The sequence below is a fragment of the Cucumis sativus genome, chromosome 1 (genome assembly GCF_000004075.3).
Source record: "Cucumis sativus cultivar 9930 chromosome 1, Cucumber_9930_V3, whole genome shotgun sequence".
Lineage (NCBI taxonomy): Eukaryota > Viridiplantae > Streptophyta > Magnoliopsida > Cucurbitales > Cucurbitaceae > Cucumis > Cucumis sativus.
In genome coordinates this window covers 17,636,316-17,708,404 of record NC_026655.2, presented here as the reverse complement: position 1 = coordinate 17,708,404, position 72,089 = coordinate 17,636,316, and the positions used below count along the sequence as shown (strand labels likewise).

Here is a 72,089-nt window from a genome sequence, read left to right as displayed (position 1 = left end):
AAAGTGATTTCAAGCATATTTTTCAGTTATGAATTATGAATGATTTGTATTAAATTTTTTAGATGTTTTATGAATATTTTTTCAAGCATGATATTGTTTAAAGTATTTATTCAAGAATATTGATTATTGTGGAATGTTTAAAGTTTACTGAAAATGAGTTAAAAATTTCTTATTTCAAAAGGATTTAAAGTTTAGGATTTTATAAATGCTTTCTCGGAACCAAGATGTCCCAAAATAACCCTTAACGGGGCAAGATTATGGGTGCCAAGAAATTTGAGGCAAGGATAGTTATCTCTAGGATTGGAGCTAGAGAAGCCTATCTCCCAGGAACGGGGATTGGAGATGCTCATCTCTGAGGTTTGGATTTGGTATTGAGTAATCTCTACCACCTTCCAAGAGTAAATACTTGGATTTCGCGTAGGAAAAATAAAACTTTATGTTACTGTTTCCTAAATGATTTGAGGTTGAAGTTTTCATGTTATGATTTATCGTTTACTGTTCCAAAGTTTTTGTGATTTTAAGTTTTGAAAAGTTATTTAGAAACTATCACTCATTGAGCTTATTTAGTTCACATTCTTCAAAATGTTTTTCCACTTTCCAGGTAGAGACCGTGTGCTCAGTGCATGAATCGCCGTTATCTGTCTACTAAAGGATTTTGTTTAAATATCGTATGTATCATGTTGATTTGTACTTATGTTAAGTTAGTCTTTTGTGGTATCAGATTTAGGTTTTTGGAAAGGTTGTTGTTGGATTCTATTTTATGTAAATAAGGTTACATTTTGTCTGTAAAAACGTGTATAAAGTTTGTTTTAAAAAAAGGTATTTACCCAGTTATGTTTAGAATTTATGTGTTAGCTTCTTATGTTGTTTATTGTTTAAAGGTTTAAGTTAAAGAGTTAGTGGGTGTCATTCTTGAAGGGAGTGATATTGATTGGCTTCACGCCATATCTCAGACCAAGCAAGTAAGTGTTTGGGGTGGGGTGTGACAGCTTAAGTAAAAACGTGTAACTGTGTAGCAAATAAAGAGCTTGCGTATTAAAATGGATTTACTTCTTCTGAACATATAATGATGTATTCATAGTGAAATCTTAACCTTGACATCTATATCAGAGTTTTTTAGTCATATTAGGTTAACTCTCGAGCCAAATGGGACATGCATTTAGTATGTTATGTTCATCAAATTTAGAGGTTTAACCTCATATTCATCCTTGAGTAAGAAGGGTATAGTTTGGGCATTTCAACCATCTTATTCTTAAGGCTCAAATAGATTGTAGTACGCTACATTCACCAAATGGAGAAAGTTTTCCTTAACCTCATCTTTGGTTGAAGTCGAGGTTGGGCAAATCAATTTGGGACTTGGCTCATGCTTAATTAGGTATTCTGGTCTTCCAACTAAAGCTGCACAATTTTGCTAGTTGAATAACCTTTGAAACTCTATAAAATGAAAAACGACTAACAAAATAAATAGCTTAGTGAAAAACGACTAACAAAATAAATAGCTTTTTTCAAACTTTCATTTTGAAAAATACGAAGATGTATTTAGATTCGATGAAATAGCAAAACTAATTTGAATTTAATTAATGGGTCTTTTAAAAAATATAACAAAGCAGTAAAATATCTACACCGTATAAAACAATTTCAAAAGTGGAAAAAACCACAGTCCCAAAATGAAAAATTCCAAAAATGCCCTGATTAATTAGCATCCAACATGCATAATATATTTGAGAAACGATCGATTAGATTTAGGTATTCTTTCCTACATGATCATTTAGAAGCCAAATCTAAATGATTTGTTTCATAATATTTTGGTACACGATTGTGTTTACATTGATCGTTTAAATTTGGATGATTAAATCTCAATGATTTTTTTCAAGATTTTGTACACTCGTTTATATTTGAAAAATAATCGTTTATATTTGAAAAATGATCGTTTAGATTTGATACACGATTATTTATATTTGAAACACGATCATTTATGTTTGATCATTTAGATTTTTCTACCCAAATCTAAACAATTCTTTTAAGATTCTTTGTAGGATCATTTAGATTTGGTTATTTTGGTACATGATTGTTTAGATTTGGCTTCACAATCTTTTATATTTGGAACAACCAAATAACAGTTTGAAAAAAAATACTTAAAATAAATATTTTATATTTGGCGTGATCTTGAACCAAATAACAGTTTGAAAAAAAACGGCAGAAGAAAAGAAAAAGACAATGGAAAGAAAAAAAAGAAGGGAAACAAACAATAGAAAGAGGAAAAATTCACCGAGAAAGAGAAAAAATACGATGAAAATGAAGGACAAACTTAAAATATTAAAAGAATTATCGAAAATATTTTTTCAACTTGTTATATTTATGAAAATTAACCTTTAATTAATTACTAATTATAAAATTATAAAAAAATGACATTTTTAAAAATAACAAAATAAATTAAAATATTTACAAACTATAGTAAAATTTTGGATTCTATCACGGATAGTTTTCTATCACTATAGCATATCAGTCACTATTCGTGATAGAATTTGTTATAAGTTGTAAGTATTTTCTAAAATTTACCATTTTTAAAAATTTCCCCCTAAAAATATACTGTTTTTTTTTAAATATTTAAAATATATTTTATTTAAAGAAAATAAAAGTTGACTCACCTTCCTAAAAACTAAGATACTTTTCAAACCTTTGAAAAACATAAAAGAAAAAATATAAATTGTGATCTAAATACTTAGAATAAACCTTTGACCTATTCTTCTAAGCTTAAAACATGCAAACCACCTTTGAACTTCAAACCTAAAGAAATTGTTCATTGCAAATTAACATTGTTTGGAGAAAAAAAAATTATTATAGTGTGAATCTTCTAAATTAAGATTTATTAACCTAAAAAGAAAATTAATTATATCTTGTTTTACTTTGTCACACCTCAGATTGACCTCTACAAGATGTGGAATTTGCTACAAAAGTTGGAGAAAGGAATTGTTACAAAATCAACAAAATGGCAAAAATTCATCGACTGATAAAAACACCTGCTAGAAAATTTTAATTTTGTAACCATCGATAGAGTATTTTCTAAGAATTCTTTTGCAACCATATTAAAAAAAAAAAAAAGCATTAAAAAATAGAAACAAGACATGAAGATTGAAATAAATAAATAAAATGATTATTTGATTGAAAGAAAGATACGATTTTTAAGAAGCAAAAAAAGATACGATTTTATTTTTATATTTGAAAAAAAAAATGCATCTGATTTTATCATTTAAAACTGGAAGATATCTTGGAGAAAAAACAAGGGGAAAAGATTGGTTACACTATAATTGAAGATTGGCATTGAGGGTATTGTGAAAGTTCTTTGGTGTAAATATATCTGTAGTGAAATTGTGGAGACCTCATAGGCTAGAGAAATAGTTGATGTGTCATGGTGCTCCATGATACATCTCTACTAAATATGTATGAAACTTCATCAAAAAATCTCTTTGGAAAACCTCGTCCTTGCTCTTTCAAAATTGTTTGAGAAGAATCACTCAAGAAAGAGTAAGACTTGACAACTTAAATTCTTGGTCAATTTTAAGTTGAGCCCTCCATCTTTGCATCAACAGAATCTTCAATGTAAGTTGAAGATCAAGTTGGAAATCGACCTATTGTTGTAGCAGTGGAGGAGTTGTTTGAGAAATCCAACCAAGGTTACAAAAGAAAAAGTTGAAATACAAATGATAATGAAAATTAGAAAGGGATTAAAGATTTGATAAAAAATCTACTGGAAAAAGATTAGATTGGTTTTGTAAGGAAAAAATCAAAACATGTTGGAGAGATAGTGAAGGAGAAAATCAATATTTATGCAAACAAAAAAAAATTGCATAAATATTGAACTGAAAACCAACTGAGGGCATATTTGAGAGCATGCTTTCTATTTTTCTTATAAAATTTCAGGTATGCTATTCTTTATGATAGTGTTAATTACTGTAACATAAAATATCATTAACAACAGTTACAGTCTGGTACAAAATCGACTAAACATTGCTTCATAACTTTTGGTAACACAATAATTTGTATAATGCATATATGAGTGGTTTGGGAAATTGGAAAATAAAGTGATTCGTTAGGCACCACAATATAGACATTGTTTATGAAAATCTAAAAATAGAAGTGGTTGAAAGAAAACGCACCCCTTGTGGCCATTGAGTGCAACTTCACATGTGATGGAGGCCTGTATTCCGCTGGATGCGGAGCGTTAAGTCAGAATGTTGTCGCAGGGCAAGGCCCAAATATATAATCAACCTGGCCCATATACTCCAACACAATACAAATTTCCCAAAAATACCCTTTCTACACCAACAACAGCAATAATAATAATAAATACTAAAGTTTTCACTGTTGATCTACAATTAAATATTTCATAATTTAGTTCGTTAGATAATAAAAATTTAACTCAAACAAATACATTTGAGGCGTAAGAGGTGAAAATTTTTAGTACGAACAAAAAGAATTTATTAGGGAGTGAAGTAATTTAGGTTTGGTAGATGTAAGTCAGACAATAATAATTTAGGACAGTAGTATTGAAAATAGGAATTCGACAGGTGTTAGAAATTATAAAATAGATATGGTTGAATAATTAGTAGGATATGCACCAACTCTGAGTTGGCATTGCTGGGCTTGCCCCCAGCCTCAGCTGCCAGCTACTAAATTAACACCAATAAATTTTTTAAATAATAATTCTCTTTAATTAAAAAATGATAAAATATATATATATATATATTATTACAATAAATTTGTTAGGTAAGGGAATGGGTTTACTTACTGAATGAATGTCTTAATTCCATGGAAGTTTTTCATCAAAGTAAACTTAAAGAAGAGGGATACGGGTTAGGTTCTTTTTCTTTTGGTGTTGCCATAAATAAAAGCCTATTAACCAATCCTTACCATTTTTAGGTCATATTTAATTACTATCCCATTATAGTATGTTATTGATATCATTTTCCTCCTCTTTACAAACAAAAAAAAGAAACAGATGAGATAAAAAGTTAATTAATACTTAATTGCTTTCAATATTGAGATCAACAGACCTAGAATCAAATCTTCAATCTTCACGTGTACTAAAATAATACTAAAAAAATGATCATTTAAAGTACATTCATGATGGACTTAAATGCTCAAAGTTCAAAATGGAAGGAGTCTCATCAACTTTAAGGAGTTTTATATTAGTATATGATAGTGTCCAATTGACTATGTGGTAATATGTGTTTCAATCCTCTCTAATAGGCATAGGTTTGAATCCGATAATTATTTTCGTTTTTTTCTCTCTTCTATTAGTATATTAGTGATCATATAACACATCATTTTAAAACTTGTATTTTATATCCACAAATTAATTGTATTTTATATAATCCACAAATTGAAAGGTACGAACTTAAACTTACCTTGTTGCTGTGTATTAAGTTTTCACATATCATTTTATGTCAAATAAATTTATACATAAAATGATTTATTAATTTTTAATATTGTGTTTAATAGAGTAATATGTCATTAGTTATATTAGATATTTTCTAAAATTCATTAATCTACTTTTTAAAAAATGGTAAGCATAAATTCCTTTAAACATAAATTCAATCTTATATTTAATTAAACAAATAATTTTTAAAAAAAAAACTGGTAAATGAAATTTAAATTTTGGAGGCATATAAGACATTTTATTCATGAACTTTTATGGACTATTTTGAACCAAAGATAATTGACATCAACCGAAAACAACAAAATATTGGCTGGATGTGATTACATTAGGACCAAAATGACCTAGAAAAGAGGGAGCTAGCATGCTTAACCTCAACCAAGGCCGACCCTACATCGGTCTTCTATTTTGTTTTATAGGTATATCTTCTTTTTCAAATTTACGACGGTATATTTGGAGGTCAAGTGAATCTTTATCCATTCAAACTTTTTTCAATCTACTAAAGTTTTTGGTTAAATGTATAAAAGTACTCCTAAGTTTTGTCTTTTGTCTAAAAAGTACGTTTTTGGTTAAATGTATAAAAGTACTCCTAAATTTTGTCTTTTGTTTACAAAGTACGTTTTTTTTCCTTTCAAAAGTTTTAACAGTATCTACAACCTTTTATAAATGTTTCAAGACTATTATTTGAGTAAATATCTTCTAGAATTTCAAGAAAGTACTTATCTTTTTCAACTTTTCTAAGACTTCCTACTCAAAATAGTCTATGTACAACCTTAACAAAAAAAAAGAAAGAAATTTAAAAGAGAAAAATAATGGCAAAGTTTAGAGAAGTTAGCTGAAAATTTAAATTAAGAGGATGATAGAAGGCAGTGGAAGAAGGGAGAACGATAAGGAGGACTGAAACAAGCAATGTGAGTATCCAAGCCCAACTTCAATGGCCCATCCCTTTTATTCTTTTCCTTCATTGCCCTTTCATCCTACAAACCTATCCAACAAGTTAAGTGCCAAGACGAGATTGATTCTAAATTTAATTACAAAACTCTCCAAGTGGAAATCAATTCAATTCAATTACTACCAAACTTTTTAACATATATGTCCATACAATCACAATGAATAATCAAAAACTTAATTGATAACAATTTCCTAATTATGTGAAAATTGTGGTATCAAAAATCCATTATACTCATCTCCTCTAAGTCTCTAGATTATGATAAATATGAAATGTAACACGAGGACAATAAATATAAGATGTGCTTAAAATTAAGAGGGAAAATGCACATGGGTGTATATTAAATTCACACAAAGGGCTTGGGTACAAAAAAGGATCCTTTATTTATAAATATACAATTCAATTATTAAAACTATATTTTAAGTTCAGGTTGTTGGAGAGATACAAAAATGGAATGCATTAATTAGTAAGTCATATTTCAAGATGAAGAACTCAAAAAGAATGATAGAGACTGGAGATGGAGGCAAATTTCTAGGAAAAGACCAAGTGGTGTGGATTAAATTGGTTTAGTATAGAAAACTAGCAATGACAAGGGCCATGATTGAAACTCGAAAGTAAGGAGGGATAAGATCTTTTTGGTTAGAAGTATTGCTTTGTGCACGAGAAAAAAAATATATATATATTATAAATACTAAGGATATATAGATTTTGATTATCTCACCATGTCATGTGTCTTATGATTGTAGATACTTAGTATACACCATGTGTCAAACAAACATGATATCTTAGTGGTCATCTAATGTCACATCCTATTTGTCAAATTGCCTATAAATAGTGACATTTAGTGGAGTTGTAAGTTGTATCCATATTGGCGAGAATTCCATAAAAGAAGGAGAAAGCGAAGAAATTTCAATTTTTCTAATTTTATTTATTTATTTATTGTACTTTATTATATTATTGTACTTTATTATATTATTGTTTTAATATTATATTTTCTCGATTTTCGTATTTTGATTGTGCCCCGTTTTCACAACACGTTATCAGCAGGAGTTCTGACCGTCTCCTCTGTCAAAGGTTGGTCCTAACAGTATGTCATTTTTTCCTACTTGTTATAATCAATAAAATAAATATTATTTTGCATATTTAATATATATTAAATTCTTAGTATAACTATAACATTCTATTATAGAATTACCATGGCAAATCTTACAAAACTAGAATTTACGGCTCTTCACATTAATGGTAGCAATTACTTGTCATGGGTTCTTGATGTTGAAATGCATCTAGACGCCATGAATCTCAGAAATACAATTGAAGAAGGAAATGCAACGACTAGTCAAGAGAAAGCGAAAGTCATGATTTTCTTTCGTCATCACATTCATCAGGATTTAATGTCAGAAAATTTAACAATGAAAAATCATCATACATTGTGGAATAAATTGAAAGAAAGGTATGGTCATTTAAAATTAGTTCATCTTCCTCAAGCTTGTTATGATTGGATACATTTGAGGCTACAAGATTTTTAAATCAATAAGTGATTATAATTCTGAATTATTCAGAATCAGTTAAAAATTGTTGTTATGTGGAGAAAAAATTACTGATATGGAAATGTTGGAAAAGATATTTTCTACTTTTCATATCCCAAATATGTTCCTGCAGCAGCAATATCAAGAGAAAGATAAATATTTTGAACTCATCTCATGTCTTCTTGTTGCCGAACAAAATAACGAGATGTTGATGAAAAATCATGAATCCTGACCAACTGGAACAACACCATTCCCTAAAGCTAATGTTGTGAATTTTAATCATGGTCGTGGTCATGGTCAAGATAGAGACCGTAGAAGAGGAATAAATAATTATTATTTTCGTGGTGGTCGTTCTTATAATCCAAATTCCAAAAGAACCACACAAAACGAGATTATAAAAGAAAAGTTCCACAAAAATAAAAATAAAATGATGAAGAAATATGCTACTGATGTGGAATGACTGGACATTGGTCACGTGTTTGTCGTACATTGAAACACTTAGTTAACCTATATCAAGCTTCCATAGAGAAGAAAAAAGGAGAAAATGTAAAAGCCAATTGTGCCTATCAAGATAATGATATAACTGATCCATCCAACATGACTATTTTGGATGTGACAGATTTCTTTGAAACTCTTGAAGAGAAAATCGACACAATTGGTAGAACAACGAATGTTTCTTTTAATTTTGAAAATATCTAGAATAATATTGTTGTTTTGTTATCTTTCTTTCTATTTTGTATTTAGTAATATACAAGTATATTTTACTTATTGTAATTTTATTTTCTTTTAAATGAAGAAACATGAATCATTTTCATACGTTTAGTAATTCAGAAATGAACAAAGAAGATCTATGTCCGGTAGACCGGGCAACCACACATAAAATACTTACAAATAAAAAACATTTTCCAAACTAACAATGTTGGAAGCAAAAGTCAATACAATATCAAGTTCTGCAAACTTGATTGAAGGGATTGGAAAAGCAAATATTATTTTACCTAGAGAAACAAAATTTACAATTGATAATGTATTATTCTCTAGTCAATCAAAAAGAAATCTATTGAGTTTCAAAGATATATGTTGCAATCGTTATCATTTTGAGAATGATAGAAAGAACGTGATAGAATATCTTTATATATTATATCTATTATCTCAAATGAAAAACGTATATTAGAAATATTGTCTGCTTTATCTTCTATATTATATTACACTCATATACGAGTAATTGAAACATATGCAATAATGAACCTAAAGTTCATGAATCGAGACATATTTGCAATTTGACATAATTGATTGAGTCGTCCAGGATACATAATGATGAGAAAAATTATTGAAAATTCACATGGACATCCATTGAAGAACCATAAGATTCTTCAATTTAATGGATTATCATGTGATGCTTGTGTTGAAATTTATAACTTAAAACTCATAAATTGTAAATATTATCCATTGATCGCCGTTAATAAAGTGTTACTATTGTAATAATTGTTATTGATTATATTATTAGTTTTGTCTTAGTAACCCAAATCCAATAAACTAACATCCTAAGTGTTGGGGTTGATGCCCTAAATCTTGTGGTCTTGTAGTTTGTAATTGTATATATTATACAAACATTTTATTTATCTAATAAAATAAAGTGTTTTATTTTATTTGACACTTAGTTGCATTAACCCACCAAACTAATAAATTAACATCCAAGGTTATCTTTTGTAACCTAACCATGTATGTGGAGACATACAAGTGGATCATGTTTAACTGATAACCTAACTGGTTTGTAGTAGGTGGATAAGATTAGATACCTTATCTTGATGACACTACCAATACAACATGCTTTGTAATTGTTACAATTGTTCTAAAGTGCTACAGATGATTTGATCATAATCATTCATGTCGAGATATTAAAGCAGGGGTATACTATACAAAGAGTTTGTATAAGATCGGACCATGATATGAATAGTCTCTCTTATTAACACCATTATCAGTTAAGACTACATTTAACCAATATGACCATAGGTGACTTGACCTGAATTCTGAGTGAGTTGTGAACTCCTGCCTATGAAGTTTGATTTGCATTCTGAATTTTGATTTGCATGGATGAGAGTGACCTATGTCACCGACTCAAAAGGCCTACCATTTTCGAGATTCATCTGATTAGGGAGTTAAAAACATAACTACACAAAAAGGAATTCACTCATTTTTTTATAGATAGAGTAAATAGAGAAATTGCTCTCTTAAGGGCTGATCTAGGGCTTGAACAACGTGGCATCACACCCTCTCTTGACCCAAGAGGAGTTCAGTTATAGTGGAACTATAATTATTGTTCATTAGAGGAATCGGTAGTACTTAAGGAGTTAGATGTAACTACAGGGGAAAAATTATAAACTTTGGCGTAGCTGTACTTACAAGCAGTTTGTGAAGGGTCATTGCACTGTTGATTGGTTGTATCTAATGAACATAAAAATAAATCTACAGTAAGAAGAGTACAACTATTGGTCTTTAGTGGAATGACTGAGAGTTAATGAATAGTGATTAATTTAATTAAAGAGTTTAATTAATTAATCTCACATCATTGGAGCTTCAATTTGTAGGTTCAATTTGTAGGTTCGTAAGGTTTTCTTGTTTGCTCAAAAAAAGATAAAATAAGAATCAAACTTATTTTGGTTTAATTTGAATTGTTGAAATGGATTAAAAAGAATAAATTGTATAGGATAGAATGAATACAATGGATGGAGATTAGTTTAAAAGTAATATATAATGAAAATAAATCCTAAAATGAGAGTGAGTTGTGCAGTAAGGAGGATATTTCCAAGTGTCGAGGAAGCAATAAAATGTTAAAAAAGAAGCCAAAATGTTTGAAACTATATACATATGTTTAAAAATGTAATTCAAAATTACAAGTATAAGCGTTAGGTGAAATTGAGATGGGCCATTCAGATTCAGTTCATGTTTACTTGGGTCCTAGATTCAGCCATTTATTTTCCAATATTAAAATCATGTTTGGATTTATTAATTAATTTCCCCGATTTGGCATAGCTGAATGTCCGCCGATCACGTTACCTTTTGCCTCTTCACAAGATTCTGTCTTCTTCTAAGTAATATTATCATCTCCTAAATTCAGATTTGACTCGTTTTGGACTCTCCTTTGACTTCAAAATTACTATAAAAACAAAAAACAAATTTATGCAAATTACTAAATATTATGAAAATACAATTAATAATAATATTAATAATACAACTCAAGAACCAAAGAGCAGTACAAACAACTGCAGCTTTTGTTGAATTATGGAGCTTCAATCCCTATACATTACAACATAATAAGCTTATAATTCACCTGCCAATTCTACTAATTTATATTGCAGAGACTAAAAGAAAATTCATGCCAATGAAAAAAGTAATAAAGAAGGCAAAGATTTTACTTCCTTGCTCTGTTTTTTTTTTTTTTTTTTTTTTTGTTGCTCTTTTTCTTCAACATTCTAGGGAATTTTTCTTTGTTTATTCTTTCTCCGTGTACGATGAGAATTGCCCAAAGGAAGATCCAGTAGGAGAAGAATTGATTGACCAGAAATTAAAGCTCAAGAAAATTTTTGTGGGTATCGGCCGGAAAGATGAAATAACTAATAGAAGGGTGGTGGAGGAGGAGAGGCGTACGGAACTCCGTAGATTGGTGGCAGTGGGCCTCCGTATACTGGAGTTGGAGGCGGCGGTGGGCTTTGGTAGACAACGGGCGGTGGTGGGTTTTCGTAAACTATTGGAGGAGGGGGCGTTGGAGATGGCGGCGGATATATGTGGACGGGCGGTGAAGGTGAGGGAGGAGCTTGGTAATGGACCGGCGGTGGTGGGGTATTGTAGTGAATTGGAGATGACGGGGTTGGTGAAGGAGAGGGTGGCGGTTCTGGATATTGAACATTTGGTGGAGGAGGTTGAATGCAAGGAAGAGGAAGCGGCGATGGGGTTGTATGAAGAGGGGGAGGGGGAGAATGAACAGGTACCGGCGGTGATGGCGGTGGAGGGGAGTTGGGGTGAGTGAGAGGTGGGTTTGGGGAGAAGGATGGAGGAGATGGTGGATATGGGGAGAAGGATGGAGGAGATGGTGGATATGGGGATCGTGGGCAGTAGACTGGAGGTTGTGTAGATGGTGGCGAGGGAAAATCTGGGAAATGTGGCGGTGGCGGAGGCGGACTGTAAACTGGGAATGGTGGTGATGATGTTCCTGGAGGAGAAGGCTCCGCTGGCGGATTGTTCCCTTGAGGCGGTGATGGTTCGGAAGGCGAAGGAGGAACCGTAGGAGTGTGACCTTGTGGCGGGGATGAAGGGGAGGGCTTGAACGGCGAAGGAGATGCTGGTGGACGGTGACCTTGTGGCGGCAATGGTGGGGTGGGCTCGGACGAAGGTGGACCTGGCGGAGTGTGATCTTGGGGTGGTGATGATGGCGAAGGCTCAGATGGCGGAGTATGATCTTGTGGGGGTGATGAAGGTGATGGCAATGACGGCGGAGCATGACCTTTAGGTGGAGATGAAGGCGACGGTGCAGTTGGAGAGGGAAATTGCGGCGGCGAGGAAGGAGTTGAAGGGGTCGATGGAGAAGAAGGCGGTTCTGACGGCTGCGACGGCGTAGATGGAGAAGAAGGCGGCGACGGTGGTGAATGTGGCGACAGAGGAGGAAAGTGGGGCGAGAGTGGCGGGGCCGATGGTGCATTGGGAGAATGAGACGACGATGGAGGAGACACCGTACCTGCTGGTGACGGAGGCGAAGACGGCGAAACTACCGGCGGAGTAAATGGAGTAGAAGGCGAACCAGAAGATGAACCACCACATTTAAACGCATTGCAATCAACAGGTCTCGACAAGAACGCATTACATTGCCCAGTCGACCGCTGTCCCGACCGTCCAGCCAAACAATTCCTCCGATCACTGAAATCCGGAACCCTCAAACACGCGGGTGGCTCACCGGAGAAGAAGTTATTCGAGAACGTAAAGTTTTGAAGCTTAGGCAACTCGCAAATATTCTCCGGAATCTTCCCTGAAAGAAAATTATTCGCCACGTTAAGTTGCTCCAAACTCACAAGCCCTCCAAAAGTCTCCGGCAACGGCCCCACCAACTCATTCGAACTAACATCAAACACCGTCAAATTCTTCAACGCCCCAATTTCCGGTGGTAAGCAAGAATTAAGCCCATTATTCATCATAATAATCTCATTCAACCTCGTCATATTCCCCAAGCTCGAAGGCAGACACCCATGAAACTTATTGTTCGCAAGAACAATCACCGACACCGGCGAGTTCCCAAAATTATCCGGCAACTCAAATCTAAACCTGTTATGGTTAATAAAAATGGCGTCCAAATCCTTATCAAACAGCTCTCTGGGTACATTCCCTTCAAATTCATTAAACCTCAGATCCAAGAACTTGAGTGTCGGAAGCTTGAGAACAACGTCCGGAAACTTACCGGCAAACCGGTTATTACTGAGATCTAATTCATAAAGCAACTTGAGACGGTCAAATCTGTGGGGAAGAGTACCGCAGAATCTGTTAGAGTTGATATGGAACAATGCAAGATCAGTAAGCAAACCGAGCTCTTCAGGGAGGTATCCAGCAATGTCGCCGTGGTTGAGATCGATACCGGCGACGGTACGGATTTTGGGGTTGTCCAAGGATGGAGCACAGAAAACGCCGAAGTAGTTACAGACATTAGATCCGACCCAGTTGGCGGTTTGATTCAGAGGGTCGGATAAAATGGCCAGTTTCCAAGCTTGAAGTGCAATGTAAGCATTTCTAATTCTGTCATTTTCAAAGACAAGAGAAGGGTCGACAGTGACTAGTTCGCCGCGGTCGCCGAACTCGTCTCTGTAGTAAAGAAGCTGGCGGTGGCGGATGAAAAGAGCTTCAGCGTCAGAGAGGCTTCCATGGGCGGCGAAGAGGTGGAGAAGGAGGGAGAAGAGGAAAAGTGAGTTGAAATGGGATTTGGGATTCATATTGAATGAGGCATCTGAATAAGGAGTGGGGGTTCTTGGAAGTGAAGAGTGGGAGTGTGGGATTTTACTAAGCAAATATTTAGAGGAGAGGTGAGAGGGAAATAATTGATTTTAAAGCAGGAAGGCCAGCTACTTCACAGCTCAAAGCCCCACCAGATTCTCCATACCCTTCTCCCTCTCTCTTTCTTTCTTTCTTTCTTTTTATCAGAACATTTATTTCTCAATTATTCAAATAATAATATAAAAATGACATTTCTAAATATTAAAAAAAAAATATTTATAAAAGATAAATTATAAAAAAGAATAATAAATTTGATACAATATTTACCACCTATACCAAAAATTTAGAATTATATCAATAAACATTCATTAGATACTAATATTTAAGATTTTAATGCATGGCCCCAATTTAAAAATACTAGACCTACCACCCATACTTTACATCCTGAAAAGAATATCCAAAAATTGACGACTTCAATTCATCTCTTCTTTTACAAAAAAATATAAAATGTTGTAAAATGTTTTCTTCCCAGCTGATATTTGTTCAAAAGATCATAGAATATATTGCAAACATTTATCTATTGCTAATAAATTATTGAAGTTTTATCATTAATATAAATACCTCCTTGATAAACTTTACTATATTTATAATTTAAAAAAAAAAAAAGTTGCTATACAGATAGTTGTTAACCTTAAATTGCAACTCAGTGTAGTTGCTTTAATGCAAAAATAAAAAGTTAGTTAAAATGGGCTTTAGTTGGGTGATTGACCGAATCTGCCCACAAAATCCTCACAGAAAGAAAAAGAACTCTTTTCTAACTTGGTAGTTTTAAATCGGTGCATTTCCAAAAAAAAAAAAACTTGTAAATAGCTAAACTGGATAAATATGGAAGCTATTTATAAAATATAATAATATTTTTTTTTGCTATATCTTTTAATAATTTTGTTTTTTAAAATCTAACCTAATAATCTAAAATCACTGTAAATATATTCAAATCAATTTTACTAAAAATAATATATATATCCTTTTACATTTTTATATATACAATTATTCCTGTCGTCAAAATTGATTATAAATTATTAGAAAAAATGAATATGTTTAAAATCAATAAAATAAATTAAAATATTTACAAGTTATACCAAAATTTAATACTCATTCATATTTTATATTTAGTAAATATTTGGTATAATCTATTATTTTTTAAATTTTCTAAAAAAATCTATTTTAAAATATTTTTTTGAGAAGGACACCGTGCGAAATCAAAAAAAGAATTAAACTTAATAAGAAGTATTTTGTTTGTACCATAATAAGAAACATTGCATTGCTTTAAAATGTAAGATATTTATTTTTTAATTTAAAAGTTTTTTCTTAAATTTTTGTTTTAGTGTTCTTTTTTATATATATAAGTATAGATGGACATCCCACTTTTAACCTTAAGCTTGGTTTGAAGTCACCATACTCCCACTGTAGTCGGTGCTACCAAAATTCGGCGGAAGCTAACCGACTACCGAAAATATTATTTAATTTTTATTTAGTCATCAACTCATAACCAATGTTCACTTTTTCTTTCCTTCTCTTCTTCACAATACGCAAACCACAGACCCAAAAGCCAAAGGAACCTTCACTTTTTGTTTTCGTTCTTTTAGAATTAAGTATATATACACTACTTTTTCCTCTTCTTTTATTATTTATTACTTTTGAAATTTAGTTAAAAATTCAGCAGTTCTATTTAACAAGAAAGAAGAGAAAATATGCTCAACTTTTTTAGAAAAAAACAAAAATAATGACTAGATTTGGCCAAATTTTTTTGTGTAATCTACTAAAATTATGAATTTATGTTTTAAAGACACATAATCATACTATAGTCTGAGAATAACTTTTTTACTAAAACAATCATCTCTTTGTAAAAGACATATACTCAAATTTGTAAGTTTTAACTTCCTGTCTAACTAAAGTTTAACTAAGGGTTATAGGATAGTCTATAAATACTCTATATCTCTTTGATATTTCACATACAACAAAATTGAAAAACAAATAATACATGACTTCCAAAGCACAGTGGACGTAGGCCTTGCCAAACCACTTTAAAACATCGTGTGTTCATCTTCTTCCCTCTTCCTCTCTTCATCTTCTCTTCATCTCACCATCATCCAAAGTAAATGAGAGAAGAAAACCAAAATTTACAGAAAAGACTTGAGAGCTACTTCAATCATCTGTAAACACGTATCTACACGCAAGTGAAAAGAAGGAAAAAGTAAAACACAAGTAAGTACAAGGAGAAGTCACATTTTCATGTAATTAGGTGGCTTTCCCGTGTCTATACACGTGGCAAGCTCTTCATATAGTTTATAGTATAGATAAAAGGTAATAGTATAATGATAGGAAATAGAGGTGAAATAGTGGCAAAATGAAAATGATAAGAAGTAAATGAAATAGAATGGTTTAGAAGAGAAATAGTTGAGAAGGGTAAGGAAGAAGGGAAAGGGAGTGAATATTGTGAAAGAGGCAAGAAATGTGAGAGTGAGAAAGGGGTGAGGGTATCCAAATTATTGGTGTTTCAAAAATTAAATTAAATTTGATTGAAAGTCGCATTTTTTTTATTTTTATAAATGATTTAATACTAAGTTAACCGTCCCTCAAAGATAGGGTTTAAGAAAAGCGCGTGTGTTTCACATTAAGAAAAGGTAGGTACATGCATGTATTGCATGTTAAGTGAGGAGTTAAGAGGAGGACATTCAATTTCAAATCTAACTTCACCATCGACATGCCCATATCATGCCTTCATCACTCCAAGTTTTCTTTTCTATTTCATTTTTGTAGACTGAAAAGGTGGGTCAAGCCACTTTTTTTTTTCTAAGAAAAGAGTTACTTAACCGTACAGTAGGACCCACATGTCAACTTTTGTGTCCTAGTGGACTGTTTGGCACCACCATGGCTCCTGTGCAGAAAGACAAAGGTCAATAAGGCCATGTTCGGCCCAATTTCTATAAAATGGTCCAACTGCCTCATTTCCTATTTCTTTCTAATTTGCACGGAAATGAGGGAGGGAATGCCCAAAGGAAAATGCACATCTAACATGTCCATTTCACATATGCTATATAAATACCATTTTTTAATGAAAGTTTTAGAGGAGTCTCTTCAATTTTTTATAAATTTTCAATTACTATCTAAATTACAAAATCATCATTTTTTTCTTTTCTTTTGACAATTTTAACCTTCATTTAATTATTCAAAAATAAATTATATCTCCAAATCTTAAATAAATTTTTTAATTTTTTTAAAAATCTTAACCATATATATTTATATTTATTAGTGTAATATTTATTATTATGATTTAAATATGATATATATTATATATGTAATAATTATTTTTAATTTAAATCATAAACTAATTTTTTTTTCCATTCCATCAACAACCTGTTGTTCTCTTTTTTTTTTCGATTCTTATAGAAAAATAATTTGTTCGGTCTTCTTCCCTTCCGATTTGACGATTTTGAATTAGTTAGTATTCTTTTTTTCGTTCATTTTTATTTTCGTATAATATTTAATTTTCGTTTTCTAGAATATAGTTGTTTTTTCTCAAGAAATTTGTTATTTCTACTTCAATTCATCTTCTTGTCATGTTCGGTATATATAGATTATATGATATGTGTTCTACATTTTTTTAAATTTTTAACACATATGGTACTATATCTTTTGAAGTAATTTTTTTGTGTTCTGATACATATATACTCATGCATATGTTGGCTAATATGTTCACATAATACATTCACAATTTTTTTTAGCTCTCTAATTTTTAATACTTAATTTATGTACCATTGCATACACATACTAGATAACGGTTTAGTATTTTTTTTAATCATTACATATGTACTACTCCATAATACATATATGTTATGTGATTGGTTACATCTATACTACCTCATTATGTAATATTGCTTATAGATATATACCATTCATATATACAATAAGACATATATAGTGACATACAGTAACCGAAAATATTTTCACTTCAGTTGTGTTCTTTGTTTTTTTGTTTATCATATAGTAATATTATGTTGTTAGTCATATAAACATTTATATCTTAAATATCTAGTAAACTACATATTCCTTAATAATTAGTATTTAAAATATATATTTATATAGTAAATACTACTAAAGTTGTATAATACACATTCTCAACGTATCTATAATATGTAGTGAGAATATCATACATACATATTCTCATTTCATATAATTATATATCTTTTATTTGTCATATATTTTTTAAATGAAAAATATATACTACAATTGTAATACCCAAAATTTTAGAATTGACGAACTAGGTTGAATTGACGAACTAGATTGAATTGACTGAACTGAGGTGAGTTATGTTTAAGTATAAGTTGAATTGTTGGAAGAACCGTTCTGATGATGTTTGATTATGTATTGTTTTGGGTAACATGAAAGAAATGACATGATGGTAGTTTATACTGTAAAAAATGCTAGCATAGATTGAGGGGAAACTGTTAGTTTTTCTATAGGGTAGTGTGTCTTGCAAGTGTCCAACGAGATCACCACATGTTGTGCATCCTTTGGAGCACTAGACTGATAGGCGCATCCTTCGGGAGCACTAGATTGATAGGTGCATCCTTCGAGAGCACTAGACTGATATGTGCATCCTTTGGGAGCATTAGACTGATTATATGCGTCCTACCGGATCACAAAACTGTTATGACGCATGGTACCTCTCAATAGAAAGTTAATAATTTTACCCATAATGAGACCAGTAGTGGGTCTCTTATTGAGTATATTTATACTCACCCTTTCATGTTTAATTTTTTTCAAGCAAAGGTAATAAAAAGAGGAAGATCGACGAGGAACAAGAAGAAGATGTGATCGCCATAGGGGGATTTTCTTCAAATAGCTTCAACTTACAGTTTGTTTTCGTTTTACTTTAGTACTTGTGACTGAAATGAGTTTCATGTTTAGAACGACTGTTATTTCTTGATTTTATAAACGAGACTTTTGAACTTTTAAATTTTGTTTGAAATATGGCCCGAATAAAGACTCTTCTATGTTTGTTGATTTTTTTTTTTTATAAATTTACAAAGTCTTATGTTTAAAGGATGTGTCTCTTGTTAAAGTAATGAACTCAGCTTAGTTTGAAAAGTTGGGTCGTTACAATAATATACGTGTAAAATATCATATATTTGTTATGTAATTTAGTGATATATATAGTTATAATATTTTTTGGCATGATGACCAAAAAAACATATTGTTTGTTCTTTTTCGACCAATATTTTCTTTAATTTATGTCTTCTAGTCACTTTTTTAATTTTGGGTTGTTTATCATATATTCTAGTCACGTTCTTAATATTTTGTTTAATTATGGCATGTTCTGGCCATCTTATTTATATTTTTGTTTAGTAAAGTTTTCGTCAAGAATATATACATTTATATACTACTGTTTAATCTACTTCTACTATGTGATTTATTAGATATATACATCTTATTCACATTTATGTTTTGTGATTTGTTACATATATACTACTACATATATTCAATAATACATAATTTATAGTTGAATTTCAATATATATTACTGAATACATGGATTATGTTATATATATATATATATAATAACACGTATTTAGTGACACATATAGTTGAGTTTTTTTCCTTCATGCTTTGTATCATTTTTAATTTTTTTTTCTCTATCCGATTGTTATTTTATTTGATTTCTTACTTATATATTACTGCATAATACATTTTTGTTCTATGATTTGTTACATATATACTACTGCATATGGAAGTAAAACGTTTAGTTAGTTGACCAAAGAATATTAGAATTCCTTCTAAAATGGAGTTCAAGAGACACGTTAAATATGGCTGTTGTGTACGTGTTGGCCACAACCGAAAGATATACAAGCTTTCCTTATTGAACTAGTTTTTCACTTTTATTATTAGACTTTTAGTACGTTGATTCAGACTTGTATTTGAAATATTTATATTCTAGTTTCTAATTTAGTTATTTTATTTTCATATTTTTTCATAAATTTTCATCTATAGTACTAATAATGGTTTTTTTATTTTTTATATTTAATATGGTACACTTTATACATAATCATTGTTGTTTCAATCATAAGTTATTATTTATTACATATAATATGAATATTTGAAATAAAATACATAAACCAATTTACAAATTGATAGCATAACCTTTCATTCATAAAATATACCAATTTATTTCATATATATTATTTATAAACCAATTTATCATTCAACAACTTTTCCATACAACTTTCTAAATCTTTAATTCTTCATCAAAGTCCCTACATCACAAACATATTCAGTTTTTCTCAACATTACATATATCATAGAGCAACTAATGTTTTAATGACATATATTACATATACTCATCACAATTTTTTCTCATTCATGTTCTTGTAAACATAAACAACTTTTATACATAGGCACTATTGTTTCAAACATAACATATTATTTACTACGTAAGATATGAATATTTAAATAAAAGACATAAAAAAGTTGATATAAGAACATTTAATTCATAAAATATGCACCGTATTATTTAATATATACTATAATTATGTGAAATATATGAAAAACAATGCAAAACGAAAGAAAGAAAGAATATAAAAAGAGATTGGAACGTGAGAGAGAGATAGGGAGGGAAGAATTTTTTTAACAAAATCACCCAAAGAAAAATAAATAAATGTCAATTTTTATTATAACACTACTATAATAGAATTAATCACTTACCATATTTACATTAGATATCTAATAAATGCAAATCTTAATCATAGTTTATTTTCCTTTTTCCCTTTTTCTACTTTTTTATATATTATTAATAATAAATATGGGTAAATTGATCGTTGAATCCTATATTTATATAAAGTATTAGTTAATTTAGGATATTTCTAAAAATAAATTGGATAAATGGTATACCATTTTATAACTAAGATGCCCAAAAAATAAGGGTCAATAACTCATATAGCCTAAATTGCTATTGTTGAATAAGAAATTTTGAGACCAATCACAAGTTGCCACATCATTTATTAAGTTAATGATGAAAAGTACAAATAATTAAATTTGGGACTAATTAAAATTGACACATGCCCCAAATTAAAGAGTTAAAATAAATAAATTGGTCATTCTAATAATGCCACATGTTTTCATATTAATCGTTGGATTAAGTTAATCATTTTAGTTCAATTAAGCCAAAAAAAATAAGCTTAATTGAGCCCAAAGACTAAATATAACCTAAGTCCATATGGTTGAGCCCATGGGTTTGGTCCATGGACCAACCAAGTTCAAACCCATAAAGCCCACCAGTGAACTCTATAAATAGAGGAATTCTCCTCATTTGCAGGAGTTGGAAAATTTTGACTCTAGAAGATCCAGAGAGAATTCTTCCAAAAGCTAGAAGACTCCCTAACTTCTGAAGTTGACCACCCTCGAAGATTGAAGCTGTTTTGAAGATACAAACTTTCTTCCAAGACTCCAACTTCAAGAACATCACGTGCTCCGCTTCCTCAAATCAAGCGTAAGCATTCAACCAACTTGAAGAAAATCACGTGCTCCGCTTCTCCAAATCAAGCGTAGACGTTCAACAAACTTCAAGAACATCACGTGCTCCGCTTCTCCAAATCAAGCGTAGACGTTCAACAAACTTCAAGAACATCACGTGCTCCGCTTCCTCAAATCAAGCGTAAGCATTCAACCAACTTGAAGAAAATCACGTGCTCCGCTTCTCCAAATCAAGCGTAGACGTTCAACAAACTTCAAGAACATCACGTGCTCCGCTTCTCCAAATCAAGCGTAGACGTTCAACAAACTTCAAGAACATCACGTGCTCCGCTTCCTCCAAATCAAGCGTAGACATACAGTTGAGAGAGAATCAGAGGATCAAATTCTAGAGATTGAACCGCATCGCATCAAATCAACAAAAATACAACATCAACCCAAGTTCAAGTCCACGAATTAAATTTCTCCGGAAATCTCGTGCGAACAGCTCCAAATTAAAGAGTTAAAATAAATAAATTGGTCATTCTAAGAATGCCACATGTTTTCATATTAATCGTTGGATTAAGTTAATCATTTTAGATCAATTAAATATTATTTACTTGGACTAAGTTCAATTAAGCCAAAAAAAATAAGCTTAATTGAGCCCAAAGACTAAATATAACCTAAGTCCATATGGTTGAGCCCATGGGTCTGGTCCATGGACCAACCAAGTTCAAACCCATAAAGCCCACCAGTGAACTCTATAAATAGAGGAATTCTCCTCATTTGTAGGGGTTGGAAAATTTTGACTCTAGAAGATCCAGAGAGAATTCTTCCAAAAGCTAGAAGACTCCCTAACTTCTGAAGTTGACCACCCTCGAAGATTGAAGCTGTTTTGAAGATACAAACTTTCTTCCAAGACTCCAACTTCAAGAACATCACGTCCCCCGCTTCCTCAAATCAAGCGTAAACATTCAATCAACTTGAAGAACATCACGTCCCCCGCTTCCTCAAATCAAGCGTAAACATTCAATCAACTTGAAGAACATCACGTGCTCCGCTTCTCCAAATCAAGCGTAGACGTTCAACAAACTTCAAGAACATCACGTGCTCCGCTTCCTCAAATCAAGCGTAAGCATTCAACCAACTTGAAGAACATCACGTGCTCCGCTTCTCCAAATCAAGCGTAGACGTTCAACAAACTTCAAGAACATCACGTGCTCCGCTTCCTCCAAATCAAGCGTAGACATACAGTTGAGAGAGAATCAGAGGATCAAATTCTAGAGATTGAACCGCATCGCATCAAATCAACAAAAATACAACATCAACTCAAGTTCAAGTCCACGAATTAAATTTCTCCGGAAATCTCGTGCGAACAGCTATATGATATTACATTAAGAATCCAAATTACTAATAAATTTCATAAAAGTTCTAAATGGACTAGTATATTACATAAATGTAGGTTCAAATTACTTTAATAACAATTTCTATTATTTAATTGATTTATAACAAATATCTAAATGAAAAAAATCGTAGGATATAGTTTTGGAACGAAGTGGGGCCTAAATTAATTTAATGCTAATTTCTATTATTTAATTGATTTATAACATATGTCTAAATGGAAAAAATGGTGGGATACCGTTTTGGAAATAAGTGAGGCTCAAAATAATTTAATACAAATTTCTATTATTTAATTGATTTATAACAAATATCTAAATGGAAAAAATAATGAGATAAGGTTTTGGAAAAAGTGGAAAACATTTGTCTACTCCTTCCAACATGGATTACGATTTTTACTTCAAAATTTTAGAGAGTTCGGAGGTGAAGAAGAAGACAGTCGACGACTGACAAATACAAAATTTCTTGAACATAATCTAGTTAAAAACTTCACGGTTAGTATTGTATATATTCAACACATATGAAACATTAGGTATATTAGGTATATTTTAGATATTCAATTAAATAACCAATCAAATGAAAATGTAGTTTTGAATGTCAACTTTTCTAAGTAAGTCGAGGTTGTAGATACCGTATTTTGTCCTATATTTATTTATTATAAAAGAAAAAAGAAAAGAAAAAAGAAAAGAAAAAGAAATTAAAAAAGAAATTAAATTTGAATTTGAATTTGAATTTGAATCTTAAATTTATATTTTAAAAAAAAACAATAATAATAATAATAAATACATTTAAAAATAAATAATAAAAATAAAACTAAAAGGTTTGATTTCCTTCCTATTTTTTCTCAACCATCCCTTTTTCTTCGTCATCACTCTCCCACTTTCTCCCACTCTATCACTTTCTCCCACTCTATCACTTTCTTCCTATTTCTCTGTAATTTGCACTCCATCTCGTGATCTAAAAAAAAAACAATGGAGCTTGCCCTATAAAAAGGAAAGAGGAAAAAGAAAGGGAAGGATCTTTTTTTATTATTAGAGGATTTAGAAAGAGGGGAAGAGTGAAAGAAGATCAAGAAGGAATAACCTTTGGCATTGAAGGGCAGACCTGCTAGTAAGTTTTTTTTTCTTTTTCCTCTTTTTATTCTTATTCTTGTTTAATGATTTTTTTTTTCTCTTCTTGTTTGATATACTGCTTTTAATTATGAACTATCGTGTTCATCATTTTACCATCATTTAACATGTTAATTTTATTATTTGTATCTTTCTTAATACTGAGCATTCTACCTTCCATTCTATATTAAATTTTTTATTTTTTATTTTTAAATATTGAACATTCTGTTCTGTGTTAATTTCTTTTTAATTGTTGGGTATCCATTCTGTGTATCCATTCTGTGTTAATTTTTAAATATTGAGCATTCTGTTACGTGTTAATTTCTTTTTAATTGTTGAGTATCCATTCTGTATATCCATTCTATGTTAATTTTTAAATATTGAGCATTCTGTTATGTGTTAATTTTCTTTTATTATTGGGCATCCATTCTGTGTTAATTTTCTTTTATTACTGGGCATCCATTCTGTGTTAATTTCTTTTTAATTAATTAGCATCATATATTTGTATTTGGATACTCATTCTTCATTGGCACCCATTTTACAGTTAATTACTTATATCCATATGACATGCCTTAATAATTATGCATAATTAATCAATTAGCCTTTTGTATTTGGTAATACTCATTCTTCAGTTTTTGTTAATTACTTTATCCATGTATCCATATGGCATACTCTGTTAATAATTACTGTTATCCATATATTATCCATGTTAATAATTATGCATGATATAATTAAATTTTGGCAACAACCATTTTTCATTTGGCCTATTAATTAATTAGCAACTTGTATGCGACATTTTCATTCCCTCATTCTAATTATTTGCATGATGTATTAATTAATCAGTATGCATATGTGGCTATAATTATTTGATATTTATTTTGGTGTGATTATTTATTCGCAATATTATTTATTTGCATATTGGGCCAAACCTACTTTAGCATTCAACTGTTAATTATTATTTGATATCCATTTGGCCTCGTTTAATTATGCATTAATCAATTATTTTGCATCCTGCATTAATCAATTATTTTGCATCATTTTGAATTAATTAATTATGTTGCATGTGTTGTATTAATTAATTATCTTGCATCCTACATTAATATCTTTTACATTTTGCATATATTATCAATGTATTTATTTTATCTCAGCATATTACACCTAAGCATTTTTCAAATTTCATAATGTTTTGCCTTTGTTATTATTTTTTTTTATTTAAATATAATAATGTAAATTGGAGAAAAAGTATTGTTTTTTATGGATTTTATAATTTAAAATCCATAAATACATGAAATTTTTCCGTTTGAAATTTAATTAATAGATTGTTTTTTTTAAATTAACACATTTCATATTTTAAATGAAACTGAGTAGTATTTTCTATGAATTTATTAATTCTAGATATATGAAATTTTTCATTAAACACCTATGATAGAGATTAAAATATCAAGTGTTGGTATCTTAATATTCTTAAGGTGAATAAAAATATTTTAAAACAAAAATAAACTTAATTTTTCTAATGGCTCATATGCCACTCATAATCATCAATTCATACTTAGGTTTTACTTTCTTCGATATGAATTGATAAACATGAGACATTTAAACAAAACCTAAATAAAAATTTTATTTTGTGAACCTCTATAATTTAATTTAAAAGATAAAATTGGGTAACCATTTTTTGGGTGTTGTAGGGTGCTAACACCTTCCCTACACACAACTGACTCCCGAACTTAAATCTCTGGATGTACGTAGACCATTTTTTTTTTTTTTTTTGGTGACCAATCACACCCTAATATGGTTGGTGGCGACTCCAAAATTATTTTATTAAAATAAAATAAACGGGGAGGTCGGCCGCTCCGCGTAGCGATCACGTCGCGACAGCTTGGCGACTCCGCTGGGGATTTTGGAGAGTCGAGCCATATATTTTATCTTTTATTATTATTATATTATAATATGTTGGTTCACTTAATTATTTGTTTTTATTTGATTCAGATGTAATATTTTGTACTATGTTATTGGTATTATTATTTTTATTTATTTTTATTTATTTTTTTTTATTACTTATTTTTATGTCATCATGCATTTACACACACTCACAAGCCCTCTACCCGGGCTACAACCTTATAGGACTAGAATTGAGGATGAAGTAGTGTTGACTTTCGAGGGGTTTCGACTCCCGTGCAAGCACATGAAAAATTCTCGCTCAGATTAATTCTTCTGTTATTAGTTAAATAACATTAGAATAAATTTGAGGGCCTTTTTTTTTTTCTTTTAAAAGTTTTGATACCAACACTATGTCATTTTTCTATCTAGCTTATTTTAACCAAAGTCTTATTATTATTATTATTATTTAAAAAAAAAGAAAACAAAGTTTCACATTTTTATAAAATTTGACATATTTCCTTTTTATTTATTTATTTATTTTTAAAATGGGGTTTAATCATAGTATATTAAAAAAAAAAACAAATTTTTTATTTTTTTTTCTTTCTTTAAATTTGGTCTTTGATTTCAACCACAAGGAAAGTAATGCTTACAAGTGCCTGAAAACCTTATTTTATTATTATTATTATTATTTTTTTACATCTTTTACATTTTTTTAATTTTATGTTATTAATTATTATTAATTATTACTTATTTATTATTATTATTTATTCATTATTATTATTATTATCCTACATTTTTTTTACATTTTTTAATTTTATATTATTAATTTTTTTTATTTTTTTTTTTTTTTTTTTTTTTTTTAATTTTTTTAATTTTTTTAATTTTTTTAATTTTTTTTAATTTTTTTAATTTTTTAATTTTTTTAATTTTTTAATTTTTTAATTTTTTTAATTTTTTTTATTTTTTTAATTTTTTTAATTTTTTTTAATTTTTTTTAATTTTTTTAATTTTTTTTTAATTTTTTTTAATTTTTTTAATTTTTTTAATTTTTTTTAATTTTTTTAATTTTTTTAATTTTTTTAATTTATTTATTTTTTATTTTTACTTTTTATTTTTACTTTTTTTTTTCTTTTTTTTTTCTCTTTCTCATGTTTTGTTACTTTGTTATTATTGTGCAAAGTGATTTGACTATATCTTTTTGTTATGATTGTGCAAAAAATAAACAGTTGTTTAAATACCAGAATGTCCAATATGTCAATGCATTCATCTTATGAATCCAAGTTTGATGAGCCAAGTGATGTTCTTAAATGGGCTGAAGAGACACAACAAAAATTTGGGGATAGCATAAACGATTCTTCTCAAATATCAGTACTATCCAAGTGTCAGCTCTCTTTTACACAAAATGATTTAGCAAAACTAAAAATGATTTGGGAGGCATTGACACCTCAACGGAGATTCATTTTTTCGAAGAAATATGGACATATAGCAGAGTTGATGTACATACCGGTGAATCATTTTGCTTTAAGAGCCATAATTAATTTTTGGGATCCAGCATATAATTGTTTCACACTTGGGTCATGTGATTTACTGCCAACCATAGAAGAATATCAAGCTATGCTTAGTATGCCTGGAAAGGAAAGGGAAATTGTTTATTTCTTTAACCCTAAGCAAACAACAAAAAGGACTTTGTCAAAATTTTTAGAAACCGTCCATGCCACTGAAATTCAGAAACATATAAAAGTTAAGGGTGGAGAAGAGAATGTGTCATTTGACTATCTATTAATGATGACACAGACGTACATTGATGAAGACAAAGGTCTTGCTCTCTTGGCATTATGCATTTATGGAGCGGTGATTTTTCCTAAAGCAGAAGGTTATGTCGATGGGAAAGTGATCAGATTATTCTTTGAAATAGAACGAGGAGTCGATCCTATTATACCTATATTGGCTGAAACTTTTCGATCCCTTAACTTCTGTAGAAATAAAGGTGCAGGAAAATTGAATTGTTGTGTTCCTTTATTATATATTTGGATACACAGCCATATCAAATTTCCGGCAGAGTTTAGGTGTCCAAAGTTAGAATTCAGTAGCCCATGGAATTTAATGCGAAACACAATTAGTGAGTTTGGTATGGCAGTTTGGAACCCAACATATCCAAAGAAGGAGACTTGGGTGTCTTTCTTTTCAACGTTGAGTTCTGAAGATGTCATATGGAAAGCCCAATGGATGCCTTTGAAAGCAGTAATTTACAGATGTGGAGATTTCCATAGTGTGCCATTGTTGGGACCGTGGGGAGGTGTTAACTATACACCATTGTTAGTTTTGCGTCAAGTTTGGCTCAAACAGTTTATACCACCAACTCATAATTTACAAGACTCTGATTTTGCATACGATCATGAAGATTGTCAAAGGAAAAAACATCGAGCAGTATGTGCATGGAAGTCTGTGAGGAAGATAAAAGACAAAGGACACTATGAAGGGGTTACTAGTGGATATGAGGCGTGGCAGACAAATAGAAGGAAGAATGTAATATATACCTTAAGGGATGTAGTTGAAAGGGTAGAGGAGCCAAGCTCTGAACAACCAGACCAGTGGGTTGAGAAGATCACTAAATTAGAGGAGAAAAATCGACTGTTAGAGCAAGAGAATGAGAAACTTCAAAAAGAGACGAGCCAATGGATAGATCATGCGACTTTTTTGCAGAAAGAGCTTGAAAAGACCAAGAGTTTCTTAAAAAACCAAGATAAATTAGAAAAGAATCTTGAGGTGTTAGATGAAGAGATGAGGCGAATGAATAAGTCGAATAGAAGTTTGAAAAATGAAAAGACAATATTACAGGCAACAGTAGAATCACAAGATGAATATATTAAAGACTTAGAAAGCATGAAGGAATATTATCTCGAGCTTGTCAATGATTTGAAATCGTCAATTGGTAAACGGGAAGCACAAATAGTAGATTTGGAAGTACACAATTGTTCTCTACGCCAAACTGTCGATAGCCTACATGTGAAGATGGTCGAGCACTCTGAAGATTATAAGATACTGAAAAATTATGCTGATTCCTTACACCATCAACTTACTGCATTTCAAAATTCAAGTGAGAGAATAGTGCAAGAATACAAATTATTGAAGACAGATTACATGCAAATGAAGGTTGATTATGACTTGCAAAGGAGAGATTTTCAAACGTTAGTTGAACGTGTAGATCAAACAATTGGATTTCTCAGAATAGTGTCTAGAAGAGCAAATGGTTTTGCGGAATGGGCAGCTGATTTAAGGATTAATTTTTTCTCAATACGACCACATTCAGATGATCTTAATAGATTCTTAAAGATGATATGCAGAGAACTTGGACATTTTGGTCGTTTTTATTAAGCTGTTTATTTTGCTATTATGAACAAAGTTGTTGTTATTGCATTTCATTATTATTGTTATTATCATTTTTTTTTTTTTGCCAAGTTTATATTTTGTGTTGATTTATTGTATTTGAATTTATTATTTATTTATTTAATTAATTTTTTTTTTTCTTTCCTTTTACTCTTTGGTCTTCAAAGTTCTCATAATAATCAAAGAAAAACATAGCTCGTCCTACTCCAATTCTCCATACTTACAATACACGGTATAAAAGTCGAATCATGGAAGAACAAGATAAAGACATGGATAAAATGAGACAAGATATTAATAATCTTGGGGAACAAGTTTCAAAAATACTGGAATTGCTTTCAGCAGGAAAAGGAAAAGTCGTCGTAGAAACAGCACAATCAAGTAATCCGGTTCAAGACACCGATGATCCCATTTATCCCCCAGGATTTACGCCACGCCACATGAACGCTACACAGTCTCAAACTGCTCAACACTATGTTGCTATGAATCCACTTTTTGATGTTCCACCTCCTGTCCCAGATATAGAACAATTGGAAGCTCAGGCTAAAATTCAAGACATGGGGCAAAATGAAAACACTCCGGCTAAGCAAAAACTAGATGTTTTGGAAGAAAGATTGCGAGCAATTGAAGGGACTGATGTTTATGGAAATATAGATGCAACACAGTTGTGTTTAGTACCGGGTTTGATCATTCCAACAAAGTTTAAAGTTCCCGAATTTGACAAATATGATGGATCATCGTGTCCAAGGAGTCATCTTATAATGTATTGTAGAAAGATGGCAGCGCATATTGGTAATGATAAATTGTTGATCCATTGCTTTCAGGACAGTTTGACTGGTCCAGCTACTCGATGGTATATTCAATTAGATAATGCACACATTCATGTTTGGAAGGATTTAGCTGATGCATTTCTAAAGCAATACAAACATAATATTGATATGGCTCCAGATCGTTTAGACTTACAACGGATGGAGAAGAAAAGTTCAGAAAGCTTTAAAGAATATGCTCAACGATGGAGAGATATAGCCGCAGAGGTTCAACCACCATTAACAGACAAAGAAATGACATTTATGTTTATGAATACTTTGCGGGCGCCGTTCTATGATCGAATGATTGGTAATGCTACAACCAATTTTTCTGACATTATTGTTATTGGTGAAAGAATTGAATATGGGATAAAACATGGGAGGTTAATAGAGACTTCAGCTGAGTATGGTGGATTAAAGAAAGGAGCAACACCTAAGAAGAAAGAAGGTGAGGTTCATGCAATTGGTTTTCCTAATTTAGGGAACCACAAATCAACTTTTGGCCAAAGAAAACATGACCAAAGTTTTCCTTCATATATAAGCAATGTTACTCATATCCCTTATAACAACTATGTACCAACCCACTCTCCCTCTGGAGCCCCAAAACTTGTTAATTCAAACTTTTCTCGACCGTTTGTACAAGGTCAGGGTAGCAAGACCAACTCAGAAACATTTCGATTTGACCCAATTCCTATGACATATACAGAGCTTTTACCTCAGCTAGTTCATAATCGACAGTTAGCTCCTATCCCAATAAATCCTATACAACCTCCTTATCCAAAATGGTATGATCCAAATGCTCGATGTGATTATCATGCCGGAGGAGTGGGACACTCAACTGAAAATTGTTTAGCTTTGAAAAGGAAGGTGCAATCTTTAATTAATGCTGGATGGTTGAGCTTCAAAAAAGCTGGTGAGAAGCCGGATGTCAACAACAATCCACTTCCTAATCATGAAAATTCAAAAGTGAATGCGATAGATTGTTTTGTTGGAAAGTGTAAAAATGAAGTTCATGAGATAAGGATGCCTATGGAAACACTTTTTGAAGGTCTTTTTGAAGCAGGATATGTTAGTTTGGAATATTTAGACCCCAATATAAGATACGAAGGATACGATGAAGGCAAACGTTGTATATTCCATCAAGGAGTTGCAGGCCACCCTATCCAACGATGTTGTACATTTAGATCTAAAGTACAACAATTTATGGATTCGAAGATACTCACAGTATACGAAGGACAAGGAAAAGATGAGATGAAAGACAATAAAATATGTACATTAATGGGTGAAGTTGCAAAAAAGGAAAATCCCTTTTTACCAAGGCCTTTGACAGTCTTTTATCAAGAAAATCGTAATAAATCAAGTTCTTGCAATCCTAAACAACTCATTGTCGAAGTACCGAGTCCTTTCAAATTTAAGGATTTGAAAGCGGTGCCATGGCGGTATGATTGCCAAGTCATTACAGGTCCTTCAGTTGATAATATTACAGGAATCAGCGGGATAACTCGAAGTGGAAGATGTTATAAACCAGATAATTTAACAGCTCCTTCAAGTAGTTTAACATTGGGGCAAGGGAGGAAAAGTGAGAAAAGAAATGTGAATGAACATGACAAAGAGCAGGATGTAGAGATGTCTGTCACAGCAAAAGATATAGAATGCAAAAAACCTGTTACAGATGAGGCAGCAAACGAATTCTTGAAAATAGTAAAACAAAGTGAGTATAAGATCATAGAGCAAATGCATAATACTCCAGCTCGAATTTCTTTATTATCTTTGTTTTTAAATTCAGAGCCTCATCGCAAAGTGCTATTAGATATTTTGAATAAGGCACATGTTGGACATGACATTTCAGTGGAAAAGTTCAGCGGAATTATTGGAAGCATTACGTCTTCAAATTCTATAGTCTTCACGGATGATGAAATTCCCCCTGAAGGTTTAGGCCATATAAAAGCACTGCATATTCAAGTGAAGTACAAGGATTATGTTATAGCAAGAGTTTTAGTGGATAACGGTTCAGCTCTTAATATAATGCCTAAATCTACACTATTAAAGCTCCCAGTGGACATGTCATACATCAAATCAAGTACTATGGTAGTGAGAGCTTTTGATGGATCACGAAGAGAAGTAATTGGTGATATTGAATTACCAATCAAAATTGGCCCATGTACTTTCAATATAGTCTTTCAAGTAATGGAGATAACACCTACTTACAGCTTTTTGTTAGGTCGTCCTTGGATTCACTCTGCAGGAGTGGTGCCATCTACATTGCATCAAAAATTGAAATTTATTGTTGGGAGTAAGATGATTTGTTTAATGGGAGAGGAAGATTTTCTGATAACAAAACCGATATCAACCCCATATGTGGAGGCAACAGAAGAAGCTTTAGAGTGTTCTTTTCGCTCTTTTGAAATTGCTCATGCAACTATGATGGAAGCAACTGCAGGTGAAGTAATAAAGTCACACATGCCTAAAGTTACGACAAAAAGGATGATGAGAAGTGGAGGATATGGTTTGAATCAAAGCTTGGAAACACTTCTAAATACACCAAGCAATGAAGGGAGATTTGGTTTGGGTTATATGCCAAACGTATATGATAAAATTAGGCTTCAAAAAGAAAAGAAGAAAAGGTGTTTGGAAAAGCAAGGGATGATGGTGTTTGATCCAAGTCTAAAATTTATACCAGCATTATATGATACTTTCAAGAGTGCTGGTATAAGTTACTCATCACGTGACTCTGATTCAAAACATTGTTTGTTAACAAAGATGGAGAGTTTATCAATTGCAGCAGTGGCACAAGAAGCATCATTTGAAGATGAAACAGTTTATGCATGTCCACCTAATTTTGAGCTTAACAATTGGGATGTTGTAGACCTACCTACATTTTCTGGAGATTTTCAAGAGTAATGATTAAACTTTTATTTGTTTTAATTTTCTAGTTGGTTCTACTTAAGGCCACAGTATTTTGTTTGCTTTACAAAATGGAATGTACTTTTTTTTTTTTTTCCTCTTTCTTGTTATTTAATGAAATTTTCGCATTTTCCTTTCATTCTTTCTAATTTCTTCTTCTCTCTGCTTTCTTTCTTGCATCTTGCAAATTAAACACAAAAGTCCAAACTTTTTCATAGACAACATTCATAAGAACGAAGATGTTAGTAATTCCAGTTCTACCCTTGATACCTTAATATACACTATGGAATCTGACAAAGAGAGTGACGATGAAAATGCTGGGAGAATATCCTCAGAACTGTTAAGATTAGTAGAAGAAGAAGATAAGGTCTTAGGTCCTCACCAAGAGCTAGTTGAAGTAATCAATTTGGGTTCTCAGGAGGAATCAAAAGAGGTAAAAATTGGCACATCAATGACCAGTGAAACTCGAAAAAAAATAATCAATTTGTTACGTGAGTACTCAGATATTTTTGCTTGGAGTTATCAGGATATGCCGGGGTTAAATACGGATATTGTAGTACATCGTGTTCCTTTGAAGCCAGAATGCAATCCAGTAAGACAAAAGCTACGTAAAATGAAGCCTGATATATTGATTAAAATGAAAGAGGAAGTACAAAAACAAATTGAAGCAGGATTCCTCATAGTCTCCAAATATCCTGAATGGGTGGCAAATATTGTTCCAGTACCTAAAAAAGACGGAAAAGTGAGAATGTGTGTGGACTATAGAGATTTAAATCGAGCTAGTCCAAAAGATAACTTCCCTTTACCTCACATCGACATGTTGGTGGATAACACTGCAGGATATTCAACTTTCTCCTTCATGGATGGTTTCTCAGGATATAATCAAATCAAAATGGCTGAAGAAGATAGAGAAAAAACAACATTCATTACCCTTTGGGGAACATTTTGCTACAAAGTAATGCCTTTTGGTTTGAAAAATGCCGGGGCAACATATCAGCGAGCAATGGTTACACTTTTTCATGATATGATGCATAAGGAAATAGAGGTGTATGTTGATGATATGATTGCAAAATCCAAGGCAAATGAAGATCATACAACTATACTTCAAAAATTATTCGATCGGTTGAGAAAGTATCAATTGAAATTAAATCCATCCAAATGTACATTTGGGGCAACCTCGGGAAAACTGTTGGGATTCATTGTCAGTGAAGAAGGGATCAAAGTAGACCCAGATAAAGTGAAGGCTATCATGGACATGCCATCCCCTGAAACGGAAAAAGAAGTTCGAGCCTTTCTTGGAAGACTGAATTACATATCCAGATTTATCTCACATTTGACCCCAACTTGCGAACCAATCTTCAAGCTTTTACGTAAAAATAATCCAGGAAAATGGAATGAGGATTGTGAAGAAGCTTTCAACAAAATTAAGCAATATCTACAAAGCCCACCTGTATTGATACCTCCAGCTCCAGGACGGCCGTTAATCCTATACTTGACGGTTTTAGAAGGTTCTATGGGTGGTGTTCTAGGACAACATGACTTATCAGGAAAGAAAGAGCATGCTATTTATTATTTAAGCAAAAAATTCACCGATTATGAGTCGAAATACTCAATGTTAGAGCGAACTTGTTGTGCTTTGGTATGGACCGCTCACCGTTTGAGGCAATATATGTTATATCATACGACATGGCTTATTTCAAAAATGGATCCAATAAAATACATTTTTGAGAAACCGTCATTATCTGGTAGAATTGCAAAGTGGCAAGTTTTGTTGTCAGAGTATGATATTGTTTATGTTACTAAAAAAGCAATAAAGGGAAGTGCGCTTGCTGATCATTTAGCTGCCCAACCAGTAGCAGATTACGAGCCAATGAGCGTTGATTTTCCTGATGAAAACATATTTTTAGTTGAAAATGATGCTACGGATCATGAGACTTGGATTATGCTTTTTGATGGTGCCTCAAATGAGTTGGGACATGGGATTGGAGTTGTACTAATTTCCCCAAAAGGAAAGGTATTTCCCCTAACAGCTAAGTTATGTTTTGAATGCACTCACAATATCGCTGAATATGAAGCTTGTATTATGGGACTTCAAGCAGCAATCGACATGAGTGTTAAAAAGTTGAAAGTTTTGGGTGACTCAATGCTAGTAATACATCAAGTCAAGGAAGAATGGGAAACAAGAGATGCTAAATTGGTTCCTTATAGCCAATACATCGCAAAATTATCTCAAAATTTTGAGAAAATTTCATTTGACCATGTTCATAGGGAAGACAATCGAATGGCAGATGCATTAGCCACCCTGGCAGTCATGTTTAATCTTAATCTTGAGTATGAGCTTTATCCAATCCAAATTACGAAAAGAGATGCGCCGACATATTGCATGAATATTGAAAATGACAACAAGCCATGGTATTTTGATATCAAGCAATACATAAAGTGTAGAGAATATCCATATGGAGCTTCAAAGAATGACAAACGCACAATAAGAAGGTTGGCCATGAACTTTTTCTTAAGTGGTGAAGTTCTTTATAAAAGAAACCATGATATGGTACTCCTTCGGTGTGTTGATGTGGAAGAAGCAAAACAAATTATGATAGAAATTCATGAAGGAATATGTGGAACACATGCTAACGGACATACTATGGCCAGACAAATACTTAGATCTGGTTATTATTGGACAACGATGGAATCAGACTGCATAAAATATGCAAGAGAATGTAAAAAGTGTCAAATTTATATGGATAGGATTCATGCATCAGCATCTCCATTGCATGTCTTGTCAGCACCATGGCCATTTTTTTTGTGGGGAATTGATGTTATTGGACCCATTGATCCTAAAGCCTCAAATGGTCATCGTTTTATTCTTGTAGCCATTGATTACTTCACTAAATGGATAGAGGCGGCATCTTACTGCAATGTTACAAGAGGAGTGGTGCTCAAGTTTATTAAAAAAGAGTTGATCTGTCGTTATGGTCTACCAGAGGGTATTATTACAGATAATGCCAAGAACCTTAATAACAAAATGATGGACGAACTTTGTGAGAAATTCAAGATCAATCACAGAAATTCGACTCCATATCGCCCCAAGATGAATGGGGCAGTTGAAGCAGCCAACAAAAATATTAAAAGAATTATTGAGAAGATGACAACAACATACAAAGATTGGCATGAAATACTACCGTTTGCATTGCATGGATATCGCACATCAGTTCGTACTTCAACAGGGGCAACACCATTTTCTTTGGTTTATTTTTTTACCGTTTGAATTTGAATTTGAATCTTAAATTTATATTTTAAAAAAAAACAATAATAATAATAATAAATACATTTAAAAATAAATAATAAAAATAAAACTAAAAGGTTTGATTTCCTTCCTATTTTTTCTCAACCATCCCTTTTTCTTCGTCATCACTCTCCCACTTTCTCCCACTCTATCACTTTCTCCCACTCTCCCACTTTCTTCCTATTTCTCTGTAATTTGCACTCCATCTCGTGATCTAAAAAAAAAACAATGGAGCTTGCCCTATAAAAAGGAAAGAGGAAAAAGAAAGGGGAGGATCTTTTTTTATTATTAGAGGATTTAGAAAGAGGGGAAGAGTGAAAGAAGATCAAGAAGGAATAACCTTTGGCATTGAAGGGCAGACCTGCTAGTAAGTTTTTTTTTCTTTTTCCTCTTTTTATTCTTATTCTTGTTTAATGATTTTTTTTTTCTCTTCTTGTTTGATATACTGCTTTTAATTATGAACTATCGTGTTCATCATTTTACCATCATTTAACATGTTAATTTTATTATTTGTATCTTTCTTAATACTGAGCATTCTACCTTCCATTCTATATTAAATTTTTTATTTTTTATTTTTAAATATTGAACATTCTGTTCTGTGTTAATTTCTTTTTAATTGTTGGGTATCCATTCTGTGTATCCATTCTGTGTTAATTTTTAAATATTGAGCATTTTGTTATGTGTTAATTTCTTTTTAATTGTTGAGTATCCATTCTGTATATCCATTCTATGTTAATTTTTAAATATTGAGCATTCTGTTATGTGTTAATTTTCTTTTATTATTGGACATCCATTCTGTGTTAATTTTCTTTTATTACTGGGCATCCATTCTGTGTTAATTTCTTTTTAATTAATTAGCATCATATATTTGTATTTGGATACTCATTCTTCATTGGCACCCATTTTACAGTTAATTACTTATATCCATATGGCATGCCTTAATAATTATGCATAATTAATCAATTAGCCTTTTGTATTTGGTAATACTCATTCTTCATTGGCACCCATTTTACAGTTTTTGTTAATTACTTTATCCATGTATCCATATGGCATACTCTGTTAATAATTACTGTTATCCATATATTATCCATGTTAATAATTATGCATGATATAATTAAATTTTTCGCAACAACCATTTTTCATTTGGCCTATTAATTAATTAGCAACTTGTATGCGACATTTTCATTCCCTCATTCTAATTATTTGCATGATGTATTAATTAATCAGTATGCATATGTGGCTATAATTATTTGATATTTATTTTGGTGTGATTATTTATTCGCAATATTATTTATTTGCATATTGGGCCAAACCTACTTTAGCATTCAACTGTTAATTATTATTTGATATCCATTTGGCCTCGTTTAATTATGCATTAATCAATTATTTTGCATCCTGCATTAATCAATTATTTTGCATCCTGCATTAATCAATTATTTTGCATCATTTTGAATTAATTAATTATGTTGCATGTGTTGTATTAATTAATTATCTTGCATCCTACATTAATATCTTTTACATTTTGCATATATTATCAATGTATTTATTTTATCTCAGCATATTACACCTAAGCATTTTTCAAATTTCATAATGTTTTGCCTTTGTTATTATTCTTTTTTTATTTAAATATAATAATGTAAATTGGAGAAAAAGTATTGTTTTTTTATGGATTTTATAATTTAAAATCCATAAATACATGAAATTTTTCCGTTTGAAATTTAATTAATAGATTGTTTTTTTTAAATTAACACATTTCATATTTTAAATGAAACTGAGTAGTATTTTCTATGAATTTATTAATTCTAGATATATGAAATTTTTCATTAAACACCTATGATAGAGATTAAAATATCAAGTGTTGGTATCTTAATATTCTTAAGGTGAATAAAAATATTTTAAAACAAAAATAAACTTAATTTTTCTAATGGCTCATATGCCACTCATAATCATCAATTCATACTTAGGTTTTACTTTCTTCGATATGAATTGATAAACATGAGACATTTAAACAAAACCTAAATAAAAATTTTATTTTGTGAACTTCTATAATTTAATTTAAAAGATAAAATTGGGTAACCATTTTTTGGGTGTTGTAGGGTGCTAACACCTTCCCTACACACAACTGACTCCCGAACTTAAATCTCTGGATGTACGTAGACCATTTTTTTTTTTTTTTTTTGGTGACCAATCACACCCTAATATGGTTGGTGGCGACTCCAAAATTATTTTATTAAAATAAAATAAACGGGGAGGTCGGCCGCTCCGCGTAGCGATCACGTCGCGACAGAGGTCATTAATTTTTAACAAATAAAAGACTTTGATTAATATAAAACGAAACGTAAGCTAATTTAAAAACATCTTTAAGTTAGGCCTGATTTTCAAACATTCAAGAAAACATAAAAATAATACTATTTACAATGAACGTTTGTAAACTAAATTTCAATTCATCTTAAACCTCACAAGAACCCATAAGCGGAAGCAAACAACACGTTTCCTATGGCAATCACGCTTCCTTCCTGCCCCTCGCCGGTTTGCCGCCTTTATTACCTTTGCCTGAAAATTAAACATAAGAAGGGTGAGTATTTAAATACTGAGTAAGAGACCCTCTACTGGTCCCGTCAGGGGAAAATAAATTGTTAACGTTCTATTGGGACACCCTGTACATTCGCAGTCTTGTGATCCCGTAGGATACACATTTCAGTCTAACACCCCGAGGGACGTACATATCAGTCTAGTGTTCTGCAGAAACACATGTCAGTCTAATGCTCCCGAAGGTGCAAAATAAATTGGTGATCCCGTGGGACACCTACAAGGTACACATCCCAATACAAACTAACAATTTCCCCCTCATTCCATTCAATCCATCTTTCAGTTACTTCAAAACACAAAGTTCTTTCTCTCAACGTCCTAACAGTCAACTTATTTTACTTTAGTCATATGTCCGTCAATAATATACTAATACGTCAGTCAATCAAACTATACAGTCAACACACCCCTCAGTTCACCAGCACCCAGTCATACTTTAGCGTAACGTACACCCAATCTAAACGAGAATCACAAGTTCACATCTGCATCTCATACAAACACAATCTACAATTTTGTCCTGTCCACATACACACACTTATATATATATTCCATGACAATCACAATATACATTCGACGTTAAGTCTACTTCAATTCATATGCATTCATATATATTTTCAGTCAATCCACAGTATACATTTAACACATACAATTCACAGTCATAAGTGAGTCCAGTAGAAAATCCCTTACCTCAAAGTTAGGGAAGCTCCTTAATCAACTAACGTCTTCGAAACAATCCTAAGCATAACAACACAAAATTCAATTACTCACGATACATATCTCACTTACTTTCCTCAACGTAAGTTCCAACTCACCGATATATTGGCGAACTGAACCTTCAACAATTCACAAACTGGTTGTGAATGTAAGGGAGCTTCACAAACCGGTTTTGAATGTAAGGGAGCCTAACGTTACTCCCAACACCTCAACGCACGAATGTCGAACTCGCAGCAAAAATCCTAAGTGTGGGTCAGTCAGCGGTCGGCCAAATGAGACGTGGTGGCTGCCTCAAAATCGATCGACGATCTGACATGGCGACCGGGCTTCACAAGATGTATGCATCGACGGCTTCACGGAGGTGAAGACAGACGCAGCAGTGCAGAAAACAGAAGAGAACGGAATGGGCGGCGGCTGGAAACGGAGGTTGCGCAGCAGGACTACACGAACCGGCCGACGGTTGCGAGCGGCGGATCTGGGTTACTGCGAACCACCAGGATGAAGCACGAGCGGCGGCGAGGACTTGGAAGGCGGTTGTGAGCGGAGGACGTGGCGGTTACTGGTTCACGCGGCGGCTTTGGCTTCGACGGAGACAGAGCAGGACGCGGAAACAGTTGCAGCGGCGGTGAGGCTGGGCACGACGACGCAGATCTGGACTGGGCAGCGACGGAAGAGCAACGACGCGGTCTTGCTTCGCGAACGGAGATGGAGACGACAGATCGGGCGTTCGGCTTCAGTAGGGGAGACGCGACGGTGAGGCTGGGTTTGGACGGAGCGGAGAGGAGAAGAGAAGATGGAGATGGCCGGCGGCGGTTGCTGCGCGAACGGAGAGAAGGGAGGGATGGCGGTCGCGGCGCACGGGAGGAAGAAGAAGGGAGAAAAGAAAAGAAAAAGAAAAAAATAAAAAAATAAAAAAATAAAAAAAAATTCTTTTTCTTTTCTTTTCTATTTAAAATTAATATTAAAATAAAATATATATATAAAAAAAAAAAATATATATATATATATATATATATATATATATATATATATATATATATATATATATATATATATACCTTTCGTTTGGGGCATTACAGAATGTGATACATTTTAGGGTTTATTGAGATTTCAGCGGTGAAGAAGAAAACTTTCGATGGCCAAAAAATACAAAACTTATCCGACAAAGTCTAGCCAGAAATTTTGTGCTTAATATTATATATATTCAAAACAAATGAAACATTCGGTATATTAAGTATATTTTAGATTATATTCAAAACATATGAAACATTTGGTATATTATATTTTAGATTATATTCAAAACATATGAAATATTTGGTATATTAGGTATATTTTAAATATTTGATTAAAGGCAAACGAACGGAAATTTAGTTTTGAATGTGATACATTCTAGAGTTTATTAAGAATTCAACGTTGAAAAAAAACGGTCATCCTATTAAAAAAAATAATAGAACTATATGTCAGTATATAACATTATTGTATATAATATGAAGTATATATATACTAAAACATAGAACATAACTATTATAGATTGCGGATATATTAAAGTATAATGTAATCAAATACATTTATAAAGGAAAAATATGTATGTATGATTATGTTGTTTACTACTGTTTTAGTAATATTTATTCTAGAAACAAAAAATTTAAACACAAATTCTTTAGGAATTATGTATAAGGTATTATTGTATATAATATGAGGTATATATACTAAATAACATATATAAATTCAGTGTATATTTTATTAGTGAAATTTTTTTATATCAATTTGTTTATATATTTTATTTAAATATTCATATCTTATGTAGTAAATAATACATTATGTTTGAAATAATATTGATTATGTATTAAAATTGTTTATGGCTACAGGAAGATAAATGAGAAATAATTATGATGAGTATATGTAATATATGCCATTAAAATATTAATTGTTTTATAGTATATGTAATGTTGAGAAAAACTTAATATAGTTGTAATGTAGGGACTTTGATGAAAGAATTGAAGATTTAGAGAATTGTATGAAAAAAAATGAATTATTAAGTAACATACATGTAAGAAATATAATTAATGTTAAATACAGTAAAAAAAAACACAGAACATAAAAAAAATGTGTATGTATTATTGAATATATGCAAAGATATATATGTAATAAATCACAAAACATAAATGAATTATTCAGTAACATATATGTAAGAAATATAAAAAAGATAATGAATGAATATATAATATGTGTATATATTGATATATATATACGCACTAAAATAATCACAGAATATGAAAAAGAACATGGGTATATATTATTGAATATATGTAGTAGTATATATGTTACAAATCACATAACATAAATTTATTATTCAATGATATATCATAGTATATACGAAAGATAAGACATTTAATAATAAAAATTACATGTCGAACATGACAGAAAGATGAATTGAACAATAAAAAATTAAACAAAATAGGAAGAACATGATCGAAATATATATTATGAAATGAAAAAAGCTTCAAGTGATGGACAATAATGGCGACTGGAGATAGAGAATAATAGGTAAAAATATAATCTTGGAAAGAATATATAAATAGATTATTACAAATTAGAATAAAATTACTCATATTATAATATATTTTGATTTATAGTTAATTGAAAAGATATTTAAAATTTATTATCATAATAATTAATCACATTAAATTAGGAAAGTTATGAAATTTATATTAAATTCAAATCATTTTCAATAAGAAAATATTTTAAATAATATTATGAATAGAATATGTAATTAATAATCATAATATCTAATTAATAATTATTAAAAGGTTAAAATTGTCCGTAAAACAACAAAATAAATTTTTTTATTGTATAGGATTGATGCTACAAACTTAAAATACAAATTTCTTTTTGTATTCTATTTACGGTACCATTCGAAGAAACATATTTTACATAATACAATTTGTTTCTATTGTGTATTGTGCGTTTGATCCAATTTTTTTTATATATAAAATTAATTTAAAAATTAATACATATTTGTTGTGTGTTGGGGTTACAGTAGAAATAAAATATAAACATTATTTTAATACAATTTTTTGTTGTTTTGAAAAATAGTACGAACAAAATAAAAAAGTTTAGACAAACACACAAAAAAAATACAATTTTTATTTGTATTTGGTTTACGAAAAACATTCCATAAGCATTTCTTATACATTAAAAAAAATGTAATTCAATTTCTTTCTCATATGGAGTTAAAAAAACAAATATTTGCCATAAATTAAAAAAAAACATTTTTTTTAATGTATTGGATTTACAGATTAAACTGAACTAAGAATTGAAGACAAATAAAAAATTAAATAACACAATTTCTGTGTGAATTGAATTTATAGTATAAATTTCATAAACATATTTTACAAAAAATAAATAAATTAATACACTTTATTTTGTATACTTTATTTAATGTTAAAAAAGAAAGAAAAAATTACTCTACAAAAGGAAAGAAAAAACTTTACTTTTGAAAGTATATCAGTTGTACGTTACAAGTAAAAAAAATATTTATAGAAAAGCAACAAAAAAAATCAATACAAATTTTATGTGAATGCTGGATTATGGTACAACCTAACTAAAAAAATGAATTTGAATACAATTTTGGTTGTAAAGGTTTTACAGTACGAACAATTTACACAAATGCAACAAATATTAAAACATTTTTCATTTTGTATTGGATTTGCGAAAAAAAAAAATAATAATTTCATTTCAGTAAAAAAATAATTATGTATTTTTTCTCATATTTGGGTTAATGTACAAATAAAAAAAATTACACAAATGAAAAAATATATAAATTTTTGGTCATAATCTTTCCCACATAATCCTTTCCCAAATAATACTTCTCCCAAACAAGGATTATAATAATATCCCATAATCTTTTTAGTTAATCCTTCTCTTAAACAAGGATTATAATAATCCTTTCCTCAACCCCTTTTTCTTATTCGTTTTCCCTTTATTCATTTCCATCCCCGAACAGCCTCATGACTAAGGATAGAGATTCAACATGTTCATTAGTACTACATTGGTAAGAAGTAAGAACTAATGAAACCCTTTGGAAAATGAAAATGAAAAAGTAAAGAAGATTGATAGAAGGAATAAGACTGAATTTCTTACCATAAACATAATCACAAGAGAAATGCAAAATAGGAAAACCATTTCCCTCCATAGTAATATTCAAACTGAGAGCTCGAAAAAGTCAAAGCTCATCGCATCGACAAACACATAATTTACATTATACTTATATCAACAGCCTCCCTCCATTGTAGATTGGAATTATTCTCCATCTGCTAAAACAAATTAATTCCCGAATCCTACTACAGTTTGCCATTTTATACTTGCTGCTCCATTGTCCTCATGTTTGAACTTCCAGCACCTGTTTCTGTTTGTTTTAATTTTGGAACCAAATCTCTACACCTTTCTACTCCTTCATCTACTGATAAATAGATGTTCTCTTTCCCGATTGTGTCTGTGAATTTTGAAGCTATCATCTTCTCCATCACTACAATTCTTGGGTTTACAATTCCCATCTGTTCATCATCAAATTTGACATTGATTCATTTTCTTTTTTATTACAGGGAGGAAACAGTTGGTGGGGTAGTGAGAAATTACCTGGATTCCGTTTGCTTGTAATGATCTACGAATTTCGGTTAGCGTTTCAAGCCCTGTCATGTCGATTGAGGTGACTCCTATACAAACAAACAAACAAACAAACAAACAAACAAACAAACTCCATAATTTGTCAAATGTTTGGATCTGAAAGGAAGGGGTTTTTGTAGCTTTATTACCGCTCAACTCCAAGAGTACATGTTCGACAGGTCCATCCTCGAAATTGCCCTGCTCATCACGAACCCATCTGAAAATCCTATTGAGAAACCAAGAGAATTGGGTGTTTAATCAATGACATCATGTTTGCAGGTAAAGTGTTCGATGAATTGCGGCAACAGACTTTTCCATTACCTTTCTGTGATGTAGTTGGAGTTGGCATAATAAATAGGGGAACCAAGTTGAAGAACAATAATCCCATGGTTTCTAGTTGCATTAGGATATTGCTCCACATCTCTGTACAAATTGGAGTTTGGTATTTTGCCGAGCTTGCAAGTAGCTGGTCTAGCCATGTAAAGAAGAGCTCTCAGCAAAGCAAGTCCCACCTGATCAAATACCAAATCATAACACACCAGGAATAAGGTTAGACAAGGTTTGAAACTCGTTGTTGGTTATGTTATTATATAAGAGAAATTTACTGACCGAAAGCATGATGCCAATATCCATGCTTAAGAAAGCAACACCCAAGAAAGCCGCCATACAAATGCAAAAATCAAATTTATCAACTTTGAGAAGATGATACATTTCTTCATATTTGATGAGACCAAGCATGGCGGACATTATAATGGCGGAAAGGGCGACAAGAGGTGTGTAGCTGAAGACAGGAGCTAGAAAGAGGAGAGTGAGAGCCATGAAAATTGCCATAACAATGTTTGACATTGCTGTTCTACACCCAGCATTGAAGTTCACTGCAGTTTTTGAGAATGGCCCTGAAAAATTAAGAAGAAACAAAAACCAAAGTCATCCCATTTGATCAAATTCTCTTTTTTACGTTGTGTACTGTTATTAACTCATATTACCAGTGGTTAAGTAGCAGGAAGTGAAAGATCCCACTATGTTCATCAAACCAAAGGCTATCATCTCCTTGTTCCCATCGATTTGTTCATTTTTTATTATCGCAAAGCTTCGACCAATAGCTATTCCTTCCTGTGAAATAATTAGGCCATCAATTAATAAGAAGCTTGGAGAAGTCGGAAATTAGAGAAAGGGAAGGGAAAGAACTTACAGCCAAAGCAATAAGGCCAGTGATTAAGCCAGTTTGTACTACAGCTGATAGATATTTGGAATCAAAGTTCAAGAAGTGAATAGAAATAGGGTTTATCCCTTTGCTCAAGTGACCCACCTGTGTAGTGAAATTAAGTCAAAACAATACGAAGAATTAAGCACAGATGAACAACATACACAGAAAAAGAAATGATCGTACAGTTAGGATTCCATGCTGACTTCCCTTGATGAAATAGGCAAACAAACATCCTACTATCACTGTCACCATAGGAGCCATAGCTGACACCCAAAAGAGCTTTGGTTTTCTGTTTCTCTGTTTTTTTTTAAAAAAAAGTGAAAGAACAAATAAATCCATTTTCATTTTGACGATAGAGAAGAGAGAAAGATAGAGAATGAGAAAAATTACTTACCAAGTACCTTGTAAACTGGAGGAATAGAAGGAAAACGACACCCACAAGAGCACTTTCCCATTTCCACTGAAACAAAAAACAAATGAAACGAATGGATATAGAGGAAAATAAAGATTGTGACTCGACTTCTCTCCATTTTTGGATAAAAAAGAGTAACAAACCTCTTTTCTAAGAGAGAAAACGGCATGAAGTACAGAGTAAACGTCAGTTTTAGAGGTGAAATGAGTTAGTCCAAATATCCCCTTCAGTTGTTGAAGACAGATGATCACAGCCGTTCCTCCCATAAATCCAAGGATTGTGGAGTGCGATAAGAAATCCACTAAAATTCCGAGTCTGCCCATCAAACACAACCATTTGAAATTCCATGTTTTTTTTTTCTTTTCCAACTAGATTGATTGTAGTTTATACTTTCCACCTTTCTAACTAAAAAGAGTTATTTTTAAGCTTTTATATGTTTGAGTTTTAAATTGTAGGACTCGGTTTTTTAGATATTTTTAAACCTTTATATGTTTGAGAGTTTTAAATTGTAGGACTCGGTTGTTACAATTAAAAGTTTAAGAATTCATCTAATTAAACTTCAATTTTTATAAGTTTGAGGGACGGTTCTTCCAATTAATAAATTTGAGAGTTCAAATTACCCTAGATTTTCATTTTTGCCATCAAAAGTTAAGAGTACAACTGTGAGTAATAACCTTATATTTTCACGGGTAATTTTGGGTAGGACTGATTTAAGGGTGATTTTTACTATTTGTCCAGTCGATGGTACCTTAGAAATCCCAAGACGGCCTGCATGACGCCGGTGACAAAGGTGGCGGTGAAAACCAAATGAAGATACAATGTGGGTTCTTCTTCCGGCGAAGCAACTGCACCAATAGTTTCGGATATGAGCAACGAACAAGCCGCCACCGTTCCCACCGCCAGATGTTTAGAGCTTCCAAACACCGCGTATACAAGGGGCGGAACAAAGCTAGAATCTGCCATCGTCAGAGAGTAAAATAAATATAAAAAGAAAAATGAAAAAAGAGAAGAAAAAGAAAATGAAAAACAAAATTTAATAATTAGTGTAAAAAAGGGGTACTAACAAAGGCCGATAATGGGGGGTAGAATGCCAAGTTTGGCATAACTAATGCCTTGAGGAATAGCAAGGCTGGTAATGGTAATACCAGCAAGCAAATCATATTTAAACATATTCAAATTGTATTTAGGAAGCCATTGCAAAATAGGTATGAAGTATTGAAATCCCTTTTTCACTCTATCCATTGCCCCACTTTCATCTCGAAATTGTTTGAAGGGATCATCAGGGAAAAACGTCTCTTTCAGATCCGATTTCAGCTTCTTCCCAAATGGCCTTGGAGCACTAAAGTTCACATTTTCACCATTTTTTAAAGAACCCATTACACAAATTAAATAAAGAAATCCAAAAGAAAGAAAGAAAGAAAAGAACAAAAGAGAGGAATTTGATTAGAAAAGAAGAACAAGTTGAATGTGATCCATGAAGAGAGAGGTGTTATATAGAGGAGAAGAGGATGTGTTAGTGGAGAATGATATGGGGATGAGAAGGAGACGATGGTAAAAAGAAGAAGGGATAAGATAAATATGAAATTTATTCCCAAATAAATAGGGGAGAAGGGAAAACTTCCGAAGTGGATTACAACTATTGAAACTAAAGGAATAACAAATGGTAAAAGATCAGTTCTGGCCTTTTATCCTTCAAAAAATATAAATATAAATATAAATAAACAACAAAAACAATAATAATAAATTGGTTTTAATAGCTAATACCGTTTTTTTCGAGCATGTGTCAATGTTCTGGAAATGGTTTTTTTCTAATCTGGGAAAATTCATAAAGTTATTTTCGTGGTGATTTATAATCTTGGAATTAAAGGAAGGGATTAAAACCAAAAATTGAAGGCCACACGAACTGGTGATACTGCACGCCAAACCTTTCCCTATTTGCCATGCATTTTCCTAATAACAAAGTTTTCGTTCCTTCTCATTACTATGTTTTCTGTAATAATCTAAATCTTTTTGTCTCAACCTACTAATACACAATTAAAGCTTGATAGGTTTATAGTTTAATGCATTCGTACATATACAATAATACTACAAAAGTACTTCTACTCCCTAAACTTTTATAAAAATTAATTATTTTTTCTATAAATTTTGGTTGTTAATGATTTTTTAACAATTTATTATTATCATTTTTCTTGGGACTATATATATATTAGTGATGATTATGTCTATCCTAAATAACTTCTTTTTCTTTATATTTTTAATTTTTTAAATAATGTTTCTATGTCCTATTATTATATAACTGTTATCCAATACAATGGTAAGAAAAGAAAAAAAAAAGAAGTAAAAACTCATATTCTAAAGTAATGAAGTAGTTGTGGTTACAACAAGTAAAAGTATATTTGATTAACAACGAGTAAAAGAATTTCAAATAATTATGTCATTTTATTCCGTTATGAAAAGTTCATTTTGAAGTATATTAAGAATGGAGATTAATTTAAAAGTATATTTGATCAAAACTGAAAAAGAACGAGTTAAATACCTTCTAGCTATATCACAAGTTTTCAACTATACGTTTATATGTGTTGAACTGAAAGAATGACATGATAGTAGTTTAAATTGTAAATTGACTTGACTCTTTTAAATGTTAGAATGGACTAAGGAAAAATTGTTAGCTTTATTTGTAGGGTAGTGTACCTTGAAGATGTCCCACGAGATCACCACCTCTTGTGCATCCTTTGGAGCACTAAATTGATAAGTGCACCGTTTGGAGCAGTAGACTGATAGGTGCATCCTTCGGGAGCACTAGACTGATATGTGCATTTGCCGGGAACATTCGATTATGTGCATCCTACGGGATCACGAGACTATTATGATGCATGGTACCACCCAAAAGGAAGTTAACAATTTTTACTCCTAACGAGACCAGTAGTGGGTCTCTTACTATGTATTTTTACTTTGTATTTTTATACTCACTATTTTATGTTTAATTTTTCAGGCATAGGTAATACAAGAGGCCGACCGATGAGGGACAAGAATGATGTGTGACTGCCATATGGGGACCTAGCTTTTTCTTAAAATTTGCTTCCGCTTAAGGTTTAGGGATTGAACTAAGTTATGGATAGTGATTTTGTAAACAGTACTTTTGAAATTTTATTTGTTTGAAATAAATAGAAAAGTTGGGTCGTTACACAGTTGATCCAACTGCTGGAATGTAAGCAACCTGAGCAAGTAGGAAAGGTAGATGATCCCAACTACTGCAAGTATCATTGGGTCATCATTCATCCACTAGAGAAATGTTTTGTGTTGAAGGAGCTAATTCTAAGGTTGACTCGCGAGAAAAAGATCGAGCTAGATTTGGAGGAAGTAACTCAAAGAAACCATGTTGTAGTGATGATAATGTTAGAGGCTCCTCTGTCAAGATTGATTTTTGAGCAAAGGGAAAGCTTGGTCCAATTTAGGACTTTTGAGCCTATAGTTGTCCAATTCTATCCAGAATTCTCATATGAGGATCCTCAAGGAGAGGAAAGGACAATCAAAGAAGACGATGAAGGGTGGATAGTTGTGAGCCATCAGAAGAAAAGGCAGTCGACTCTGACCCAAAGAGAGTCCTGCTCCTACCGAAACTATAAAAGAGAAAATAAGGCTTAAAAGAATAATAATAAAAAAAAGAAGACTTAGAAGCTTAAGCTCGTAAGAAGGAAGACATGGATTTCTCTCAACCTCAACGCTTAGTAACTTTGGCAGACTTCCTTCCAAAAAGCTTCCTTTGTGATCATCAGGATGAAGACCCAGAAGTCGTTGCATGTCATACTATCAACACGACGGAGGAAGAAAGAATCCTTCCAAGATCACTAGAAGAGAAGGAAGTGTCAAAAAACCAATCGAGATTCAATGTGGATGATCTGTTATCACTTCCTCAAGAGACCAAAACTATCCTTATTGATGCATTGTTAAATTCAAGAGCATCAAGTTAGAGTTTGCCGACTGCTACATACGAGAGAGCTCCTTATTGCATGTCATAGACTTCTCGGATCAGGATTTGCTGTTGGGATCTAAACTTCATAATAGTCTCTTGTATGTTTCTAGATACGTTTGAGAACAGAGAGTTGAATGGATTCTCATCGATAATGGATCAACTGTCAACATAATGTCAAATTCGACCATGAGGCAATTAGGCATCTTGATGGATGAGCTCTCAAATAGCAAGTTGGTAATTCAAGGTTTCAACTAGGGCAGCCAAAGAGCAATAGGCATGATACGCTTAGAACTCACAATTGTCGACCAAAAGGCCAGTGCATTGTTTCATGTCATAGGCTCAAGGACTACTTACAAGTTGTTACTAGGTCATCCTTGGATTCATGGAAATGGAGTCGGAATCTCAACACTGCATCAATGCTTCAAATTTTAGTAAGACGGTGTAAAGAAGGTTGAAGTTGACTCTAATCCGTTCTCAGAGGCTGAGTCTCACTTTGTAGATGCAAAGTTTTATTCGAAGAATGATAACATCTCAAAAGCTTTGCTTGCAGAAATTCCTCTTATAAAAGGAGAAAATAATTCACAACTGAAATCACTTTCAAGGTAGGGAACCACATGAAATTGTGGGAATCTTTAACTCCAGAAAGGGTGAAGCATACACTAGCAAAACACAAAGAGTATGATCTTGCAGGATAAAAAGGCTTCAAACCCATCAGTTTTGCGCTATGTTCCTCTGTCGAGGCGCAAGAAAGGCGAGTCACTTTTCGTGTAGTCTCCAAAAGGCTTTGTTGGTGACATCGAAGTCTTAAAAGAAAGCTTCACTACGCCACTAACTAAGATATCGAAGCAGGATATAAAGATAGATTCGACGGAAGCAAACTTTCCCCAAAGGCGAATGGAAGACGGATTCGACCCCAAGGCTTACAAATTGATGGCAAAAGGAGGTTATGATTTCACAGCTCACATCGAGTTCAAAAGCTTGGAAATTCATGACCGATCTGAGCTCTCCTCAACACAAAAGAAGCTTTTACATGAAGGACATGCTATAACCGTATCGAGAAAAGGACTTAGATACAAATCTCCAGAGCCGATTCATATAACTAAAAAGGGGAATGAAAGAGTGGTTGACAACAATCATATAACTATAGAGGAGGTTGACAGTACGAACAAAAAATGAGGCGATAATAAGAGAACCTCAACATTTGACTAAATTAGACCACATGTTGCATGCTCCCTAGTATTTGAAAAACTAAGCATGACTGAGGCAGAAAGAGAGTCACCAATCAATATTGAACCTTGAGCGACGTTTGGCCTTTCGAAGGCTAACTGTGACCTCTATAAAGGAGAAAAGCACATGTCAGGCCTCGACGACTACACGACCATCAACCTTTGAAAGGCTAGGTGTATCTAAAAAGAAAATATTACAAGCACCTCGTGCTCTAATTTTTAATCGTCTTGGGGATGTCGGACCACATGGCAACATTGATTCTAGCATAGATACAAAGAAGAAGGAAACAGTATCTCACACGTTAGTTTGGCACCGATTTAAGCATACAAACGTCAAAAATTGTCGTAGTAAGGAGTTTCCTTGCGAGGCAAAGGGAGAAGGAAAAATTCATAGCAATATTCCTTCTCGAATGAAAAGAAAAACCTTTGTTACTCTCAATACAAGTCAAGGTTCATTGAAGGTAAAAATACATAATGTTATACTAACGAATCCTGAAAAGGAAGACTCAAAACAAGGGGAAGGTGAATCTTCATGTCATCACATCACCATTATTGAGGAATCAGAGATTGAAACTCATGAAGAAGTCACAAAAGATGTCCCACAGAGTTTAGAGGATGGTGGCCAATCTACCGTAGATGAGCTAAAAGAGGTAAACCTTGGTACAATAGAGGAACCACACCGAACTTTCATTAGTGCATCTCTCTCTAATGAAGAGAAGGATAAATACATGAGTTTGCTGATCGATTACAGAGACATATTTTCTTGGTCGTACAAGGAGATGCCAAGATTTGATCCAAAATTAGTAGTCCATCATCTCGCAATCAAACCGGGGTATCAGCCGATTAAACAAGCGCAACGATATTTTTGATCGAAGCTTATTTCCCAATTCGAGGTGGAAGTCAACAAGTTGATTGAAGCAAGATTCATTCGCGATGTCAAATATCCAATGTGGATAGCAAACATTGTCCCTCTCAGAAAAAAGAACAGACAGTTTCGCGTTTGTATAGACTTTCGCAACCTGAATAATGCATGTCTTAAAAATGATTTTTCTTTGCCCATCACAGAAACCATGGGAGAGGGGACATGAAAATTTTTTGCGGCATCGAGGGCTTTAATAGAAGGCTCTTCATCATCAATTGACTGTTTGTTGGGCCTCTTGGGTCTCTTCCAATGACAATCATCATTGTTGCTTTGATTTTCCTTAATACGTTCAAAAGGGCTCTTGACAGTTTTCAATAAGCGGCTGTCCTTACCCACATTGTTAGTACCACCTCTAATAGAAAGCTTAAATCATGTAGAAGGGGTTGAATTATCCACTAAGCACTTTGTACCTTCCTTTGTTTTCTTCACGAGTCGTTCCTCAGTTTCATTGGAGCATTATCTTTTGACTTCCACTACCAAAATTATTCTCAATTTTTTTGGTGGTTTTGGATTTGATGTGAGAGGGAGTGAGATGACCTATCAAATGTTGCACTTCTTCTTGGAGGTAATCACCGTTTTTTCAAGCCACCAGATCTTATAATGAGAAGTAATATGAGCGTTCGGGTTAAGGGCAGACGTAGAAAGATATACTTGGAAAATTGTGTTCTCGTAAACGCAAATCATGCAATAATATCATACGTTGGCAAAATCAGCTTCGAGAACGTTTTTTGCCTAAGTCATATGGCATGTCTTGATAAAACCCAAATTGCCGACTAAAGCGACAAGGACTATAAGGTTCAATAATTGTGGAGGATCCACATTGCAAGGATAGAAAACAAGAGTGAATGCTTATAAAGAATGAAGTATTCCAATTAATTTTCCATCATCCGTTAAGAGTTCGTCTTTATTCTTTGCATGAAGACACACGTGCCATGATACATACTTTTCCTTGTGACTATGTGTTTGAGCCTCAAGATTAGTATACACTACTACAAAACTGACTTTATTTGATGCTTAATAATTGTCAAGTATCTGTTTGCTTGACACTTTTCAATGCGTCAAGTAATCTAGTGTCAAGAATAAGGGAGGTTTACTTGATACTTTTTAAGCATCAAAGTAAAACTAGTTTACTTGATTGGTAAAAAGTGTCAAGTATATGAGATTACTTGACGCTTTTTACACTTCAAGTAATCCAGTGTCAAGAATAAGAGAGTTTTGTTTGACAGTTTTTAAGCGTCAAGTCGAATTATATTTGACAGTTTATAAACATCAAGTATATAAGATTTGTTGACATTTACTACATGTCAAGAATTTGTTTACTCTTGACATGTTTTGCATGTCAAGTATTTTTTAAAATTATATATTTTAAAATAACTCCATAATTTATCTTGCACATGTTTTGAAGTTCAACAAGCCGAACGTATATAAGCAAGAGAGTACATACAAATGTGCTAAAGTACACATTAATTGAATAATTGAATCAGCTAAACTTTTTCCATAAAAGAACTAATAATATTTTAACATATTGCATATATATATATATATATATATATTATATATATATCAAAGAACTAATAATATTTTAACATATTGCATATATATATATATATATCAATGAAGCGTATACATACATATAGTTAGCCTACTTCTAACAATAGCCTAAACTTTCCATCTATGTGTAGCCTAACTATAGGTGTATCAACAAAATATCAACTAAACTAATTCACCTAGCTATATCAAGTATATCAAAAAAAATATCACACCTATATCCAGTATCAACAAAACTTGTCTATCTAACCCAAAATATATTCACCATAAATCGAATGTGGCCACCCAAAAAATCAGCAAGCTCCATGCGCACTTCATCCAACTCTAATTTACTGTATGGGCTACTTGTATCAATCTGATATGAAACCCAAAATATTAAAGTTAATACTTTGATTACTTGAATTGTAGAAAATATAATTCAAAAATCATTTAAACACAACATACCGAATCTGTGACTACTATGCTCCCATTAGTGATTATATCTCTCATGTATCTCATCACATAGTATCCATATTCAACTACTCCAACGTGCAAAGGACACTATAAATACATGAGTTACCAAAATATATACTTAGTGGTGCAAATAGCTCATATATGTTATAGTTTTAATTAATGAATAAATATGTTTACACTTTACCTTCACTATTTCCCATATTGACTGTTTTCGAGTTGTTTGAATATTTTTCTGAGAGAAAAAGATTGTAATAGCCCTATTTGCAAGAAACAACTACACTTTAGCCATGAAGTGAACTTTAAGACGGTAAACATCATATATTAAAAAAGCTTACTTACGTGTCAATTACATATCTAATATCTACTTTTGATGTTGTTCGAAGTGAGTCAATATTATAAACTGTCTCATTGTATGCGTTAATAGCCATAAGTGCCCAAGAACCACTACATAGAAAGAACACAAGTAGATAGCCTTAATATAATCCAAAACAAGTTTCTCTATGCTAAATCAAAAGTAAATTACAACAATAAAAGTTGAACCCCTCCCTCCTCCCTCTATATTGCCTTAACATAATCTAAAATCCTAAAATTCAATTCAAAAAAACAAATCACCTATAGCTTATGTTATTTCCTAAAGAAACATAATATGATCAAAGCTAAACGAAGAGCACATTAAAATATGAGCTATGTGTTTCAATATCAATGCAAGAAGAAGCAATATAATTTAATTCAAAGAAACATAATATGATCTAAAATTTTAAGATTCAATTCAAAGAAACAAATTTCCTTAACATAACCCAAAACAAGTTTCTAGAAATCAAAAGTATACTACAACAATAACCCCCCCGGCCCGTACAAGAGGGTTACTCCCCAACCCAGAGGCGGACAGGTTAGCCGAAGCCCACCGCCGTCTCTTACGGGTAGCACTGGGCGACAGATGTCAAGCGTGCTCTTGAGTGAGGGGGTTCCCCATGAAGCCACGAGATGAGGGGAATAAGTCCGTTCGGATAGGTGTTCTCAGACGCGAGACTACTAAAAAGGAGAAAGAAGCTAATTGATTAGGGTAGAGTCTCATCCCCCCATAATCAAGTAGCGTCCACTAAAAAGGAGCTCCGCGGGGATCGTTAGGAGATACCCGATCATGAGATCTGAGTTGGCCTAAGTTTCAATTCAAAGTAATATATCACCTATAGCTTATTTTGTTTTCCAAGAAACATAATATGAAAAAAACTAAACAGAGAGCACGTTAAAGAATGAGCTATGCTTCTCAATATCAATGGAAGAAGAAATAATACAATTTAATTTAAAAAACATAATATATGATTTAAAATCCTAAGATTGAACACAAAGAAGCAAATTGCCTTACCATAATCTAAAATCCTAAGATTCAATTCAAAGAAAAAAATAATCTATAGCTTATTTTATTTCCTAAAGAACCATAATATGAACAAACCTAAATGGAGAGCACATTAAAGTATGAGCTATATGTTTCCAATATCAACAGAAGAAGAAACAATACAATTTAATGAATTGATTAGTATATTTATTACTTACCTGGAATTAAAAGGAGCCAGAACGAGTTTGTTTTGTTTTGAAGCCATTAATCTACTACATAAATTGCGAGCTCTAACTTCTTGGGTGTTGTGACCAACAAATATAAGGGATGGGTCAACGAAGATGTAATTTGAAACATCTTGTGAATGCAAAATACCTAAGGAACACTTATATAAAAATTCTAGAGTTGACGAATGAGTACTTACACCATATATGCCACTAATGTGAAAGTCTTGACATCTCACATGTTACAGAAATCAATAATATCTTTGTGGAGAACACAAGTCTTCCTACCGATACCAAACAATAAGATTGGTAGTTGGTAACGAATGCCTGAATCTTAGTCCATTACCTTTTCAGCAAATCTAAGTATTGTCTTCAAAGGTAGTGACATGTTGATATTAGACTCACAAGTATCTTCTTTTTCATTAGGAACCTAAGAAAGTCATAAACCCAACAATAATGCTAAACTACGTAAGACTTACACATAAACTCATGCATTAAATTTTGCCAAAACTTAACTAATTACCTCGATAGCATCCTTATGTTCATCATCCACATTCACCTCCTCTTTAACCACCTTCGTTGTGATATTAATTTTCTCATTTTTTGATTTTTTTGACATTGAATATCATATTCTAATCTTGGTCTAGAGCAAGATCCATGTGCAGACGTTAGTGTAGGTTGTGTTGATATGTGAATACTCTATAATTCTTGAACTCACAAATGAAGTTTTTTATTATCTTGACTAAGCTTCTCAATTTCTTCACTTCGTTTCTTTGAGTGTTTTGTTGTATTGGAAGTAAGTAGTTGGGGTGAAAAACCTGGCAACTCCATGTAAAAGTCCACTAAGCTCTTTTGTACCCAAAGCTTGTGTCAAAACATCGTTTGGAGATGGCTCTTTGTCAACATATGTCTTTGAGATCTCATCCTAAAAATGTAAAAAAATGTAGCTTAATTTCATAAAACTTAAAAACTTTAAAGAATGTAAAATTGTAATATGTATCTTACTATACAATTCATAATTTCTTGAACGTGTTCATTGTCATATTCTCTCTTCTTATCTACACGAGCCTTCTTCCACATGCTAGCTCGATCAAGATCACCTTCTTCTGAAGGGTTATTTTTCTACATTTCAATATATACAATGCATTATATTAGATTGATTAAGAAGCTTTTCAGACTAATTCAAACATAAACTACTTCTTACCAATTCCTCTCGAAGATTAGCATAACCTTTTCTTGAAAGCTTATGGTTATACTTATTCTTCTTCCTTCTCTCTTGTTGAACTTTTCTTTTGTCCTACACAAATATAACATTGTATTGGGGTTTTATAAAGTTTCTTAACAAATATTTAAAACCTAAAAATCTATAAGTTCATTGATACCTCAAAATGTGGACATACTCTAGATCTAACAAATTCTTCCCGCTCTCCTTCGTTAATGCAAGGATACATGTCTGGGGGTCATCTCAAAAGTTCAGGTTCATTCCTGAATGGCAAGATATGTTTCGTTGTCAACCAATGCTTAAATTGACGGAATGTTGTCTTTGCAGACTTTAGAAAGCTCTTTATAGATCTACTGTCAGTTATAAATGCATCATGAGATTGAATATCGGTTAGTGTCACATTGTCAATTGAAATAAACTTATACAAAAACTATAAGCATTTTACCTCAACTATGGTATAAATCTTATCCTTCAATTCAGTAGGCACATCTGTCCATGATTGATAGTTAATAGAGATGTGGTAGTGTATACACGATCCAATAAAAGAGTTCAGCTTCGCTCCATTTTCTCAATGGGTACGCCATCTTCATTATATTTCACTAATTTCCTCTCACCTTCACTTCGAACACGAGTCACATCAAACATAATTGTAGGTCTCCACTTCCTTTGTTTTCTGGGCTTCTCTACAATTTGTTCATCAACTCCTCTAACAACTAATCCACCAACCTCCTTGTCTTGATCATCACTTACTATCTTTGGCTCCATGTGTAAGGAGAATATCCTGTCAAAGCAATATTAAAAAGAAATATTTTAGTGTAGATTATATTAGGGTTTAGGGTTTAGGCATATTTAAAATAAAACATAGCATATATGTACATATATAACAAGTAGAAAGCCACCCACAATGTGTTATTTAAGAACCCTGTGCCTTCTCAGTCTGATCGTACATATGTTGAGATATTCTCATCTAAATCATTACTTTCATCAATATTTGACATATCACTAGGTACTCCTTGACTATGTAACATGATATCTCCAAGTTTGTTGTCATTTGATTGATCTTCACAATCTCTGTGCAGTGGAGTAAGCACAATTGACCATCTAGCATCACTTGGATCTTCAACGTAAAAAACTTGCCTTGCCATTATAAATGAATCAGACTTGTGACCTATTCTTTTTAAATCAACTAACAGAAAACCAAGGTCATTGATCTTCATACCACTATTGTTCTCAACCCAATCACATCTACACACTACAACATTGAAGTTATTATAATTAAGTTCCCATATGTCTTGAATCAGTCCATAAAAGAACATATGTCCAATGATGGAGTTTTTATCTTTTGAACTGGATACTTGCATTGCTTTCGCCAATAAACGAACTCCACTATTTTGTATATTTCGATTCTAATCATAAGACTACGTGTGATATCGACATCCATTAATGGCATAACTGTTATACACTTAATGAAAAAAGGATGAGGGCCATGAGCAATCCACCTTAAGTTATCTGAAACTTCAACATTTCCCATTCCAATCTCAAATGCAACCTACCATGATAAGTATCTTAACATAATTACAATTTTCACCATAAAAAAATATCAATAAGGTTAAAATTTCACCTCTTCTCTTAACCAAGATATGAAAGTTCGATTGTGTTCTTGAATCAATTTTTGATGAAGAACCTTATTTGGGTATTTCAATTGCAATACCCCCACGTGTTTACTTGAACATTGAAACATTGTAACATAAAGTTAAGTTTATGTCATAAAATTAAATAAAAAGTAGAAGACAAGATAATTGAAACTTTAACTTACTCTATATATGGTTGCACATCAATTGTATTTGCCAAAACATACCAATGATCTTGGTATAAAAGATCTTGTTACGGTCTGAAGGAAAGTCCTGAAGACAATGGTATACCAAAGCTTGAATTGTCTAAAAAGGCATCTAATTTGTTAATGACTAGCCCAACAAGATCAACCCCAGATAAGAAGTCTGAACAAAACTCAATAGCTTCTTCTACTATATAACTTTCTGCAATATAACCCTCTAGACGATGTCTATTTCTCATATAGTTTTTCAGAACTTTCATGTATCTTTCGAAGAGATACATCCATCTTAGATATACAGACCCACAAAGTTTGACTTCTCTAAGAATGTACACAGTGTGATGCATCATAATGGTGAAAAATGAATGAGAAAAATATTTCTCTAGCAAATAGATTGTCACCACAATATCTTCTTCCAACTTTTTCAGTTGTTGCACATCGACGACTTTATTACATACTAGATTGAAAAATATACACAACCGAGTGATGAAATACCGAATATATTTTGGGAGCACAAATCTTATCGCAATAGGAAACATTTATTGTAAGAGCACGTGACAGTCATGAGATTTTAAACCATTAAGTTTTAAATCAGTCATCGACACAAGGTTTTTAACGTTGGAAGAATAACCTTCAGGTACCTTTACTTTTGACATTGTCTTCAGACCACAACATTTTTCTTCCTTTGTAAGAGTATAACAAGCAAGAGAAATAAATATTTTTTTTCACTGTTGACAGGTGCAAGCGGTAGTTGAATTTTCAAATAAACTAAATCACATCTAGCATTCAAACCATCCTTACTTTTCTTGAGAATATCAAGAAGTGTACCCAATATATTCATACAAACATTTTTTCAACGTGCATCACATCTAGACAATGTCTAACGTGAAGATCTTTTCAATATGGTAGCTCAAAAAATGAATACACTGTGTTCCAACACTCCTTGCACTTCCTTTCATTGGTTGTTTTTTTGTCTTCTTCTTTCCTCTTGAAAATTAAAGGTATTTTATTCTCAAATATATGGTCTCTCCAGACAAAGGTTCTGAAATTTTTTAAAGATCATTTTCACCATTAAAGACTTCTTTCCAAAGTATGACATTTTCTTCCACATTTTCCTCTCATATTTTAATCTAATAGAGAAATATTATTTCCACAAATTGGACATGCCTTATACTCTTTCACACTACATCCGCTAAGATTTTCATATGCAGGAAAATCATTTATTGTCCATAATAAAACAACTCTTAAATTCAATAATTCATCTTGATTAGTATCATAACATTCAACACCACTTTTCCATAATAGTTTTAAATTCTCAATTAGTGGTGCTAAGTACGCGCCAATGTCATCTCCTGGTTGTCTTAGACCCGATATCAACATTGATACATCATGAACTTTCTTTTCATGCACAACCATGGTAGAAGATTATAAATAACTATCATTATGGGCCAACAACTATATTTAGAACTCATTTCACCGTGTGGATTGATTCCATCAGCTGAAAATGCTAAACGAATATTCCTAGGTTCAGAAGCGAAGTTTGTCCACTTCAAAGTTACTAATTTCCAGGCTGGATAGTCTGCAGAATGTCATAATTTTCCATCAAATACTCGCTCATTAGCATGCCAAATCAATTTTTTAGCATTGTCAATACTTTGAAACAATCTTTTGAAACTTGGGATCGGTGAAAAGTACCATACAATTTTTCTAGGAATCTGTTTTTTTCCTTTGTTTGCATTATTAGCATGCTTCCACTTTGATTCACCACATTCAGAACATTCAATTGCATCAACATATTCTTTTCTATACAAACAACAATCATTAGGACATGCATGAATCTTTTCATAATTCATGCCTAGTGCACCTAAAGTTTTCTTTGCTTCATATATTGATGTTAGGATCACATTGGTAGCAGATAAATTTTCCTTTAAAGTTTTATCAGTAGTTCTGAAAAAGCTAATATCACTCTATCCAGACTAACTTTCAAATTATACAACTTGGTGATTTTTTTTTTCATCCTTCATATAATGGTTTTTCGGCATCATTAAGCAATGTCTCAAATTCATTTGGATCTTTTGAATACTCTTCATGAACAATTTCAATCATTTCATTTATACTTCCAACGTCTTGATCAATTTGAAGTATAATATAAAAAAATATAATGATACATAACAATAAATGATGATGATGAGAATTTTTCTACACCCACTAATGCAAAGAAAATTTCATGAACAATGATGATGCAATCAACTATTTGACAAACAAAAGACGACAAATAGAATGGACAAAAGACAAATAGAATTGGTGCAATGCATGCAATATGCCACATGAGACAGAGAATGTTTTAAGGTTCCATACATTGTAAATGAACCACTGTTAATCTCTAAAATTGGTGCAATGCCACAAAATGAGTCATCTACGACTACAGACCATTTCAATGCAAGAAGATTAAATGATCTATTAAATCCTACTCAACTTCTTCAGTAAAAGCACTACCCTTACGGGAAGGTGTGGTCAGCTGTACTTGAAAACATTATATCAAACTTCATAGTATTGACAAAATGTTCTAAATTTTCTAAATCACTAGCTAAGATTCTCTTCCGAAATAAAATGATTGAACAACCAATAAGAATCGAACATTTAATCTAACAAACAGCATCATGAAGAAATGAAAAAAGTATCTGCAAACAATTAGAAGAAGTTATTGATTTTCAGGAAAATAAAAAAAATTGAAGTTATGAATGATATAAAGATTCATATTGATGGTTCCAGTTGGTTTTGTTTGGTTGTTTATCTGTGCATGTGGGTCTATATAACCTACCGGTTTAAAGATCATCCTAGAAAATAAAATCAACGTGATACAAAAAAACATCCATTCCTACAATCAATTATCAGCATGGAAGGTCTTTCATCCTATTCAAACTTTTTACTACTAAAAGGAACAACATCCAACGACAAGCGTTGCTTTCTTTTGTATGGACAGTTTATCTTTTTGTACCATATAATTGAAAAGTTTTAAATTAATAGATGTAACCCACTTATTGTCAGATGGAACTCACCCTTTTTGTTTAACATTGAATTTTTTCCCTTGAAATAGTTAGTATTAGAAACAATAGAAAGTGAAAGAGAGAGAAAAACAAATGTTGAAAGTAGAAGAAATAGTCAATAATGGCAGTAGGATTTATCTTCATAAAGTACTTGACAAGAACCTACATGATATTTATACTTATATAGCCATGCCAAAATTAATGGATTAAAGAAACATTTTATGAGGATGATGCATCCTATAAGGTGATAAAAAGAAAAATGAAATGCCATAGTCTAAAACAGTAGAAGTGTAGGAAAAATAAATAAAATTGAAAGCTCAATATTTGCAACCAAATTATTTCGACAAGTAAAAATACATTGTGATCTCAAATATCATATGCTGCAGAGTTCATGAAGCCAATGCAATAAGATGATTTTCTCTTAACTAATCATTTAAAGGAATAAGTACAGTCATTGAAACCTCTTTTCTTGTTAAATGAGACAACGGAATCATTTCACCATGCTAAAAAAGAGAGAAAAGATTCTCTCTTGCAACGGAATTTTGAAAACAACATATAGAAATGGAAACTTTAGTTATACTATGGTAATAGAAATTAAATTTGTTGTATGTGGTTTATTTTAGTCTTCATACTATCAATTTTTGTTCATTTCAATCCCTTGGAAATGAATAATAATGAAAGTAAAAGGAGTTAAAAGGTCGGAAACTAAAATAAACATAAGTTGCCAAAAAGAAATAGAAACCAAAAGTAAAAGGACAGAAAGAGAATAGTCCAATGATGACAACAAAATTGGAGAAGGCATGGGAAAAGCTTTAGAGTACACGTGAAGGGCAAGTGAAAGAAGAAGGAGCATCAGTAGTAATAGGTTGAGCATTCTCAAAAAGCATAATAGAGAACATAACAGTACTTCAAGTTGCAAAAAAGAAAGTATTGTTTGGACATTCTGATAAAGCAAATTCTAAAACAAACCCATCATACCACAAAAAACAACCACCACTAACATTCATCTAAACTAAAAGGTTAAAAGACTTGGAGAGAGAGAGAGAAAGAGTGGAGATATCTGCTGATATTTATGAGATTGTATAAGATCAGTGATTAGTCAACAATATCTCACTGCATTTGAGGTACAACAAACCCAAAGACTAATGATATGAAAATAAAAAAAAATCACACCCATTCATCATACAAACTCAAAGTTTGCAACTTTTTTTCATCCCTCAAATTCAAGAAGGCTCATCACAACTGACAAACTTGTTTGCAGGTGAAGAAAGCAAGCCCTAATTGACATAACATGAGCAAGCCCTAATTGACATAGAACGTTACCTCAATTCCAATTAGCAGCTTGGACAACCAGAATATTACCTCAAGTATAGACTTAAGTTTTATATCATAATGTCATTCTCACAGACTTAATGTATACTACATATAATTGAAATCATAATTTGTGACCTAAGAAGTGTGAAATTTTGCAGTGTTGTAATTATATTAACACAAACAATAACGTATGCAAACGATAAATTTCGTAGTTGTTCGTCAAGTGCGGTCTCACCAAAACTTTCCATTTTCAACCAGCAGAGATGTACCATTGGAATACTGAAACTATAAATAAATTGAATGGCAGCAGAAAAATTTACAAATTCCAATTAACAAGCCTATTAATAACAGAAACTGGAAAATGATGTAGAAGAAAGGAAGAAGAAGAGTCTTTGTTCTTACGTTAAGAAAACTCTTCACCCAAGTAGCTTGAAATGTGAAAAGTCCTAACTTTTTTGGAGCGTTGCCTTGTAGACGACGACGGTACCAGAGCTACAGCGACAATGGTGATTGGACAGAACAACGATGATGTGTTGTCGATTGAACGGAGGGCAATCATGCCTATGACAGTAGTGCTCGAGCAATACAGGTCGAACGTGATTGTAGCCACCTATTCTTATACTACATATATGTTTTTAACAAAATAATTATATTAGTAGTAATGATTAAATTTATTCATTTTTAAAAGTAAAAAAAAATTAGTAAGAACCTAATATCTTATAATATTTTATTTTATCATTTTAGAAAACACAAATAAATCAATTTATTTTAAATAATTTTTTTTAATATTCATTTAATTTATTAATTAATTTCTCACAAAATTTCAAAATATCTCATTTATGTTATTTATGGAAAAAATAAAATTTAATTTATTCATATTATCCTATTTTGATTTTATTCTTATTAACTTTTTCCTAATTTATGATATATTCCCGAGTTTATAAATAGGGAGCTTTGTCATTTGCAAAAGAGAGGATGAAAATTGCTTTAAAAAAAATCATTAAAGTGAGTCTGTAAGAAAATTTTTAGAGCGAATGTTTGCGAAAAAAAATTCTGCAAAATGTGAGTTTTTCTTATTCTTTTCATTACCTTATTATTGTCTCTACTATTTTTCTTTTTTACTTTATCTTAAGCAAATCAAATCTCATGTTGAAATAAATCTAGTTATACGCATTTGGTAGAGATTTAATCTTAAGGATCCACACTTTATACAACAAGTAATTTCATTAGGATTCAAGTATATTTTTGTTTCTCTTTTCAAAAGACAAAGAAAAAAAAGTACATGCAGATAAAAATGTTCGATTTTTTTATTTATTTATCGGTATTTCATTACTCTTTTCTTAAATCCCAACTTTTAACTTTTAGTGTTATTCCTATTATTGCTATTATTGCTATTATTGTTCTTATTGTTCTTATTGCTATTATTGTTCTTATTGTTGTTATTGTTGTCATTGCTGTTCTTATGGTTGTCATTGTTGTTCTTATTGTTGTTATTGTTGTTCTTGTTGTTATTATTACTGTTAGTATTATTGTTGTTGTTATTATTATTATTGTTGTTGTTATTATTATTATTGTTGCTATCGTTATTAATTATCATTATATTATTGTTGTTATTATTAATTATCATTATAATTATAATTTTTTTTATTTCTTTTATGGTGCTGCCACCCCTACCATTTTTATTTCTTTCTTTATTTATTCCTCTTTATTCATTCATTATCTTATTTATTGTTATTATTTTTCATTTTCTTACTTATTCACGTTACTATCTTGTTCTATGAACTTAAACGTAACTGTTTGTATTTAAAAATTTTAATGTTTTAAAAATCATTTCAATTAAAAATTCTTTATGTTTTAAAATAAAAATTCTTTTTAATCATTTGGCAAATTTGTTTATAATGTTATAAAATTTTTTATGCTTTTCAAAACATTCAAAATTTTATCTATAATTTCATAAGGTTTCCTAAATCAATCTTTTTTCTAGTAACTTAACCGTTTTCTTTAATTTCTTTAAATAAAATCCTACGATGAAATCTAGGAAATTTGGGAGTCTGATTTTCTAGAATTCTTAAGGTGATGGATCATATCTTTGAAAGTTCAAGTTGTGATAACAAGAAAAGAATGAATTTGATCGATGTATTAAAAAACAATCTTTATTCCAAGACTAGCCTATGACAGATTTTGAGAAATTGTAATAATTTATCATTTTCTTAAGGTGAGAAATTTCCTTCAATATATAGTCTAATTAATGAAATATTATTCCACTTATTTTATGAGATCATTATTGCTTCAAATATTAAAGAAATGAGGGGTGAAATAAGACATTTGTTTTAAAATAAATAAAAAAATATTTTCAGTTTAAGATTTAAAATTTGGCCACAGTTTTTCTAAATGGGTGTTGTGGGGTGCTAATACTTTCCCCAAACACAAACAACTCCCGAACTCAACTCTATTTTTCAGATATCACTTTTCCAAAATCATTTACTTTATTTCGGTGTCCAATCACACCGTAAAAAAGATTGGTGGTGACTCCTATTTTCTTTTAAAACTAACTCTTTTGAGGACGTCAGTCGTTCCGTGTCGTCTCGGGCACATGACGATAGGTATCACAGCCATTTGTGGGATATTCGCGTGTGCGCAAAGGAACGACCATTGGAGCTTGGGCATGGTGGACAGTCGTCTAGATTTTTCAGTGTGATTGGAGAAGTTTGCAACCAAGGTGAAGAAATCGTGGATGAGAAAAAATTTAAAGGAAAAAATTATGATTTTCTTTTAGAAGTTGGGGAAAATGAGAAATTTAAGAAAAACAGAGAGGAAAATATTTTGTTTTTAGAAAATGGAGAAAAAATATAATACTAAAAAATGTCAAGTAATTAAAATTAATCTTTGTCACTTTTTATGTGTCAAGTATTTAAAATAAAAATAAAAAATAATGCATTTTTTCATTTTTTTTGGTTATTCTTAACGTTTTTCTTTCTACTTGACAGTTATTATTAAAACTGTCAAAAATATCAAAACTGTAGGTGTCAAGTATTGTCAATTTTTTAGTAGTGATAATATTTGGCCTCACCTTGACCAGAAAACTCAACCATGCGTGGACCTATAAGACTCCTAGGGACTTTATAAGAGTGTTGAAGTAAAGAGCAAGCCACCCATGAACACAATGAAAAGGAAAACATGCATTGGAATGACCATGTGTGAAGTAGAATCATGAATCTGGCATATGCCGCTACATATATTGGCTAAAACAGGGATACCAAGGCTAAAGATGTAGCCTTCTGCCATGAGGCTAGCAACCTTAAAGACCTCTGGACGAAAGAAAAGTTGTTTGTCAGGGAACACAAACACACATAGCCAACAAGAGAGAAATGCCGCTAGATAAGTTTTGTCCTTATGTTCATCAGCAACACTTAAGTCAAGGAACACATTGAGTTCAACTTCAGACCAGTCAGAACGTTTGATGGAAATTCCATTTGGATAATGAGTTGAGCGAGGGTGAGATTTTTTTTTTGGCTTTCGAGCTAGTGACTTTGGATACTTTACCTCAGATTGCATAACCCAGAAATAGATCCATTCACTCACAGGGATTTGAAAGCGATCCATGTGTTGAAAGGCAATGTGATAGTAGGCTACAAATAAATGCTCACAACTTTTTAGACATGCGTCGGTTGATCCTAATAAGTCTTGATGATAAGGAATGCTTTCTTCGTAAAATCTACCTTTAATAGAGAGTCCTCCTAGCATCCATAAGTCCAATAAAGAGTTGGACATCTGACCAGCTGAGGTGTGAAGGGTGTTTGTTGAAGGACACTATGTCTCACAAAAAGTCCAAACAATGTCACTAGTGCCATCATATGTGTATAGGGAGGCCATCACAACATTGAATAGGGAAGTTCTCTGGAGTACAGTCATATTTCTAGCAACGGATTTTGAGCACATTGCCCCAACGAACTTTTGGATCGCTTATAATTCGGCGATCCAAAGTCGATTATGAATTCTCATTTCGAGACTTGTTGTGGATTGAGGATTCGAGAAACCAAGATGTTAAAGATGAATTTGGATCTACAATTGTTCCTTGGACCATTTAGGCAAAAAACATAAAATTTTCCTTGGGTATTTGGGAGTTCGTAATATTCTCGAATGCCTATTCTCTCATAGGGAGAATGACCACACTCTCTAAAGATTGATTTTCGTCCCTTACGATAATTAAACACCTTTTGATCGAATCAACATACTCAGTGAAGTGAACTATGGTGAAACCAGAATTCCTGCATAAATAAAAGATATTTTTGGTAAGTAAAAAAATAAATAAATAAGAAAATAAAGGAAATAAAAAAAAAAAGAAGAATGAAAAAAAAATAACGGAAAATAAAAAATTAAAAAAAGAGAAGAAAAAAAGGCAAAAACAAAAGAAGAGAAAAAAGGAACCAAAAGAAAAAAAATGAAGATAAAAAGAAAAGAAGAATGAAAATAAAAACCAAAAACAAAAACAAAAAAGAAAAGAAAAAATGTAAATAAAGAAAGAAACAAAGAAAGAAAAGAAAATGTGAACAAAAAAGAGAGAAGAAGAACGAAGATGCCCTATTGTTTCTATTAGGGAGGTGAATCTGACGGCAAAAGACAAATCGTTCTCTAGTAGAAGTTGGATCGGTGACAACAAAGAAGAGCCAAGATGTCCGATCTCTCGTAGTAGGGAGGTGGATATGACGACCAAAGTCTGATCGTCCTATAGTAGAAGTTGGATTAATGACATTGAAGCAGAACTAAGATGCCCGATCGCTCCTACTAGGGAGGTGCATCTGACGGCAAAAGCCTGATCATTCCTTAGTAGAAGTTGGATCGCTGACGGGCAAAGTAGAATCAAGATGTCCAATTGTTTCTACTAGGGAGGTGGATCTGATGGCAAAAGCCCGATCATCCCCGAGTAGAAGTTGGATCACTGACGGCGAAGTAGAGCCAAGATGCCCGATCGTTCCTAGTAAGAAGGTGGATCTAATGACAAAAATCTGATCATCCCCTAATAGAAGTTGGATCACTGACGATGAAGCAAATTCGAGATGTCTGATCGCTCCTATTAGGGAGGTGGATCTAATGCAAAATCTTGATCGTTCCTTAATAGAAGTTGGATCGCTGACGGTGAAGAAAAAACGAGGTGTCCGATCGTTTCTATTAGGGAGGTGGATCTGGTGGCAAATGTTCGATCGTCCTCTAATAGAAGTTGTATTGCTGACTGCGAAGCAGAACCAAGATGCCCGATCGTTTCTACTAAGGAGGTGGATCTGATAGCAAAAGCCCGATCATTCCTTAGTAGAAGTTGAATTGTTGACGGTAAAGAAGAACCGAGATGTATGATCATTCCTACGAGGAAAGTGGATTTGATGATAACTGTCTGATCGTTTCTGTTAGGGAGGTGGATCTGACGACAAATGCCTTATTGATCCTACTAGAGAGGTGGATCTAACGACAAATGTTCAATTGTTCCCTAGTAGAAATTGGATCGCTGACGGCAGAATCACCCCTACAAATGATTGCAAAATAAAAAAAATAGAAGTAAGAAGAAGAAAAAGTTCATACTTTTAGCTTCCGAAAAGAAAAAAAAAAGTGGAAAAAGAAAACAAAGGAAAAAAAATATAAGAAAAAAAAAAGGAAGAGAGGTTTTTCATACTTTTTTTTAGCTGAATGAGAAATAAATGATCAAGATATGAGTCTATTTATAAGACCAACAAATCTAATTCCTACAAAAATTAAGAATATTTAATCATTTCTTTAACCAATCTAATTCCTAATTAGAAATGATATTTTATCATTTTTTTAACGAATCTAACTTATAAATGAATTATGAATAATATTTAATCTTTTTTTAATAATAAAGAAAAGATATAATTTTATTCAATATTTAAAATAGAAAAGATAATCCAATTATCTTATATTATTTTAAATTATTTCTCTTTTGGGATAAATCTCTATTCAGTAAGAAATTTCGGTCAATTAAATTTAGCCACGTCATCACAGCAAAATTGTGATGACTCTAATTTTATTGGATTACTCGTCAAGTTTTCTCATATCCAACCCAATGCATGCCCTTGATGAAAAATCGGGCCAAACAAGGGGCCTAAGCCCGCCAAGGAAATAGACCCACGTCCAAGCTCAAGTCCAATAGGAAAATAGATCCAAGTTCAAGCTCGCCAAGCAAATGGACTCAAGCCCACCTAAAGTCCATGAAATTTCTCTATAAATAGAGACCGTTGTCATTCATTTGAGAGGTTTTTGGTTGAAGGAAGAATTGAAGCTCTAGAGTACTAAAGTTTGAAAAATTGAAGATTCAAACTTCTACAAGCTCTCAAGACATGCAAGTTCGTATCAACCTCGAGATCAACAATTTTTAAAAGATTGAAGACTTGGAAGATTAAATTTTCTTTGGATTCCAGAAGATCGAAGTTTAAATCGACTTGCAACTACAACATCCTGAAGATCGAAGATCAAGAAGTTCTAAGTTTTAACTTGTATTCGAAAGAAAACATCAAATGAGTAAATACAAGAGATTAAACTTTCTTTGGATTCCAGAAGATCGAAGTTTAAATCGACTTGCAACTACAACATCCTGAAGATCGAAGATCAAGAAGTTCTAAGTTTTAACTTGTATTCGAGAGAAAGCATCAAATGAGTAAATACAAGAGATTGTATTCGCTATATTCATCAATATACAAAGTTCAATTCCACAAATTACATTTTTTCGAAATCTCGTGTGAACAATCTCAAATTTAATTTTTTTAGATAATTAAAATATTAAAATATTTCAAAATTTTCAAAAAAAATTTAAAACTAAAATTTGGGTTCAAAACCCAAATCAAATTAACTTGCATATATGACCTCTTTTTTATCTCAAATTTGAATTGGTCGAGCCATAAATTCAATTTTATCTCAAGATTAAGGGTCTCCTTTTTTATCTCAAATTAAAATTGGACATTCCAAAGTCTTGTGCATTCTCAACACAAATTAAGGTATGGTAGAAAGTTCATCTTTATTTCAAATTAAAATTTTGGTTACATTCCAAATTTTATCTTTTTAAAAAATCAAATAAAATTTTTTTATGCTCAAATCGAATTGAATTTTTGATAAAACCTTGAACTTTTCTCAAATTAATTAAGGTTTATCCATATTTCAACTCTTATTTCAAATTTAAATCAAACTCATATACTAAATTATTATATTATATATATTTATATTTATTACTTGTTTATGATTTATATATGATATAAATTATATATCTTTATACAGTAATTGTATTATATTGTAATAATTATTTTCAATTTAAATCATAAACCAAAATTATTTCTTCATTCCATCATCAATACGTTGCTTTTTTTTGTTCGATTCTTATAGAAAAATAAACTTGTTCTTTCTTCTTTCCTTTCGATTTGACGATTTTTAATGTGTTAATACTCTGTTTTTTTTATTCTTCTTTTTGTATAATATTTAATTGTCGTTTCCTAGCATATGTTTTTTTTCTCAAAAAATTTGTTATTTCTACTTCAATTCATATTCTTGTCATGTTCGGTGTACACAATTTAATCATTTTTTTAGGTACATACAAGTGCCAGTTAAGTTAAGCTCATGTTAGTCAAAATTTAATCATTATATATATACTACTCCATAATACATATATATTATGTAATTTGTTATATATATACTACCTGATTATGTAATATTGCTTATACCACTTCATCTATATATGTGGCACCCTAAAATTTAAGGTATTTTTTTTAAAAAAGAATAATAATCAAATGGCCTTATTATCAAAAATTCTTTTTTTTTTATTAAATTGTCGGGTGTTATTTTATTACTTTAGTTTGAAAAATATTTTATATGGAATAATTATTATTATTATTAGTTTAAAAAAAATATTTTTTTTTCTCTTCTTCTTCCTCACGCACGCGTGTCCCCCCTCTCATCTTTTCTTTTCTTCTTTTTCTTTTCCTTCTCCCTCTTCCCCGGTCGCCGCCCTCTTTTTGTTTTTGTTTTTTTTTCTTTTTTCCCCTCTTTTCCGTTCCGACGAAACCCAGTCGGCCACACCGTCCCTCTTCTTCTTTCTTCTCCGGTTCGCGAAGCCGCGCGCCAGTCTTCGTCTGTGAAGTTGTCGCTGGTCTCCGTCTTCCTTCATTTAATCGTCAACGCGAACCGTCCTCCTTAGACGACCGCTGACCGACCCAAATTTTGCCTCTCTTCACGTCCGACTGTCGTGATCAATTGTGGAGTGTCGCCGCCGCATTTTCGTCCGCCACCGTGAAGCAGCCGCACGACTCCCCATCTAACATCGTGAGATTCAAGCGGATGTTCCCTTCACCTATCACTCAAATCCAGTTTTCACATTGTTGCTCAACCAGTTTCGTTTACCACTGCCTATTTACGCTGCGAGCTATAGTGGTTTTAATGGTTCATGGATATCGTGATTTAATGATTTAAATGAAGAAACAGATTTGGGAAAGTACTAAGATTTTGTTGTTATGCTTAGGATTGTCTCGTGGATTTTAGTTGATTAAGGAGCTTCCCTAACTTTAAGATAAGAGACTTTCAGATTTCAATAATTAAAACTATTTGACTGTTATGCATAGACTTGAATGACTTAAAGGATATGTGTGCCAAGTGTAGGTTGAAATGGTTAAAGAGACTTAATTGCTTTGAGTAGTTTTGAGTGTGTTGATGGATTGACTAAATTAAAAAAATTTGTTGACTGAACTGAGGATGGTTGACTCTTATGTTAAAGAATGGATAGTGTATGTTTGACTGGATTGACTGAACTGAGATGAGTGACACTTATGTATGAGTATATCTATTTGAGAAATCGTTACGTTAAGGCCAAATTATGTATTAGTAAGGGCATTTCTACTACTGGATTCACCTATAAAGCAAAATATGTTGACTGTATGTTATCCCTATATCGAGAATGGATGTCAATTATGATATATATAGTTTGAAGTAGACTTGAGATTGAATGTATGTTGTGTTTGACTGAAACTATATATATATACATATGGATGTTGAAACGACTGCAAAACTGAGTATGTTGCCTATATAATATGTGGATGTGAACTGGTTGGCTCTCGTGTGGACTGGGTGTAAATTATACCAAGTATGGTTGTGTGTTAGTGAACTGAAGGGATGTTATGATTACTTAGTTTGTTTGACTGTTGATATGTTATTGACTAACTTGGACTAAAATGCAATAAGTTGACGGTTAGGATAATAAGTGAAGGGAT

At 32.0% G+C, this 72,089-nt stretch overlaps 4 protein-coding genes and 2 long non-coding RNA genes across 11 annotated transcripts; 2 read left to right on the top strand and 4 right to left on the bottom strand.

The window, feature by feature from the left end:
* Positions 1-11,096: 11,096 nt before the first annotated feature.
* On the bottom strand, positions 11,097-14,024 carry LOC101220934 (leucine-rich repeat extensin-like protein 4). The gene has a single exon (XM_011658128.2). It carries the CDS (start codon positions 13,879-13,881, stop codon positions 11,524-11,526), a length of 2,358 nt encoding a protein of 785 aa, XP_011656430.2. The 5' UTR covers positions 13,882-14,024; the 3' UTR covers positions 11,097-11,523.
* A 15,383-nt stretch (positions 14,025-29,407) lies between these two features.
* On the top strand, positions 29,408-37,215 carry LOC116404324. Its single transcript, XM_031886500.1, has 3 exons — positions 29,408-32,824; positions 33,033-36,113; positions 37,168-37,215. The coding sequence occupies exons 1-3, from the start codon at positions 29,408-29,410 to the stop codon at positions 37,213-37,215; spliced, it is 6,546 nt and encodes a 2,181-aa protein (XP_031742360.1).
* A 1,431-nt stretch (positions 37,216-38,646) lies between these two features.
* Positions 38,647-40,365, bottom strand: LOC116402373. Its single transcript, XR_004214838.1, has 3 exons — positions 39,551-40,365; positions 39,426-39,473; positions 38,647-38,705 (listed from the first exon to the last, which is right to left on the bottom strand). It is a non-coding gene; the product is annotated as an uncharacterized LOC116402373 (long non-coding RNA).
* Positions 40,366-43,564: 3,199 nt separating this feature from the next.
* On the bottom strand, positions 43,565-47,311 carry LOC105435742 (probable sulfate transporter 3.5). 2 transcript variants are annotated; one of them, XM_031881188.1, is made up of 12 exons: positions 46,801-47,309; positions 46,485-46,692; positions 45,880-46,051; positions 45,719-45,784; positions 45,508-45,621; positions 45,310-45,426; positions 45,104-45,230; positions 44,727-45,013; positions 44,439-44,629; positions 44,267-44,343; positions 44,091-44,167; positions 43,565-44,008 (listed from the first exon to the last, which is right to left on the bottom strand). In XM_031881188.1, the coding sequence occupies exons 1-12, from the start codon at positions 47,111-47,113 to the stop codon at positions 43,811-43,813; spliced, it is 1,947 nt and encodes a 648-aa protein (XP_031737048.1). In that variant the 5' UTR covers positions 47,114-47,309; the 3' UTR covers positions 43,565-43,810. The 2 variants fall into 2 exon arrangements, with proteins under 2 accessions (XP_031737048.1, XP_031737046.1); XM_031881186.1 differs by having other exon boundaries at positions 44,091-44,343; positions 46,801-47,311.
* On the top strand, positions 43,999-44,883 carry LOC116402137. The gene is made up of 3 exons (XR_004214562.1): positions 43,999-44,296; positions 44,397-44,666; positions 44,758-44,883. It is a non-coding gene; the product is annotated as an uncharacterized LOC116402137 (long non-coding RNA).
* Positions 47,312-53,432: 6,121 nt separating the features above from the next.
* On the bottom strand, positions 53,433-63,432 carry LOC105434490. 5 transcript variants are annotated; one of them, XM_031889058.1, is made up of 13 exons: positions 63,235-63,432; positions 58,457-58,544; positions 58,262-58,364; positions 58,140-58,189; positions 57,086-57,421; positions 56,801-56,903; positions 56,623-56,715; positions 56,424-56,540; positions 56,237-56,343; positions 54,198-54,302; positions 54,043-54,115; positions 53,850-53,945; positions 53,433-53,760 (listed from the first exon to the last, which is right to left on the bottom strand). In XM_031889058.1, the coding sequence occupies exons 6-13, from the start codon at positions 56,867-56,869 to the stop codon at positions 53,647-53,649; spliced, it is 774 nt and encodes a 257-aa protein (XP_031744918.1). In that variant the 5' UTR covers positions 56,870-56,903; positions 57,086-57,421; positions 58,140-58,189; positions 58,262-58,364; positions 58,457-58,544; positions 63,235-63,432; the 3' UTR covers positions 53,433-53,646. The 5 variants fall into 5 exon arrangements, with proteins under 5 accessions (XP_031744918.1, XP_031744971.1, XP_031744894.1 ...); XM_031889111.1 differs by lacking the exons at positions 58,140-58,189; positions 58,262-58,364; positions 58,457-58,544 and having other exon boundaries at positions 56,801-56,993; XM_031889034.1 differs by lacking the exons at positions 58,140-58,189; positions 58,262-58,364; positions 58,457-58,544 and having other exon boundaries at positions 56,801-56,990.
* Between the last annotated feature and the right edge of the window lie 8,657 nt (positions 63,433-72,089).

Excerpts from the sequence above, each read along its gene's own strand:
- LOC105435742 (XM_031881186.1), bottom strand. The coding sequence starts at position 47,113 with ATGGGTTCTTTAAAAAATGGTGAAAATGTGAACTTTAGTGCTCCAAGG. Across the intron at positions 46,052-46,484 it reads GCCGTCTTGGGATTTCTAAG|ACTCGGAATTTTAGTGGATT; the intron begins GTACCATCGACT and ends TTTGATGGGCAG. Across the intron at positions 44,344-44,438 it reads TCCAACTACATCACAGAAAG|GATTTTCAGATGGGTTCGTG; the intron begins GTAATGGAAAAG and ends GTTTCTCAATAG.
- LOC116404324 (XM_031886500.1), top strand. The coding sequence starts at position 29,408 with ATGGAAGAACAAGATAAAGACATGGATAAAATGAGACAAGATATTAAT. Across the intron at positions 32,825-33,032 it reads AGCTTAACAATTGGGATGTT|TTTCTTTCTTGCATCTTGCA; the intron begins GTAGACCTACCT and ends TCTTCTCTCTGC. Across the intron at positions 36,114-37,167 it reads GGGCAACACCATTTTCTTTG|TTTTTGTTAATTACTTTATC; the intron begins GTTTATTTTTTT and ends CCCATTTTACAG.
- LOC101220934 (XM_011658128.2), bottom strand. The coding sequence starts at position 13,881 with ATGAATCCCAAATCCCATTTCAACTCACTTTTCCTCTTCTCCCTCCTT.
- LOC105434490 (XM_031889058.1), bottom strand. The coding sequence starts at position 56,869 with ATGTATCCTTGCATTAACGAAGGAGAGCGGGAAGAATTTGTTAGATCT. Across the intron at positions 56,716-56,800 it reads GAGTATGTCCACATTTTGAG|GACAAAAGAAAAGTTCAACA; the intron begins GTATCAATGAAC and ends ATATTTGTGTAG. Across the intron at positions 54,303-56,236 it reads CTTTTACATGGAGTTGCCAG|TGGTTCTTGGGCACTTATGG; the intron begins GTTTTTCACCCC and ends CTTTCTATGTAG.